At 42.4% G+C, this 72,089-nt stretch overlaps 4 protein-coding genes across 5 annotated transcripts in view; 2 read left to right on the forward strand and 2 right to left on the reverse strand.

The window, feature by feature from the left end:
* Positions 1-19,820: 19,820 nt before the first annotated feature.
* dhx58 (DEXH (Asp-Glu-X-His) box polypeptide 58) lies at positions 19,821-25,260 on the reverse strand. Its single transcript, XM_080511165.1, has 12 exons — positions 25,206-25,260; positions 23,840-24,026; positions 23,555-23,756; positions 23,302-23,492; positions 23,116-23,229; positions 22,808-22,940; positions 21,728-21,913; positions 21,392-21,642; positions 20,996-21,307; positions 20,657-20,847; positions 20,473-20,572; positions 19,821-20,389 (listed from the first exon to the last, which is right to left on the reverse strand). The coding sequence occupies exons 1-12, from the start codon at positions 25,244-25,246 to the stop codon at positions 20,204-20,206; spliced, it is 2,094 nt and encodes a 697-aa protein (XP_080367291.1). The 5' UTR covers positions 25,247-25,260; the 3' UTR covers positions 19,821-20,203.
* Positions 25,261-33,840: 8,580 nt separating this feature from the next.
* LOC308140886 (NLR family CARD domain-containing protein 3-like) lies at positions 33,841-40,517 on the reverse strand. Its single transcript, XM_080510848.1, has 9 exons — positions 40,437-40,517; positions 40,133-40,252; positions 39,776-39,978; positions 37,213-39,067; positions 35,602-35,775; positions 35,152-35,334; positions 34,606-34,779; positions 34,154-34,327; positions 33,841-33,947 (listed from the first exon to the last, which is right to left on the reverse strand). The coding sequence occupies exons 1-9, from the start codon at positions 40,481-40,483 to the stop codon at positions 33,938-33,940; spliced, it is 2,940 nt and encodes a 979-aa protein (XP_080366974.1). The 5' UTR covers positions 40,484-40,517; the 3' UTR covers positions 33,841-33,937.
* A 2,212-nt stretch (positions 40,518-42,729) lies between these two features.
* On the forward strand, positions 42,730-47,180 carry LOC308141033 (polyadenylate-binding protein-interacting protein 1-like; the record flags this gene model as incomplete). The annotated part of the gene is given in 11 exon segments (XM_080511036.1): positions 42,730-42,742; positions 44,161-44,327; positions 44,443-44,517; positions 44,519-44,556; positions 44,696-44,813; positions 45,123-45,248; positions 45,338-45,444; positions 45,703-45,868; positions 45,977-46,031; positions 46,500-46,584; positions 47,081-47,180. Coding segments are annotated over 11 exon segments (1,050 nt in total).
* An 18,925-nt stretch (positions 47,181-66,105) lies between these two features.
* Positions 66,106-72,089, forward strand: part of LOC308141367 (cytosolic phospholipase A2 gamma-like) — a 12,543-nt gene continuing 6,559 nt past the window's right edge. Inside the window, exons 1-3 of one of the 2 annotated variants that reach the window (XM_080511491.1) lie at positions 67,115-67,386; positions 67,471-67,509; positions 71,142-71,255. In XM_080511491.1, coding sequence (XP_080367617.1) covers positions 67,183-67,386; positions 67,471-67,509; positions 71,142-71,255 — 357 coding nt within the window. In that variant the 5' untranslated portion in view covers positions 67,115-67,182. Of the gene's footprint in view, positions 66,253-67,114; positions 67,387-67,470; positions 67,510-71,141; positions 71,256-72,089 lie in introns of those variants that run through there. The other variant, XM_080511492.1, reaches the window with a different exon arrangement.

Below are 72,089 nucleotides of genomic sequence, written 5' to 3' on the forward strand. Positions count from 1 at the left end.
ACAAAAGGTCCTAACAGATTAAAATATCACTTTTGTTGCTGTGTGTAAAGGAGCCCTCTGACATTTCTGTGGCTTTCTCACACGTGTCTTCATTTAATGTTTAACAAATCAGAATGTGCACTGATTGGATTTGTATTAAAAGTACTGCACATCAAAAAAAAGTGTCTGATGGAAATGACTGAGTATTTCTGGAATATTTGCATTGTCATGTTCCATAAAGCCGACACAACATTAACGTTGTATCAAATGACAAAGTCAACGTTAATGCAGCAGTTTGGGACTTTCTTTTGCCATAACCCATAACTGCAGCCATATGTTAGCAGCACCCTGCTCCGGACTGTCTGGGATGATTTATAACTCGGCAATTAACCTCCCAGAGCTGCTGCTGACTTTCACAGCTTTTCTCTAAGCGAGGGAGACACAGTGCCAACATGGGGGAACAAAGCCTCCCAGCTCTCACACTACCACTCCACACCGTCACATTCTTACTCCAGTGGGAGAATGCAGGAGCAAAAGCTATACATATTAATAAGCAGAAACACACACACACACACACCTTTAACACAGTGGAGTCTGCCACCGAGCCCAGCCACTGTCAGTGTACCATGGAGCCCCCTCTGGCATGAACACCTTGTATGATTATAATTCTTTGTGCAACCTCTAAAAATAGTCTATTGTACAACGTCTGCTGAGGGAACCCGTCTAAATGCAACTCAAACTTTTTTGTGGTTTAGCAGGCAATACTGAGACCCGACACAGAAACCCAGGACACTTCTTCACCTCAATAAAACGTATTCTTATGACGGATGACCGCCGAACATGTCTCCATCTTTTCCTGTGGTTCTCAAACATGGCGGACTTTATTTTATTTAGTTCGACAATAGAAAGATAAAGTTCGATAATGTCTCATAGGCAGACGTGGAGTAGTGAGGAAGACGTAGTGAGGAAGCCGTAGTGAGGAAGACGTAGTGAGGAAGACGTAGTGAGGAAGCCGTAGTGAGGAAGACGTAGTGAGGAAGCCGTAGTGAGGAAGACTTAGTGAGGAAGACGTAGTGAGGAAGACGTAGTGAGGAAGACTTAGTGAGGAAGACGTAGTGAGGAAGACGTAGTGAGGAAGACTTAGTGAGGAAGACGTAGTGAGGAAGACGTAGTGAGGAAGCCGTAGTGAGGAAGACTTAGTGAGGAAGACGTAGTGAGGAAGACGTAGTGAGGAAGACTTAGTGAGGAAGATGTAGTGAGGAAGACGTAGTGAGGAAGCCGTAGTGAGGAAGACGTAGTGAGGAAGACGTAGTGAGGAAGCCGTAGTGAGGAAGACTTAGTGAGGAAGACGTAGTGAGGAAGACGCTCATTGATCTATGGTCTGAAGACTGCATATCGCGGTTGCTTGCTGCTTCCCGTTAGCCACTAGCCGGCTCAAGGGACGGCATTTCTGCTTTCAGTCCAGACCAGTCAGTGAGACGGGCTTCTACTTCTTCATGCTTTGCTTCCTCTCTGGTCAGTGTGCGTTTCAGGCAATAGCGCCCCCCAAACAAGGAGTTGTTGTAATTGCGTGACATTGTCCAGGCGGCCTGATCCGCCTGTTCTGCACACACTTTATAGGGTGCACGGAGCCTGGACCACTTCCCAACAGACTATGGACAAATACTAGAGACACTAAAATACAAGCATGATCACATGTGTCTGACATTTGATTGTGTCTTTAAACAATATATGCAGCAACACAGCAACAGCATGCATACACATGAGAGACTTCACATATTCATCCCCGCAGCCCAGAATCTGAGTTTTACTCAAGAATGCTAACCACCGCGCATCCTCTCACGTCGGTCTCCATAAGAGCAGGAGTCAAAGTCATTTAAAGGACTGATTTTTTAAAAATTCTTTTCAGCTTTGATGGGCTCAGAGGAGCCATTCACCACCAAACGTCTACTCAACTGTCATATGCATTTCTCGTGGTTTCAACAAAATGGCACATGTATGATAACGATAAACGTGTTCGGTAACAAAGAAGACACTGGGTATTGTAGAGCCACCTTAAATTAACTGAGCCTGGCCTAAAAAAGAAAAAAAAAAAAAAAGCCAATGAATCATTATCAGCCTGTGAAAATGTTTTTAATCCCCATTCAGCCTTGGGAGCAGTAAATGAGAAGTATGCCATGAATGGTGGATGAAAGCTCATAAAGGCTCAATGGACTTATTAATATCTCATTCTCAGCCATATCTGCAAATAAGTAATGAAGCAACCATAGCTCATGAACTCACACCCTCGCTTAATTACACAGAGGCAGATTTATAGAAGAGGAAAAGCAGCGAGAAGGAGAGTGCATTTAAGTTCTTACCACGTTTCTCATGATAGCAGATCTCGCTGAAACTGTGTGTAACTTTGTTTCTGTGCTGGTTTTGGAGAATTTATCTTCATTGCAATTTGCTCAGTGAGGCTAACTTTGTTCATTTTTGTCTTCATGAGAAATGGGCAGGCTGAAACTAGGATTTGGCTTCATGACCAGCCTGTTAATTTAGTTTATTCAGATGTGAACGTGTGGAAATATGCAACGTTCTCGACTACTAATGGTGTTTCAGGCCCTTTTTTTTTTGTTTTAAACAACCATGTTTGAACAACTTTCTGTGAAGATACGAGACTTTTGGCCAAGTTATTTTCAATATATTTGTATATGTAATCCAACATTAGTTTGACATACTTGACAGTTGTTCAAAAACAAATAGTACCTACATGTGTTTTTAGTGCGATTTCCTGTGTGTTTGCATTGCCACTGATATCGCCAATACAGTCTATTTTTTTGAAAGACCACACACACACACACACACACACACACTCACTCACACACACACACACACACACACACTCACTCACACACACACACACACACACACAGGTTCATCTTTACTGTAAAATATTCAAAAACACTAGTAGAGGTCGTCGAGCTCCCAATTTCTATCGAAACAAACATGTCTCGGCTTAAAACACATGTAAATATAATATTGGTGGTTTGTTTGTGTCGTTCAGACTTATCAGGTAAGATTATTGATACCGAACTCTTTAAATCAGTAAAACAGAGTAACTCCCTTGAGTAATTTGGCAAAATTTAACTTGGTTGCACTCAGCATAAAGACAATAACATAGGGGCCTTTGTAGTACGCAACAGAGGCTTGTACTACGAAGCTGTATGTTTATCTCTTATCGAGGTAACTTCGGGGTTAACGCTGGGTTTTTCGTACTGCGATGCTGATTCACGTCTTACCGGGATAAATCGCCCTGATAACTTCCGCTGAACCTCGAACCTGCTCCGGAGCAAGACCTGTTCACGATGTCACAGTGAGGAATTAATAGTCCAACACAAAACGCGCTCACACAAGGGGGGCGGGGCCTCAAAAACAACTCAATGGAAAATATAAACTAAAGGACGAACACCGAAAAATCCCTGGCTTTCACTGCATCAACAGTATTGTTTTTGGTAATGATGTATTCGAATTCTTCATATTTTGGGAGCATTATTGTGTCGTCCTTCTCTATAAGCTGCTCTGCAGGGCTTGCAATTGTGATCACATGCTGCAAACTCCACCCCTTTTATGTGAAGGCACACTGATCGCCATGAGAAAAGCCTGTGTTGAATTACCGAGTTGATAACCTGCTTCGTGGTGATGCTTATTAAGCAAATGATCCCGTGTGTCGTCCCGATCTGCAGTGACGAGTTATTACGATGTACGTCTGTTATGTTGTTGCCTTCTTGCAACAGTGAAAAAAATCATTTTATGGCAGAAACACATGAAAAGGCGCACAAAGATGTGAAGCTCTTACTGTAAATTTCTTGCTTATTGGACTCTGTTCTTGTGCCCTAGTGGTGTTTTGTTAACCTTGTCCCGCATTAGTCTGCACTGTTCACATCATTTGACAGATTTCTTTACAGTCAATCTTCCTTTCACATTTTTTTTCTTTAACCCCCTTCCCCCATCTCCTCTCCCCCTCCCGCTCCTTTAATCGTTCTGCTTCCCGCTGAAGGTTACTCCTGCCTGCCGGGGGCCATGAAAATGTCAGAAAGACCCACTCCATTTTCAGCTACGTAAATAGCCATTTCCCACCAGAGCAAGCCCACTTTCCCAGGTCTGACCTGCCACGCTGCACATCACACTTCATACCTCCCGCTCTTCATAACGGGGGACAATGACAGGCCGCCGCCGCCGTTGTCTGGCGACAATGCAGACAGTTTCCTCCATTTTTATGTTCAGGTAAAGCAGATACACAAGGAGACACTCTCTGGATAATTAGATTAGTTTAGTTTCTGTGTTGATTGTCCAGAGTTTAATAAATGTCCTTGTAATAAATACATTTAAAAAACAAAATGTCGACAAGGCAGTGCTTAAAAGAACCCAAACTACATCTTACTTGGAAACTGAGTGAATAGATATAATAGAGAGTTTTAATTTTGGGACCAACAATCTTTTAATGGACAAACAAACTTAATTAAGTCCAGTTAGAGCTGGAATATTGTCACACATTCAAACTCAATCAAAATGCTCATTCAAAAAGAGAAGAAATACCATTCTGTCTTTCTTTCTTTTTTAACCTTGCCTAAAACATGTAATGCATGCGCATAATGCAATCTTAATTTTTCAGCACAGAGAGAGAGAGAGAGAGAGAGAGAGAGAGAGAGAGAGCGAGCACAGTCATTGAGAAACACGGAGAAAGCACTTACAGTGTTGAAGAGAGCGACTCTCACAAAAAATCAAGTTTCTATCTTACGTCTTCAAGTCGTGTGTGTGTGTGTGTGTGTGTGTGTGTGTGTGTGTGTGTGTGTGTGTGTGTGTGTGTGTGTGTGTGTGTGTGTGTGTGTGTGTGTTCCTCTGAAGTGTTTTTATAATAGAGCAGTGTGGAGAGAACACATGGGCTTGAGAGAAAGCTGCAGGAATATTCAACCTGAATGTGTGCCTTGTGTCTTTTCAGCAGTGGAATAAAATCATTTATTTGATCTTAATGTGTTTTTTGTTCTATAAAATAAATGCCCTTGCTCCCCGGCCCTGTGCATCCTCGCTCTCCCACAGGTCATGAGAGGTTCTCATTTCTGCACTCCGTCTTCCAGAGAGCCCTCTCGGGCTGCACGTCGCTCGCCTCTTCCACCTTCTCTCCACTTCAAACACTCTCCTGAGCTTCTCTTTCAATTTCCTGCAGCTCCGCAAGACAAAGGAAAACTACATCAAAGACCCGCACGGAGGACTTGATTGCTCACATCGGAGGGAAAGAAAGTCACGGACAAATCTCATTCAGCTGCAGTTAGACAACTCATCACTTGCAACTGAGGTTCAATCTTCTCCAAGGTTTGTTCTCGAGGAAATAAAAACAATATTTTGATCATTTACCAGCAGGTAAATGTAATTTTTAAATCGTCCCATTTGAAATTGAATCTACTGGTTTGAATATGTATCATGATAAAATTGAAACGCAACATTTCTGCTTCCTAATTCACTGTCACTCAGTTTATTTATTCAATTATTTTGTGCCGCAAGTAAATATTGTAAATACCACCGTGTCCAGTGGTGAACTGGCCAGCCAGCATATACCGGGACCTGATCAGTCTCGCCACCGGGCTTCGGTCCATTAAAGTTACTCTATTAGAAAAAGATTTGAAAAATGCATTAAAAGGTCTCATGTCTGCACAGAGAATCAACTAACACATGAAAACAACAACATCCCCATTAATTTATAACCCACAGTTGCCTAAATCAATCACAACAGTCAATATGTTTACAAACAAAGCGGAATTTGTAGTCATCAGACGTCATCTTCGGAACCCTGCTGCAAGGGATTCTGGGATATCAAACATGACATCGCAGCTGCTCAAGCGAAAATATCAACATTTGACCAATTCAGCAAGAAAAAAAAGAAAAGCCAGACTTTCTCTGAGAAAGTCTGAAATGTTGTGAAACTGATGGTAGATGGTTTTTCCAGTGAGAATCGAGAATCGAAGTGAGAATCGAAACAATCTGCGTTTCTGTGACCCAAAGACCAGATGTGTTCCTGTGACGTTTAAAGGCTGGAAATACATGTTTGTAAGAGTGTAATGACGATTTTCTCTCAGAAAGATATTCACAACATATTGTACATCAAAAACTAAATAATTAAATTTTTCCCACATGGATTCTGGCGGAGTAACTTTATCATGGAATGGAAGATCACCAAAAATCAATCAATAATCGTCAATTACAGGAGCTACTCTGGTTCTCTTCTAACATTTTGTTATTTTTATATGTTTGACTGGGACAAAATTCCATCAAGTAACTTTTTCAGTTTTCAAGTATTTGTCTGAATGACCATTTTACAAGAAGAAAACTTGGCCGGTTTGAACATCTTGGCACTGGACCAAAGACTGGTGTTATGGATCAGTTGGCCTCCCTGTTAACAGGTGACGGAGTTCCTCCAGCATCAGTTGTTGTGGCCAGTTATTAGATGTTAAAGCCCGACAGAAATCCACAGACGTCCCAGTGATCGCAGGTTACAATAAAGTCTTGAGATGTGGTACCTTTAGTGAGTCACCTGCTGTTACTTGACAGCAACGAGGACGTCAGTTAACAGGGAAACCAGTTAATCCAAAACACCGGGGGCTCGGTGTGACGGCCTCAGCCCACCAGGATTGGTCCCGGGATTCCAGCTGGCCAGTTCACCACCGAGCATGTCGTATTTCCAATATTTATTTCTATTGGAGGAATTTACCTTTAAAGAACGTAAACACATTAAATCGACGTCTTCCAATCTGCATTCGACTAGTTTTGCCTGACGTCAGGTCCTGGATGTGTGGCACACACACACTCACACACACACACAAAATGAATCCACCAGCCACAAAATGTAGAAATATGGGTGTTTAATGACACGTGAAACAAAACTTGTTTTTGAGAGGGGGAAGTTTAACAACACCAGTGTCAGGAGGACACCAAACATTAAAGCCAACAGACTTATTGATTCGTGCGACAACCTAAACACACGTTTTGCACGGACCGCGAGCGCAAACGTGTGAACGACGTGACAGAAATAACAATGAAATGATGCACAGACAAACGCAATCGAAAGCTGCAGATATAAAATGAGTTCTGGATCCATTCGGGCGAATTCACCTGAGTTTACTCGCTGCTCTTCCACCCAACAATGGATGCATTGAGTCAGTGCTGTCAGTCTGCCGCCGCCGTCCTGCTGCGACTGAAAATGACTTTCAACAGCTTGATCACATTAATTGACTCCTCCGTTGGGTGGAGGAGGAGAGATAGAACATTAGTTATTGAAAGGGAAAAGATTGACAAGCGCGTCGTTTCTTGGGAATAATCGGGGGGGAGGACAGCGGCTGGAGGGAGAGTGAATCCTACACAAAGAAAGCGGGCCTGAGACGAAGACTGAAGAATAGATTTTTGTCATAAAAAAAAAAGAAAAAAGAAAAAGGGAAAAAAAAGAAAAAAGAACCTGCTTTGTTTCCCCTTCCTTGGCAGGAGTCAGATGTTTTGCTGTGCTCCGTCTCGTGAAGCATGACTCCCTTTTGTTCTCGGACACAAAACCTATCATTTGGAATATTTGTGGACAGACGAGAGAAAAGCAGCTCGACTGAAGACAGGAATAAACATTTTGAGGGAAAGAGGGGGTGTGGTAACAGCATGAAACGCGTTCGGCATTGGAAACATGTGCTCTCTATACGAAGGGCATGTGGTTCGTTTGACGGAAACAGTCAGAGAGCGAAGGCAAAGTCGAGAAACCAGAAACGCTGGGATGACCATTTGTGTGGTTTCGACTCATACAGACGGTGGAGATTCCCCACAGAAGCGCCAGAGAAGGAGCGTGTGCCGCGGCGGTGATATAGCAGTCTGTGTCAGGGTTGCTTGGAGGGCAGGGCGGAGGTATGGCGCTCATTCTAATTGGATCTGTCAAAACCCGCCCTGTGTTAATGTAGTACCTCCATTAGGTAAAGCTGCAGCCTGTGACCTGCAGCTCTCAACGCGTGATCAATGGCTCTGTTTGGTATTTTGCCGCCATCGCAGCTGATGTTCATGGCGATAATGACGATGCTGATCTAATGACGGCAGGAAATTTCCTTTTTTTAAACAATTATGTACATGCAACGTTTTTGTTTTACTCTATAAGTTGGCTTGTTTACTGATTGTGAAATGGAGCGTTTTATCAAAATAATGTTTCTACATTTTAGGCACACAAAATAGAACCATTTCATTTCATTTATGCACACAAGGTCATTTTCAGAAAGACATAACTAAAAGAGCTCAAATGGGGGCAAAAATGACTAAAACCACAAGAAATGATGGAGAAAGAAGCTGAAAAAGGAGCTTTAAATAAAACCAGCAACCCTAAAAGGACAAGGATTGCTAAGAGAAGAAGAAACGTGCACACAAATGTGACAAAATAGAGCAGTGTGAAAATTGCTAAAAAAAAAAAAAAACTATTCTGAAAAGGGTTGAAAGCACTAAAATCAGATACAAAAACAATTGTAAATGCAATGAACTGTTTACTATCCTAAATTGTAATTGAAACTTCATAAATGCAACATCAGACACAGTTTATGTTCATATATCAGAACTATATAACTTTAATAGCTGCGTGAGCCTCATTTTAAAGGCTAAATAAAGCTGTTTTACGGCTCCAGTTAACTTTGATTTTGTGGAATTGTTTTAAGTTTGTCAAACAAAAAGAAAAACACGTTTCTCCATAAGTAGAAATGCGTTGATTGTAAGGAGACATTATAAATTGCAGCTTTGTAAGAATCCAGTACAAGTTAACATTGAAATGTGTACAAGCTGCAACTTAGCAATATCTGCTATCAGTCTGCATTTATATATTCCTTATTTAGCAAACATTGGATGATGTTGCATAAGCAAACAGCTGTATCTTCCATTGGGTAGAAAAACCATTAATTACTCGAAGTTTTAAAACTTTCCAAAACTTGTTTATCTGCTGCAAGTGAGTCACATGTTTGCTCCAGTTTAATTTCCTCAGATTATTCTCATCTGTTCACTAATGAAGCATAATTCTTTGTGTACAACAAGCTTCTTGTTGCCATTCAGACGCAGCGTAAACAAATAAACTGTCGCTGATTGAGTTTGACTTAAAAAGTCAACCAGCTGCAAATCAATCTTTGTGTTCCTGTTATCTGTGGATTTTCTCTCTTTAATGTCACTATTGACTCGATGCTGGCCGTATTCCCAGTAACAACCAAACATCCAGTCACGGGAAGCGACTCTTGATGTGAGAACAACACCTTCCAAAATAAAAGTAAGGCGGTTTGCGGTAGCGTCCAGTTTCCTTTAAGTCTCTCCGATGGGGGGAACCAAAGCCTCATACATCTGCAGAAATCTTCTCATGCTACATGAGCCTCCTATTAATTGTTCGCCACATCGATACACAGGATAAAGAGGTTTCCCACTCTGGGCTTGACTGAGGTATTTGGGGATTGGAGTGTTGTTTATCAGCCAGCCTGCTGAGAGTTGTTGTATTGTCGACTCGTTCGGTTCACGTCAGACTTCTCAGAGTCGGTCCTGAGTCCTGCCAAGGTCGCACATGATGAACGACTTCACTTTCCCGCTGCAGTTTTTCTCCTCCAGGCCGCTGTAATTCATCCGTGTGCTGCACGGAGGGAATCACGGCTCTCTTTCACTGCCTTTCTCAGCCTCATTCTCCCTCCAATTAAATGTTTTCCTTTCTCACACTTTCTCCTCACATTTCCCCTCATCCTGTCATGTGTATAATTTCCTGCAATGTCATGTGTCTATAATTTTTTTTTCCTTCTCTCATTTTTGAAAGGTGTTATTTTGAGTAATGGCCAGTTCCATATGAGCCTCTGCTTTATTTTCTCATGAAATCATCAACAGCGACCTTGAAAGTGGGAGCAATTGAATAAGAAGAGCGCTGCCCTGTATAGGCCAGCTATCTAATGTTGCCGATTGGGTTTTTAGTTTGAGTTTTTTTGACCTTCTCGGGTTACCGTAGTTCAGTCAGTGGGAATTGTAGTGAGCTAACTTTTATACATTTGTAATTCAAAGTGAGATGTAAATGTATTCCTGTAAGTATTGATGCATATGCTATTGGGTGTTCAATATTTCAGTTGTGATCTTACCATTTAATAAGATAATATTTTCGGTTGTGATGGGATTAGCCCGTTAATGGGACTTTCTTTAAACATTGTTTATATGTACTATACTTAACTTTAAAAAGTAAGACTAAGTCCAGACACAGATATTTAGGGAGGGCAGAATAAGACGCTTAATAGTGACTCTTATGCGTGACAGTCTTTCAGTATTCCTGGTGTTACTTACAAAAAATGGTTTCTTTCAATTGCCTCTTGAGCAAAATCACACTTTTCCACAAAATCATATCATAGAACCTCTGGCAAGGGAACCCCTCAGACCCAACACCTGATCGAATATATCGGTGTACAAGGACAGGCTTTTAACTGTTAACACCCCTAAACAACATCCCAAACGAGGACAACAGACAAGCGAACACTGTATTGACCAAAGTAGTTTTAATGTCTCTCTTCCCGATGTCCGCCATCTTGGATTTGTCTTCCTGGCAGATTCCCACACACAAACATTAACATTACCGAACACATATCCAAAGCGCTGAATCTGATTACAGTACAATGTTGGTCACAATTTTCAATTCAGCGGCACAATCCAGTACAAAGAACACAACTGTAGATTCTCCTGCTGCAATTCTCACAAGGTGACTAACTTGTTCAATAACTAATTAACTTTTAAATTAAAATAATATTAGTAATAAAATATTTAGTAATATTTTTGTAAACTAACTTATTTAATAACTAAGTAACTTTCATAACCAACTAACTTAATAATAATATTAAATTCTGCATACTGGGGCTAATATTGTTTGATGACATGATGATTTTGTTGGATAATATGAAAATGGAGTGACCAAGCCATTAACTTACAATGGGGAAACGATATGTTGTCAACGTTGCGTGTACAATCAATGCTGTGCAGGTTTGGTAATTTGCCAAATGTGTGGCAGTTATGTTCATTTGGGGGTTTAGATTTGTTTTATTTCTCACTGATGTGTTCATGATCTCAAAAGATCAGTAGCTTTCAAATAGAAATGATCTATAATGAACTATTCCAGGTGCGTTTTAGTGACTCTGCAGTTGCCTTTGGATTTTAGAATGTCCATACATCAGAGGTTTTAATGTGCACGATTCAAACTTATGGAGATCCACCTTCAAATAATTCTAATTCATGGCTCTTAACTAATTTCTTGATTCAACCTCTTCATCTGTCATTACCAACCATGGCACATCTGAATCTCCCAGGTTCTCGCCTCCCTCCGGACCACATTTTCTCAAAATAGACATCGTTGTACAACTTTAAATCATCCTAAAATGATCTGCACAGAGAGGAGTAAATATAAAGAGGGAGGCTTTCATAACAGTCCACAATAATCCTCAAGCCTGAAAGTCACTGTGACTCAGTATGGATTAATAACAGGGATTAGTGTGACACAAACTAATGGTAGTGACAGAGGGAGCAAGAAAAAAATTACTTTCCCCCCCCCCCCAAATGAAGCATTACCCACTCTGTTATTTATATTATATAGCTTCACTTTGTTTCTGCTTTGTGTTTAAATTACTATTCCAAAAATAGGTTTTCACTTTTCTTCTTTCAGGAAATATTGTGAATTTAGGGTCGTGTGAATTATATCAGAGCCGCAATAATATGAGGAACGGGAACGATTCCGTACTGGAGTCTACTGTCCATTCACTGCACCATTCACTAAATTGTATTACACAGAGAAGAAGTCGTGAGAACACGGCGAGAGATTTGTCAAATGTAACATCAAACACATAAAGACAAAACTTTGCAGTCGGAAGAATCAAAAGTGCTGAAAACTGAAGAGAAAAAGAAACTATTAGACTTATCAGGAGGCAGCATACCTGACAGGATGACGCTGCATTAGTGTCTATGGACAGCTGGAAATGTGCCATCAAGACTAGAAAACATAGAAGTTCTGCCACATCAAGAAATAGTCGGCGAAAGCCTTCTTATCTCACAAACCCACATTCTGCATCCATCATTCTTACAAGGTTTGACAGAAAAATATAATAATAATTTTTTAATAAACTGTTTTATTGAGTGCAGGCCTTTCTTGTACTTAATAATTTCACCAACAGGAAACATTCAGATTCTCATACAAGGAAAACTCCAGCAAAGAAGGTGAACTAATGGCAAAACTAGGAACTGCATCCCTCTGGAATTCCCAATGTATAATGATGTTAATTTCTTTAAAAAAAGAAAAAAAAAGAAAAGAACAAGTTGTGCAGTTTTATAAACAAGTCCAAACACAACATATCTAGTAAAGCTGTGCTGCAGCAAAAGTGTATGTACGACTCATTGACATGATTTGATTGTATAAAATTCAAAAGAGCAAATATCTTTTTCATTTACCTTGGGAACTGCTGTACTTTTGTATGTACGTATGTACGTATGTACATGCATCCATACATACATACATACATACATACATACATACATACATACATACATACATACATACATGCATCCTATAACCAATTAATGTGCCTGAAAAGGGGAAAGAAGAGGTAAAACGTGTTTAATTCTACCCCTTCTCCAACATTCCATAGTCATACATGATAATTATCTTTATGTATGATAATGCAATATTGAAGATGTATGGATGGATAAAAAAAAAAACGAACTGATTTACATTTTACCCATTTTCTCAACCTCCATCAATGTTGGGATCTGCAGGACCACAGAAAGTTTGTTCATTTCTAGGGAGAGACAATATTCATTTGTCATGAGACGCAGTCATGACATGAATTCTGACCCAGGAATGTGATGGTCTTTCACACCTAGAGTGGGGAAGGGGGGACATTCTCCAGGACCTTCCTCCCCCCTTTCTGCTCACAAGACTCTCCCCCCATGCAATCAGCCAGTCACTGATTGGTTGAAGCTCTCAGGCTTCGACACCTCTGAAGTCACACGTGGACAAAAGGCTTTCACCCAGCCTCCGCTCAGAGACTCTTGCAAAGCAAACTCCAAGGAGGTGGGTTGCTGCAGAGCAGCTCATCCAGTGTTAGCACACAGCTAACACGAGAGGCCGGCAACCAGAGGCCTCCACTCCTCAACTCATCTGCTGACCCACCACGAGGGTCAGACCTTCCCCTGATCCAGAGACCAGCACCCAGAGTCTGCTCTCCAGGGAAACCAACCGGTTCCTCCAGGACGGGACCAGGGACCCTCACAGAGCTTCTTTGTGTTTTTCCTGAACAAGCAGGAAAACCATCACAGACCTGAGCGACCAGCTCCTCAGTCTGAACAAAGGGACAACCAGGCGCTGTAAGAAGGACTCCTGAAACATCAACTCCATCTTCTTCTCCTCAGCCTGCAGAACCAGCAAACCACAGTTAGCAGGAGGTGCTAACTACAGGAGAAGACACCAGCTTCCCTCCAGCAGGACAACAACCGAACTCTTCCAAGGAAGTGGTAACAACAACTGGGCATTACCTGAGATTAGTTAAACTTGATGCTATGCATAGAACTGTTTAACTTTATGAAGATGTGTTGATTCTGTTACAGTGATCGCGTTCTGATGATAATGATATTAGGCACTGTTATCAACCTGTAAACCAACGTTAGCTCTGCCACAGACACAGGGTCTGCATGCTAATCTGCTTTACTAACTTGTTAACTCACAATCCTACACATATCACATCAAAGACAACATCACACAGTAACTGAACACCATCTGATGACTCCTGACGTTTTACAAGATAAATCGCAGTCACATAAACTCATTCTAGAAATGGTCCTTTAGCAGAGACACACAGAAGCAGATGCTGTGGCTAGCTTCTATTGTTCTTTTGCTATCAGCACATGGCCGAGCTGTAAAGGACAGACCTCCTGTTCTCTGACAACCTCCATTTGGAATGTAGTTTCTTGTGATCCGCCATCTTGTTTTGTAGTTCCATCACACGTCACACACACACACACGCACACTCCCTCCAACTCTCTCTCTCTCTTTCTCTCTCCATACACACACATGCACCTACACACACCCAGCTGTATATAGGTAGTTAGAATCTGTGTTTTATTTGTTTTCATTGTTAATAAATATAATGTTTGGAATCATACTTGCTGTTTTATTAATGAGCACAAAGGTGAATGAAATGTCGACCTCTTCTGTGTTAAGAACTCCAAAATCCTTCAAGCTTTACTGTTAATTCTGGTAATTGTAATTAATTTAACTATTAATTCAAATTCCTGATTAACTGTTTAGTATATCTTATGAGACTGATATAACTGAATTGGCTATCATTTCCTGTTAAGACAGGTGGTGCTCCGAGGTATCTGATGCAGATCAGATTAAATTTCAACATTATTAATAACTATCTTTGATAATTATTAATCATTATCGATAGCCAACCAAAACATAAATAGTGATCCATATGAGGACATAATGGTCCCAACAATCAACATCATATGAGGAGTATCTGCAAAGCAGCCATGTCGCAATGTTTTGCAGACCAACAGAAAGACAAATGTTTTATGTGTTTTAGAAAATGGGTCTATAAGCGAGAGAGTGGTGGATCCTAATGAGGTTCATCCTTTGGTTTCTGTCAAAGTGGAGGAACCCGGGAACTCGAAAGCGAGGGGCGGACAAAGGCCCCGGCACAACGTCGCAGACTGCGAAAACAAGCGCCTCTTTTATCCTCTTCATAATAAAGCATGAAATAGGCTGTTAACTCTTGACTCTGGCGTTGACGCTGGCAATTCAGTCCACTTCAGAGAGCTGCACCCGCAATCAAAGGAGATGTGCAACAAGGAAGACGCTCCTTTAATTGCTTTCATGTTGACCGGAGAGAGCAGGCGAACATGTTTTCAAGGCTCCGCCTGTTAGGAGGAACAAATTGTCCACAGTGAAGTTTTTAATAATCCAAAGACGACAAACACACTTTCCAAAACCATGACACGGCAAAAGTAACCGGCTTACGGTTTGTAGTCGATGTAAAGAAATCGTTCAAAACCCATGAGTCACTTTACTGGTCGTTGACTCACGAGTACGTGGACTCGTTCACTGAGTCCTTCCCGTTGCTACTCTAAAAGCTCATGTGAGGCGTTCAGCTCACGTGCCGTTTTAAATCTAAGTGTGTGTTTTGGGTGATAATAAACCTGAATCGGTGCCTTGAGTCACCAGACATCAGACAAATAATTGTTCGTTTGATATTTTCGGTTCCCTCAAACAAATGTTCTTGCTATTCTGGCCTGTGCGTCCTCACGCTCCCACAAGTCATGCGAGGCTTTTTCATTTCTGCCTGCCGTCCCTTTCAATTTCCTGCATCTCTGCAAGACAAAGGAGAGCTGCATCAAAGAAATGCATGTTTGATTGCTCACGTCGGGGAAACAGAAATTCACACACAATCTTTGTGTCAATCTTCTCAGAGGTTCCCTCTGCAGGAAATAAGAAAAAAATAAATGTTTGGACTGCAGGTCAGTGGTTGTTTTGGTGACTGGATTTTCTGTTCAGAAAAGGAGATCAAAAAAACAAAAACATGAGTTATTTGATTTTCATTATGAAATTCAAGAATGTTGATATAATTTCAACGTGTTTCTTTTATCGAAGTCAAGAAGAGATTAACTGTTAAAAGTTCTGTTTCTAAAAACAACAAAATAAATTCATTCAAAGACAGAAACAAAAAAAGTGCAATTTTTTTTTCAGACTAGAAGATCCTGTTGTCAAAGTAAGAGTGCGTAATGAGGACGTTGCCATGTTTCTAGAAAGAGCGGCAAAATACATGACTTGGTTTCAAGTCAGACACTAAAGGCTGGTCGCAGAGGTCACCAGTTAACAGGGGCACCAGTGGAACCGAAACACCAAACATTGAAGCATGAGCGTAACAATCCACATTTTCTGGTATTATTAATAGATATACAAAAATAGATACTACTTAATTTATCATTTGAGCTGATATCCAATGCAAGTTCACTCAGCATCATATCGGATTACTTGTGCACGGATTTGTATAAGCTTTATTCTATTTGGGAAAATGCTTAAGGGGAGATGTCACTGATTATTTGTTCCTACATAGACCACATTAGACCAGGTCCAGATCAACCACCTGAACTAGATTATCACACAGAAGCTAAACATTTATAAAAAAAAAAAAATCTAGATTCAGATTTGTGAAACTTTAACTGTATTTGTGAAAGTACAAAGAAGCAAACCATCCTGCATCCGCAAACCTCAGCGAAACGCTACATTTTCCCCAGTTGCCTCTGACATTTCTACTTTGAATTGCATCACTTCCACTGAAGAACCGGGTTGCACGTTCCACGACCTGCAACAACTCAAGTCAGACAACATGCAGAACACGTGTGGCTTTGCTCCTGTACGAGACCGGAATACAAACGTGTCGCATTTCATTTACAATAAGTTCATTCGCACAGGCGAGCCGTCTGCGTGAGGAGCCGACAGCAGAAAAACCTCTACGAAACTTTTTTTATGTAATGGGCACAAAATAAAATTACTTTGGACATCTGCTATTTTAATGCGACATTAAGGTTCGTGTGCTTTAGTGTCCAAAAATCACAGTCCAAAAGCATGAATATCAGTTTGATCATTGACTCTAACTTGGTTTACGACCATGAATGAACGCTGATCCTTCAGTCGCTCTGGTTTTTACTGTTTGTCGCTGCGTTGACAATACCTCACATTTTCACTGTTTCAAGCGTCATAAATCCTTTAAATGAAACAATTTAAGGATGGGAAGAACCTCCACCCAAACCAGGGATTGAACCTCTACTTGAACCAGGGTTGGAGTTTTGACTCATGGGACTGTACCACTATTTAAATCATGGGGATGTTCATTTTTCAGTTAATAGCAATGTTTATTTAATCATTATATGTGCTAATATTTTAGATTAACATAATTAATACTTAAAAAACCATGAAGGGACATTTTACTGAACTCTACCATGCAAAAGCATCATTATCAATAAAGTATTGGTATCAGTATCATATTAAAAGCATTGGTCTTGTATCTGTATAAGCATTGTGTCATAATCAGGTTGACCGCATAATTTTGGAAGATATTTTGCAAGAGTATCAAAACTATACACTTTTGTGAGTAAATAATAAAGTTTATTGTATAAGCAGTCTGAAAAAACAATGTTTCCATTTGCCTGGATGCTGATATGGGCGCCGTCTTGGACTTTCCAAAATGGAAAACATCAAAAAAGTTTTGAATCAATATCTCAGCTTGTAAACAAAACAACCTAGAAGTTTGAGTTTTACAGCTAAACCAACATTTTCAGGGTCAATGAATCCAATGGTATCAGAATAAACAAGCCACCTCAAACTTATTTGACTAAAAATTCCCATGCTATTGAATGTTTTACAATACTACAGTAGTGATTAGTATGGCCTAATGCCTAATTTGTCTTATTAAATTAATAAGAATTTGCAAAAACTGCTGGAACAAACGCCTGGACACATCTGCAACAAGGAGCATTGGATTTATTGGCCCTGGAAATGATCATTTAGCTGTGAAAAAATAAGCTCTCGGTTATTTAGAAACTGAGATAATGACGAAAACATTTTTTTAGAGCAGCCATTTTGTAAAATCAAAGATGGCTCATGACTCGGAGCATATGTAAATGCTGTATTTGTGGTTATTTACACTATAAGTTTTCCAAAAAATGTATGTGATTAGGTTATAGTTAGTTATTAGTAATGATATTATAGCAGTATCAGCTTTGGATTTACAGTCTATCTGATCAAAATTAAAGTTATTTAGGCATTATATAAGGTATCACACATCTTCTACAGCATGAAATAGATATTGTCAATGGCATCGATCATAACACCACTGAAAGGATCACTTACACTCACCAACATTCATCCTAACACATGCAGATGTGCACTTTCTTGCTTTTACAGCCAATTATTCAGACTATCTCTGTAAAAAACCTCGATAGCCTTGATAAGAGTCACGTGTCAAAACCATCTTCATCATCTGTTGCTCAACAACTCCAAGCTGCTGTGATTTCCGACGACACCTAATTGCAATTAAAACTCACGGGGTGTCGGGCTGAGAAGTGAAGGGAAGTAATCAGAGCTGATTGTGGAGCCGGAGCCTGATCAGAGTAAATCACACACTCAGTGTTCAGCTCCTCTCCGCCAGCATCTGAGTCAGGGAACACACCACAACAGAGTCTGGGATTACGCTCATGGCAGCACTACTGACTCCAGCTCTTTGCCAGATTTGAAGGGATTACGGCACATGTGACACCGTGGGGTTGACCTAATCATCTCCCGCCCGAAGAAACACACAAAGATGTTTTATGGGTCAAACGGGGATTCACTCACTGCAGCTGCCAGCCAGCAAATTAATATTTTCACTGCCAACTGCCTCCGTTTCGTTACCCTGTTTTTAAGGTAAAACTGCTTGTGAGGTTGCAGGCGACTCTTGCACGGTATCCGGTATCTCTGAAGGCAGTGCGTTAATTGATTATTCACAAGTGCAATGAATCATTTCCCAAATGCGGACTGTTTATGAAGCGTTAAATGATCCATGCTGAGAGACAACCTGGTATTGATCCAGCGCAGGAGCAGAACGGGAGCTGGAGCAGTGTGACGGCCTCGGCACGCTGCTGTCCCATTTGTAGGAGTCGTAATAATCCACCACTTCCCTTTTGTGGTGGCTGTCCTGTTCCTCCATTAGATAATGAGCCCTATTAAAACATCTGGATTTCACACTGTGATTTCTGAGTTGTGTGTGTCACTTGGCTCTGTGGTTTGTAATGAATGCCAACAATTTCCTTCTGAAAATCACACCAAGATCTGATTGTAATGTGTCATGCAAGTTAATTAATACTCGATTACAGCCACAGGTAACCTCTTCTAGTAAACAGGAATGTAGTGAAACGGTAAATGTTCAGGCAACGGCTGGTACACGTGAGCAGAGATGGCTCCGCTGCAGTTCTACAACACTGTGCAACACCTGGCACAGATAATACCTGACTTTACATCCGGTTTTGTTGGGTTAAATTGTTTAAAAACAAAATTCTCATTAAAGGTTTTCGGATTCATATTGAAAGGGGCAACTACAAAAAGCAGCCAAAACAACAATGCAGTGCACGTATCCAAGTGGTTGGTGTCTATTTATGTCTCACAGTGACAATTCCCTCAGTCTGTGCAGTTTGCATGTTCTCTCTGTGCGTTCATGTTATTTTAAGGTTCTCCGTCTGAATCCTGATCAAATGTACCAATACAACTGGAAATGTATTGCCTTTCCATCAACAGGAAGGTTTGACTTTGATTAATGGTTTGCTTAGTCATTCTTTCCCTTTTTTCTTTTTTTAATGTTCAGACTCATTTATGTTACTTCACAGGACATCAGTGACTCAGAATTGAACTGCGAACATGGAGCGTTGTTTACACTGTTGTATTGCTAACCTACACTGACACCTAGTGGCTTGTGAAAGATTTGCAATAGACTTGCCAACTCCCTCTATCTATAACCCACTTTATCCATGAGGTACCGGTCCATCATAATATATAAACACATTCGGAGTTAGGGGCGGTTTTGGTTAATCTATTAATCTATTAATAATAATAATCTATTAATAGATTAACCTCACAGGAACGTTTTGGGAATTTGGAGAAATTTTAAATATTGAACTTGTTTTGATTTATTTCACACTCCTATTTTTTTTATTGCATTCACTTCATTCATAGTTTTGATGGCTTCAGTGAGCAAATATAAATAGCCATGAAAATTGTTTAAAAAATTTTATTAAATACAAAATTAAGAACACTGAAGTTTGTCCAGAGTTTTGATTGGTCGGGTACATTTCAACTACGTCATTTCATCACGCAATAATCCAATACCACATCAATGTAAAAACTCCATATTAAGTATTCAGAAGTGTTACAGTTCATGTTAGCGAAGAGTTTTCTGCTTGATTTGTGGACAGGCTCAAACCTCATGATTAAACAAGGCACATGGTTCACACACTGGCCTGGCAGAACAATGGAGGAGTGAGTGTGTGCACCCTTTAAAAAGACAGTGTTCATATTTTAGGAGCGACAGTACCATGATTGTTTAAAAATGCTTCAAAAGTGACATGCTTAAAAACAAATGCAGAGAGATCCGACATTGGCGTCTCAGTCGAAGAGGTCAGGGAGATGCTCTCGGCAGTATTCTTCGAAGTCGAAGTCCTTCACAGTGAAAGGAACTTTCTTCCACTTCTTCACGGTCGTTCGGCCAACGGGAGTCTCCACCACGAAGTACTTTATAGCGAGGTTGGGCAGCAACGCTCTCTTCTTGTAGTTTATCTCGTATCCCCATTCCTGCGAGTTAACGGGAGAATAACAGTCAGAGTGCAGGACGTGCAGACAGAAGCTGTTTATACTGGGCAGAAGGACTGATGTACCATGTTGCAGTTGTTGTGTTTACACAGGATTCTACGGCCGGGCTCCCAGTCCCCGAACTGCTTTTGTAACGGAACCTGGTGGCCAAGTTTGTAGTGTTCCCTGAGAACAAAGACCATCAGCTTTTAGATGTAGAAAACATTCCTTTTCCTACAGAATTGGGATTCCACAGGAACGCCCACGCACTTGAATTCGCTGCTGACGTTGACGTGGTGTGTGTTGTCGATGACTCTGATGTCGTCGCCGTTGGCGACGGGCGTGAAGCACTTTTGACACAAGAGGTGGATTTCGGATGCCACGTTGCGACTCTTCTCCTCAGCTGTGAGTTTTTCTTTCTCTTCGCTGGAACTGAGCGCATCCTTTTGAAGCCTTGCTAACTGGAGACACGAGAAAAAAAAAAAAGATGTCAGACCAGGGATGTCTTTTTTTTTAAATCCATCCATCAATTCCATATTTTTTTATTACAGGGCGACCGATGGAGGATTGGATTGTTGTTCTAGAAAGGCAAAGACAGAGGGTTCGCACCTTTTGGCGAAACTTGCGGCGATCCATAGCCTGGACCACAGCGATGGCTTCACCGGTGAGCCCCTCCAAGTACTCATTGATGAGCTCTTTGTGAACTTCGCGCCCCCCTTCCTGGGCGACCACCGAGTAGTGGCTGTCTTTGGCGCGGGCGCGTCCTCTGGCCTGCTGCTGGGCGATCTCGTTTGTGAGCAGCCCGTAGCGGACCACCAGGTTGCACTCGGGAATGTCGAGGCCCTCTTCGGCCACGCTGGTGGCGATCAGGAGGTTGAGCTTTTCCTTGCGAAAGTTGTCGATTGTGGTCTGCTGCTGACTCTACAAGACAAGCGAGCGAATCAACAGGCGTGTCCAGGAGGGGAATATAGAAGTTGCTCCAGGAAAAGGTATATAACGCCACACCTGAGTCATGTTGTAGGAACCGATTCCCGCCCCAGTGAGGATGGCTGACCTGACGCCAGCTGCTTGCAGGGCGGCGTTTCCCAGGACCCAGTCCTGCAGGCAGTGGATGCTTTTTCGTGTTTTGGAGAAGAGGATCCCCTTTGACGGCACGCCTGAACCAAACTGCTTCAGCAGAGTGCTCTCCAGCTTGGCCATCTTTGGGTTCTCAAAGCGAGAAGTGTTTGCCAGTAGCTTCAGCTTCTCACGATTGTCTGTGTCACAGAGGCATCCATCAACAATCACCGTGATCTACAACATCAAATAAAGAAAACTCCCAACAAAGTTCTGGATACTGACCAATAAATAGCCCCACCAGGAAGACATCGGTTCCATCAATGGCCATGTCGTACTTTGGCTTGTAGAAATCCTCCAGCGATCGATACGCATCGATCATGCGCAGGGTGTCATTGATGAGCAGGGCGTCGTTGTACTCTCTGAGGTGCTCGGCACATTGTGCCACCAGCCTGTCCTTGGCACATAGTCCTGATAAGACAAACAAATAAGGCACTTTCTCCAAATATTTCATTCACACTCAACTGCAAGTGTGAATGAATTCACATTGCGATCAATAGTAGACACTTTTAAAACTGAGGGTGCATCCGAATTGTCCCTCCTATCTCCTTTCGACTTTTCCTGAAACCACCCAAGTGTTTAAGTGGCGGCCATGACAAGGAACGTTCAAATTCTGAATAAGCTAAGGAAAGGAGGCTCACTGCTTCCTATAGCCAAGGAAACACTGATGCATCCTTCGCCAAAGGAAACCAGCTCATGCCGTCCCACAATTCCTTGCAGCGACAACATTTAAAGGGAGCCGCTCCTCCGAGCGTTCAGGGAAACTCAACACAGCTCGTGTTAAAGCAATAATCTGCCTTGAACAACTTTAAATAATCTAAAACTCATATCCCAATGATGAATTTTATGCAGATGTTGTAAAACAAACAGTGACATTTTTGTGCAGCCTATTCTCAGTTTGATTGGTTATTTATTCACCTGGCAGCCGTTTCACTTTCGTTCCCCTTTTGCCTTGATTTGTACTGAAACTCTGTGATATTTGAGATTATATCAGCGGTTCGAAGGGGAAAGTGTTAGAAATGCGCTTTTTGTGGTGCATTTTCAGAAATGTTTTCGTTTTTTCACCACGGCTGACGTCACTAACCTTCACCGCCATCGGATTAGTATCAGGTCACCTGGTGGAAGTACGGTCCGACTGTCACAACAATGTGATGGTCTTTCCCTAACTTCCTTTAAGAAGTCTCCTGACGCCTTTCCTTCACCCTGTGATGTCATCCACGGGGTGAAGGAAAAGTGGACAGGAGAGGAGAAAGGACGGACTATTTGGACACACCCTGACATTACAGGGCAGAAAACCGTCTTTACCACGCTTCTTCAGATTGACCACGTCGGCTTCATACTCCTGTGTGCCAAACTCTCTCAGAACAAAGTCCACAGGAGGGGTCATGAACTCATGGATCTGCATCATCATCTTTTTCAAGCGGTCCCCAAATGGATCCTGGAGGATATTAGAGATGAAGACTATCTTCGTATTTGTCACATTGAAATGGTTGTGGGGGCGGCACGGTGGAGCAGTGGCTTGTGGCCTTGTGTGTTTGCCCTGTGATGGACCGACGAGCGAGAGAAACGACACAACTGCCGGTACGATCAGCAAGCCTTTGCTTCGCGCTTACCTCAGGTCTCTTCTCCACTATGTCATATATCTTCCTCGGCCTCGGGACCTTCTCCTTCAGTTCAGAGGCGAAGTTTTCAGTGGAAACGATGGCTGAATCCAGGTTGGCGCAAAACTACGGGAGCAGAGCACCGGCGTTGATAAAAGGGTCGTAGAAGTGCGTGTTGGTGACAGATTGAATCCGAACCTCCAGCACATGCTCCACAGCCTCCACCAGAGTCTTTGCGCCCCCTGCGCCTGGTGACGCCGTGAGACCCAGGATCTGTGGCAGCCGCCGTCCTCCGGTCAGCTTTTCGCTCATGTAGCATCTCATGATTTTGTTGTACGTCGTCTCCTTGCGGGTGTGGTGACACTCGTCGATCACCAGCAGGGTGATATCTGGAAGCAGAGGACCACCATGACGCCACGCATGGCAACGCCATCATGCTGCGTTCACTAACCCGAGAGCTCGGCGTGTTTCTCTTCCTCCTGGTTGACCATGGCGTTGTACAAGATCTGCGCCGTGCAGATGACCACGTGTTTGTTGCGTATCGCCAGCCCGAAGAAATCCTTCTCGTCGGTGTCTCCGCTCACTGGCAAAACGCCGTATTTAGGTCGCAGGTGATCAAACTCTCTAGTGAAATGTTGATTAACGAGGTGAACCTGCAGGAAGAAAAATGTCATAAAAACTGGATTTGTACCCGTTATTGTGAGAAAATAGTTTTCTTCTCTGTGCTTTTCTGTACCGTGTTCACGAGGACCACGACTTTAGCATTGGGCGTGGTCTCCAGGTGTTTCTGGGTCACATGCACAGCAGCACGGGTCTTTCCACCGCCAGTCGGGAGCCAAATGATGATATTTTCTCCCTGGAGCGCTCGTTCAACGACTTCCTCTTGGTATTTGTAAAGGTTTAAATCCTTCATCTTGTGCTTTCTTCCAGTGTGATGAAAAGGAAAAAAAAAAGGTTCGACAAAGTGAACAGATTAAAATGACACGTTTCTTTAACATGTTACTTTCTTTCTTCTTTAACATGTGGAAATCAAATTGACAAAACGTGAACTTTTATTTCCCAACTTCTGCACCTGATGTTACTTTCAGCTTGGCTGAGTATCCCAGGTGTCGCATGCTAACGCGTCGCTGTCGCAACACATAACTAACAATAGTTCCTATTGTTACATGATACGCTTCCATGTTGGTGAAGACTAATCCTGTTCGACGCCTCAGTGGTGAGACATGGCCATCATGTTGTGAAACTCTTCAGACCAAAGCAAGGATTGAATAGATTAGTGTTAGCTCCACCCACTGACTGTGATGGAAGTTTGACAGATGAAATAATTTTATAATGCAGTGCAACACCGGACCGTCACATCATTAAAGAGTGGAAGGGAAAAAAAGTAAAGGAAAAAAAAAAAGGAAGGAAAAAAAAAAAAATATATATATATATATATATATATATATATATATATATATATATATATATATATATATATATATATACTTTATGATGACATAATTATATAATTATGTATTTAATAAAATGTGTAATGAAAATATAAAAAAATATTAATTAATGATGAATAATAATAGCAGAAGTATTACTATTACTATTAATAATAATAATAATAATTACTATTTAATGGTGTATTTATTTAATTTTGACATGTTGACAGCCATGTCTGTTTCATCCATTTGTCATCATAACCTTTCGGGAAGTGTTTCTTAAACTGACTTTGTGTTATATTTTCAGATCCTGCTGCTTGTCTGACCCGTAGACTGTAAATATTAGTAGTAAATATTACATGTTGGACTGCTTACCTTTTCTGACAAACATTTTGAATTTTTTTCCACGATTTCTTTCAATATTTGTTTTTTTTTAAACACACCGCAACTCTGCATTTATTTCGAGAACTCAACTACACGGACACACACTGTCACATCATGCTGTATAATTGTGCAGCATTTATAACAACATATATCCTCTGCGATTGGAGTAAGATGAAGTGGTTAGATGAGGAAACACTGCTGACAGAAGACATGACATGTTCCTAAGTTGCCGTGTAGATATTTCTATGTTCTCAACAATCAGAAAATATTTTAGGCTTTTTAACTCACCTGTCAGGTGTAGAAGGGTTTCCACAGCTTCCCTCTGCCATGTCACTGCACTCCTGACAAGAGGTTTTGTTTTCACTGGAGACAGTAACAGAGGGAGGGACTGAAAAAGGAAAGGGGAAAACGAAAGTACTTAACAGTCGGTGGCCTTTAGGAGGAGACTCACGAGCAACGACCACAAGCGTTGTAACGCAACGACACTGAAGGAGCGGAAACAAACTTGAGTAAAAACAAATCGCTTTACTTACAAATGCATACGCTGTATGTCATTGACCCGCGTCCTGCAAGTATTCATGGGTTGGTTCGTGAGTGACAGCTAAACTAAACTATTTAACGCGGCCTGGTCTGCGCACGTCCCCCTAACTGGGCCCTTTCCTTGTGTCAGGAAAGCAAAACTTAAAATACGTTGTGTTGTGGTTTCTCAGAAGAAGCTTCTTCATGTCAGCTGTCGTAGATTGTCTCGTCATCACGAATACACATCGAAACTTTGGACAAGATAGGTTTTTTTTTTTCTTTCTTTTCTTTTTGGGCACAATCGTCATCATCACAATGTTTCTGTTAATATGTTCTGTCAACATTTTCTGAGCAGTTCTGCCAATAAAGTGAAACAATTTAATAAGTCAGACTGCACATTTCAATTAGTAATATGTGAATAATGCTTTTTAAAACAATGCACACATAAGAGGAATATTTTATATTAGATTACACTTAAATTAATACAATCCCTGTGACAACAACCCAGGTACTTTTTGATAGTTGGACTTTTTTATTTATTTATTTATGTATTTATTTGTCTGAAACATTTCACAAAATCAGAAACAAAAGTATAGATTTTTTCAGATTATTTTCAGGCCAACTCAATCGAATGGTGCGTTCAGGTGACACAAAAGAATCGGAAACAACAGACGTCATCGTTAAACCTTAACATTGCAACAATAACACTGTTTTGGTAATTTTCCTGAGGAAAAAGATACATTGGCAGAAGCCCCGCCCCTCTTTTGGCAAAACCAGTTGTCATTTTTACGTACAGACGGTGGAGAGTGTTGTCAGCAGCTGCTGAAAGTAATTAAAAAGTCATTGTAATCTGTAAACTGAAAGTCTGCACTTCAATAACATCTGAATTGTTCAATTTAAAAATATTTTTAGTACTGTACAGAATCAAAATTTGAAAAAAAATGTCTCAGTCCAAATATTTATGGACCGAACTGTATCTCTCTGTCCTTTTCTCTCTATCCTCGCACCCCAACATCAGGAGAATGCCGCTGAGTCTGGTTTATGCAAAGGTTTCTTCATGTTAGATGGAGTTTTTCTTTTCCACAGTCGCAAATAAATCTGTTTGCTCATGCAGATATGATGGGTATTTTTCTGTTAAAAGCACCTACAAATGACTGTGTTGTATTTGGTGCTATATAAATAAAGTTGCATTGAATTGACTATGTGACTTCCAACTGGATTCATGATCTAAAATGTTTTCATAAATTCAAAAGAATATTGCTTATTATCAAAATCTTCCAAGAAAGTTAAACTGAGCAAAGAGCCTCTTTGAAGAACAGACCAACCCAACTTATTGACATTTTCTTGTTCAGGGTTATGAATTTCACATAAAATTGTGAAAAAAAGTCCACTTCTGCCTCTCTGAAGTGATGGCACCGCCTTCTGCTGTACATGTGGGAGTTACAGTATGTTTGACCTTAAAACTAAATGCTTTTGAACTTGAACATATGAAAATAGCAGGACTGCCAGCTGAACGAGACAAAATCGTTCAAAGGGAAAGATAATATTATCAGACGACTCCTTCTATATACCGTATATATTAATTTGTTGCTCTCCTACAGACTCACGATGCATTGAAATAGGAATTTGTCTCTCATGAGACGCTGTGGTCACATTGGGCCGGTGATCAAAATGTCGATCAGTGAAGAGACCTCATCCAGATTGTTCTCCACAAACAGGTGGAGTCAATTCACTGCACCAACACAAGGTTCGACTTAATTCTTGCTGTAAATGAGACGAAACATTCATACTGGATTTTTTGTTTTGTCAAGCTATTCTGACCTGAGCATTCTCCCATGTGCTGCTCTGACATTTCGCTTCATGTTTTCACACAAAAGTTTTTGTAACGTGAACATGGACCCAGTGAGTGATGTCCACCTAAAGGATGAGAACCGAGAGGAAGAGCCTCTTGAGCCCCCTCTTGAAGGGAAGACGATTGCGGTCAGGAATCCTCCACTGGGATTGGCCCAGAGACGACAGGAAGTGGGTCACAGGAAGTGCTCGGAAGGAGGGACCGTCTCTTAAGAATGAAATTCACTGCACGCGTTTCCATCACCATCAGTGTTGGAGGAGCGCCAGCCAGAGCCCGTACCAATCATCTGGTGACTCTGTTCTTGTCAATAAATACTTCCGTAAACTATAACCAGCTCAGATCGGTCCTCTCAGTCTGCCACAGACTAAGACAGACAGAACACCTGATCATTTTTTAATGAATTCATTTCAGACAGAGTCAAAAATGTTCAAAATACATATAAATAAAAACTTCTGGAAAAATACAATTATAGTATGAACACATTTATTTACATAAAACAAAGAATCTATACAGACTTATGTACAAGTCATTTATTAATCTAATCTAAATTGAACTGAAGAGCTGTTCAAAGCTGTCAAAGTGTTCAAAGTGGCTGGTTGGTTGTGACCGGTCTGGAGAGTCCAGCGTCTCTGCTGGAGCGTCTGAACGGTCTGACGTCTCTGCTGACTGGCCGACTGACGGGACGGTGAAGTATGGGGCGATGAGTTTCCCTGCTGCCAAGTCTGTGAGGTTAGGAATTCATAAATATATGAAGTAGCATAATAAATCATTTGGCTAAAAGGCATTTAAGAATTATAAAGGAGTTCTTCACTCACCACTTTCAAAAGTCGACACCAGCATGTCGACGTCGTCAGAGCTGTAGTTCTGCAGCTCCAGCTCAGTGGAGGGAGACCATGGCTGGAGGCTGGGAGGCAGAACTTCAGGCTCCACAATGCTGGTCGTCACGATGATGGCGTCTGGGAGGCAGGGAGTCTCCAGAGCAAAGTCTGGGATCCTGGGCTTCTCGCCCGCTGCCGCTATAACTTTAGGAATGAATCAATATAGTAATTAATACAGTTAATTATCATTTGGTTTCAAGCCATTTAAGAACCATAAAGGAGTTCTTCACTCACCACTTTCAAAAGTCGACAACAGCAGGTCGATGTTATCATAGCTGTCGTTCTGCAGCTCCACCTCACTGGATGGTGACCACGACTGGAGGCTGGGAGGCAGAACTTCAGGCTCCACAATGCCGGGTGTCACCATGATGGCGTCTGGGAGGCAGGGAGTCTCCAGAGCAGAGTCTGGAACGCTGGGCTCTTCGACCGCCACCTCTGTGAATTTAGGAATTAATCAATATAGTAATTAATACAGTTAATTATCATTTGGTTTCACATCATTTAAGAACCATAAAGGAGTTCTTCACTCACCACTTTCAAAAGTCGACAACAGTTGGTCAATGTCAAAGCTGTCGTTCTGCAGCTCCACCTCAGTGGATGGTGACCACGACTGGAGGCTGGGAGGCAGAGCTTCAGGCTCCACAATGCCGGGTGTCACCATTACAGGGACTGGGACACAGTGTTCCTTCAGAGCCGCCAGAGCAGAGTCTGAGATGATGGGCACGTCGTCCTCTATCTCTATGACTTCAGGAATTAATCAATAGTGTAATTAGTACAGTTAATTATCATTTGGTTTCAAGTCATTTAAAAATCACATGGATTCTTAACTTACCATCGTTGAAATGAGACACCTGCTGATTGACAGTGTAGGTCTGCCTATCAAAATGTTTATATTTTGGCCAATCTGAGAGGCTGGGGGGCTTTGATGGTGGAGGCATCGAATGGTTTCCTTCATCTTGGAGCCTCGCCTCTATTCTCGCCTGCTTATAATATTGAGCCTGCTCTTCATCTGTCATTTGGTTCCACTGTGGAATAACGGCAACACTGTCAGGACACACACTGCTGCACAACTACAAGTCAGCTGGACACAAACATGAAATTAATCCCAAAACAAACCAATTGTGATGAGAAAAAACACTCACCATCTCTGCCAGCGCTTTGGTCACCGTTTTGCTCCTCTCACGGATGACTTTCCTCTGCTCCCTCTGGAAGACCATGAAGGCGTTGAGGGGCCTTTTGGCACGCGGCTGGTCATCGTCCTGGTGGTTCTGATGCTTTCTCTTCCTACTAACACACGTCAGAAAAACACAGCGTGTGAACAGCATTTAAATACAAGAAAACATAGGAACTCAAACAGATTCTGATCATCAGACACTTGAGTAAGTAAGCTGACACCTGATCCACTTCAATTCAATTCAGACCAAGCATAAGTTAACGTGGAGGAAAGAACATTTAGGCCAAAACTTACTTTGGTATGGAGACGGCGTGAACTTGTGGGACCATCGTGTAGACGGGCTTTCCATTCCTACACACACAAGAAAACCCACACCTTTAGCTCATGGCAGTGCTTGATACAGAAGATGTGTTCACGTGGGGGTGATGTACTCACACTATTCGGACAGGTGTCGGGTTTGGGACCATGTTTGGAGCGAAGTGGCTCACTGGTCCGTAGTTCCACGGGCCGGCCTGGCCGTACCACTGAGCTGGCTGTGCGCTGTTGAGACCAGCCATCATGGGCTTCTGCTGCTGCAGCGCAGGAGCCACTGCTCCGTAAGCCACACCACCGTATCCTCTACCCAACACACCCTCAACACTTCTGAAGGTCTGAGGGATGATGGCCGGTCCAGGACCAGGTGGAGGGCAGGTGCTGGGCCAGACGGAGGTCGAACCAGGAGGCATGGGCCAGGGACAGGTGGAGTTGGAGGTGGAGGGAGGAGGGGAGTCGCTCAGGAGGGCCTCAATCCAATCCATTATCACTTGGTTCAGAAAGCTGACGTCTGGGATCCTGTTGATAAAGAACCAACAGTGAGCCTGACTGACACTGAGACACTAACATCTTATATTAGTCCTTCACGTCAAGAGACCAGAGATCAGATTCTTTCAGAAGTTTGAGGTGAAACTATAAATTATGTCATATCCCATAAATGATCTTTTTTGTTTGTTTTGTGTTGCTAATTTCTGTTAATTTTGCTCTCATCTCTGTGATATTATAGGAACATTTTAGTAAACACACTTTGGTGGCTAAAATAAATTGACATGGAAATCACATTATCCTATGTTAAAACACAAATTGTCATCCAATATGATTCACAGAGACCTAAACCCTGATACCTTCTCAATACCAACTCCATCAATGGATAATGCAACTTTGTCTTTAGTTATTTTAGCAAAAAACAATAAATATATACTCACTTCTCGGGTTAAATGACTTGTTTTGAAGAAGTTAATAGACTGGCAGCTGAAAAAATAGTTGAAGTTGCTGTGAAAAATTTCTGTGGACTGGTCAGCTGTGAGAACGAGAGATACTGTATGTGAAAAGCCACTCAGTCTTGTCAGCTCTGTTTGATCATGGCACAAAGGCTCAGTGCAACATCAAAGGATCAAAGGACTTAAGCCCCGCCCAATTGGGCCTTTGATGTCTGCCATGATCTGTAATGATTAATTTGTAGTTCTACCATCTCTGTAAGTTTTAATGACTGATTTATGAAATGATGTCTAAATTGAAATCTGTAGATGATTCAATTTGCTCATTTCTGCACTAACAACAAAGGCAATAAATGGTTCATATATGTATAACCCCACACATCTGGGCAATAACTCAAGTAAAGGGATATGAGTGAACAATACAGGATTCTAAAACGTATTTACCTTTGTTCAGGCTAAAAATATTCTTTAACAGCTTTTTGTTTTAACATAAGATAATGTGATTTCCATGTCAAATTGTCATCCAATATGATTCTCAGAAACCTAAACTCTGATACCTTCTCAATACTAATTATATCAAAAGATAACGCAACTTTGTCTCAAGAACCAATATCTATCAGTATACTTACTTCTCCGGTGAAAGAATTCGTTGGAATAAATTAATAGACGAACAGGTTAATAGTTGAAGTTGTTGTAGAAAAGGTCCCGAGACTGGTCGCTCATCCGATTAAGTGTGAATATATGAAAAGTCACCCAGTATTGAAAACTGTGCTTGGTGATGTTACAAAGGCTCAGTGCAACATCAAAGGGATGAAAGGACTTAAGCCCCGCCCTCTTGGGCCTTTCATAACCGCCATCAACTGTAACAATTGATTTGCAGGCCTGTGACTGTTTAAGCATAACTTTAACACCCATTTTATCTTCAATGTGGACAAAAAACAGTAGCAATTCAATGATGAATGAATAACGCAGTATTGAACCCAGTCAGTGCAAAAAACCTCTAACAGTTAAATTGCTTAATTTACTCTTGATACATAAAAAAGTATCATTGATATCTCCATGATATTATAGGAACTTCATTTTAGTAGACATTCTTTGATGGTAGGTATAAAGACACCAGTACAAGTCCTGCTGGAAAACTAATTTCAATTGACCACATTTTATAGTTTGACCACTGTGATTCAATACATTTTGGTACTTACAATCAAAAGTCAAGTTACATTGAGTATTTAACCCATACTTTATTTCCCCACGTTTCTGAGTTTAACCCTGCAGTCCTAAATGGACAAGTAAATACAGTGGTCATTTGATGAAATGTTTGGTTGAAAAAGTTGAATTTGCGCTGCAGTAATGAAGTTCACCAGAACGCACTGTGGATGTTATTAAAGTTATCTGCAAACATGGCCTTAGCTGTAACCTGGATCCTCTTTATCCCCCCTGTAGCTGAGAAAACATTGCTGTTAATCATGATCACGTCTGAGAGATACTTTGACTTTTGAGCAAATATGACATTTGCCGAACGGCAGCATGTAAACACTTGCATAGAAAACAGTAAGAAGCAGCATGAAGCTGGTGCAAAAGGAAGAGGAGCTTTTGTCACACTGCTGTCAATTAAAGACACGTCAACAACGTTGTGGATGTCATCGGCCAACTGATAAAGGCGATTGTCGCTGGAGAAGTAAGACAAGCTGGCATGTTTTCAATTCAAATTGACACCACAAAAGATATCAGCAGCAAAGACCAGTGCTCCATCATCCTAAAATATTTAACCGATATCATTCACGAAAGACTGATTGCGATGATGGACTGTGAGTTGTCTACAGGTCAGCATTTTGCAGAGCTCATGAAAAAACTTCTACTGGAGCTTGATATTGGCCCATGTGTGGGCCAAGGATCAGGCACCGTAAAGTAAAGTGATTGGATGCTTTGGCAATCCTAAGGGAGCCTTGTTTATTGAAGTGCTTCTGACTTTACAGGGGACAGAGGAGGGTCTCAGGGACTATGCTCAGGACTTTGAAGGAGTCGAGTGTGCAGCTAATGAGTTTGTGAAGTAGGCTAATGAAAAGTTGCAAAAAAGAAAAGAATGCCAGGAGAGCTAACAGAAGATGAGCAGCTGACATCAGTTGATACTGACTGCAAGGTCAAAGTTCATAATGTCATTGTGGATACAGTGACCGACAGTGTCCAGAGGAGGTCCAATGCAAAACGTAGCTCAGATTTTGCCTGTCTAAACCCTCAAAACTTTGGTCACACCTAAGCAGACATTTGCTTATTTGTTCCAGCACTGAGCTGGTTGAGTCCGTTTTCCCTCACAAGACCAGAGAGCTACAGTGAAAGAGGCAGTAGTGTCTGTGAGTGCGTGTTTTTAGTTTTAGTTTTGTTTTAATTTAATGCATTATGGCCACAATGGACTCTTTGGACACTTTTTTCTTTTTGTCACATTTCTGATTCCCAGCAAGAAAAGACCATTAAGATGCAGTTCATTAAAGAAAAAGTAAAATGATATTCAGCCTTTGTACGATCTGTGGCATGAATGGGGTGATTGACTCTTTTACAGAATGTTTTCAATCCAGCTGTGAATAGCAGAGGTTCTTCAGGAACGTCCTGCAGTAACTGCATCATGACAACTCTGCTACCATTCCATTATTTCATCCATTTCTGGGATTAATAACCAATCCCTTGATAAAAGGTCCAGTTCAGTCTCAAAGAACACAATGAAACTTAATGCACAATTTGAGTTTATTGCATCCAATCAGAAACAGACAACAAGAGACAAGAGAGTTATTTACAAGAATGGAAATGAAAGCAGGGGAGAACTCTTTGCACAATCGTGACAAAATGTTTGAACAAGCTTCACACACAAAGAGGTTCTCCATCTTGGCTCACTGCACATTGAGGGTTTCTCCATTTCTATTGCTTCAACAGTCCGACCCTGGAAATGTGAGCTGAGTGACGTGGCATCTGTCTTCTTCTTCAACAGCAGGAAAACAAGCCACAGGAAGCAACGGCCAACAACATGTACAACAATAATATTATTGTGAAAGAGGAAGACAAGGAAACCAGGAAGAAGAGTAATAGGTTTAGTCCACAGTGATGGTTCTGTGTCACATCCAGAAGAGCCCTGGTTCGATGTTGGACTCTCACAGCTCTTCACACTGCACCACTGACACTCAGCAGGTCTTCTGCTGGTTCCTCTGTCGCTCACTGCTGGATGAAGCTCTGCTGTCCTCAGTGGACCTTCAGGACACACAGTGTCCTCTCTGCTGTCCTCAGTGGACCTTCAGGACACACAGTGTCCTCTCTGCTGTCCTCAGTGGACCTTCAGGACACACAGTGTCCTCTCTGCTCTACCTCCACCTGCAGAGAGATGAGAGAGATGAGAGGTGATGAGGAGAGTCTCTGTGGAGCAGCCAGGACGTCAGTCCAGTTCACAGCAGCAGCAGCTCAGCTTCTCCTCTCACAGCCTCACTGAGCAGTCAAACACTGGATCTTTGTTCTCACACCAACTGTGTTTAGTAGAAACCTGCTGGAAGCATCATGGACTCACTCCAACATCTACTGACCAGAGAGTCTGCAGGCTGCAGTCTGGACTCTCCTGAAGATCAACCAGCTGCTTCACATCTGTATCATGCAGGTTGTTGTAACGCAGGTCGAGCTCCTTCAGGTGGGAGGGGTTGGCCTTCAGAGCCGAGACCAGAGAAGAACAGCTGGTCTTTGACAAACTGGAGCTCCACAACCTGAATAGAAAGAAAGCAGCAGCATGAATGAGGACAACCAATCTGATGTGTGGATGGAGAAAAGAGCAGCTCCACATTACTGTGTCCTGATCAATGAGCTGTTCTGTTGTTGTAGATCTTCATCACACTCATCCTCGTCATGTCAGCACAACCTTCACACTCCTCATGTCCACACACATCAGTAACAAGCTGCTGAGCTCAGTCCATCTCTCACTGCAGGATCAGTCTCACATCACAAACATTTCTCCTTCGACAACAGTAACAGACGGTCAACTGACCACAGAGTCTCCAGACTGCAGAGTGGATTCTCCAGAAAACCACACAGCTGCTCAACTCCTGAATCCAGCTGCTGGTTGTAACTCAGGTCCAGATGTTTCAGGAGGGAGGGGTTGGACTTCAGAGCTGAGGCCAGAGATGAACAGCTGATCTCTGACAACATGCAGAACGCCAACCTGAGGAAAGAGAGAAAGAAGTGGGATGAGAGGACACACACACACACACACACACACACACACACAGGCAGTGTGTGAGAGTTTGTAGCTCCAGCTGGGAGATCAGTGACTCTTCATCCAGGAGAGATCAAGCTGCTTTGAAAGCTGAAGGTGAACATGGCCCATGTCAGAGGTTGACAGTGAATTCTCCACTGCAACACCTTTTTCTTCTGCCAAGCTTTGAACTGTGGAGCTCCACAGCTCTGCCACAGTCACAGAACTAAAGCACATAGAAGTCTCAGTTTCTCATGGAGATCCTCTGGATCATCTCATGTCTGTACTTTGAGTTTAGTGTCAACACAACTTTCACTGCACACAAACATGGAGTCTGACCTCAGCGTCTCCAGACTACAGAGTGGATTCTGCAGAAAACCACACAGCTGCTCAACCCCTGAATCCTGCAGCTGGTTCCTACTCAGGTCCAGATGTTTCAGATGTTTCAGGAGGGAGGGGTTGAACTTCAGAGCCATAACCACAGATGAAACGCTGATCTCTGACAAACTACAGTCCTCGAACCTGAATAAAGAGAGAAAGAAGTGAGATTAGAAGACAAAGTCTGCATTTCTAGACTCTTCCAGTCTGAACCTTCTTCAGTCTCAATGATTTCAACATCAAAGTCCAAACAGCTGAAGCCAACTGGAGGAGACGAGTCTCAGAATCATCATGCTGATCACCAACATGCTGCAGAGCTCAGTCCATCTCTTTCCTCCAACATCTGGATCCTCCTAAACTCCTCTCTGTGGTTTGACTTCAACAGATTCTACCTTCAGACAGTGAACTGACCTCAGAGTCTCCAGGTTACAGTTTGGACTCTCCAGTCCAGCACACAGGAGGTTCACTGATGACTCCTTCAGCTCGTTGTCACTCAGGTCCAGATGTTTGAGATGGGAGGGGTCAGACTTCAGAGCTGAGGCGATCACTTCACAGTGAGAATCAGAGAGTCTACAGCCAGAAAGTCTGTAATGAGACACAGAGAGAGGGATTATCTGAAGCTCAGAGAGGACAGGACATTGTTGGACATCAGAGTTTGACTTTGGCTTCCATTGGATATGAAGGAGAGAACATCGAGTTGCACATGTTTTGTTCATGTCTTCAGTTCAAGATGTTGAAGTGAAGCTGTGGGGTGGAGCTGGACGTCCTGCTACTTGTTCCGAGAGGAACACTATTCATTTATTTATTATTTAGCTTATGAGAACTGTGGGAACAAATATATTGGCCTGTCATTCATGAATTGTTTGTTTCTAGTTTTTTCCATCCCTTCCATCCTGCTTCCTCTACCCCTGCCTAAACGTCTTCCTGCACAAGATGTTGCCTCACTTCGCCTTTGGCCTCACCTACTCTGGTCGCTGGGAAGTAGCCAATGCCTACCTGACCTGTGGCTATGAACCACACCAATGCCTTCTGTCTTGACAAAGCCACCTCCAGAGCTTTGTCCGCCCTCCATTTCTTGCCTGTTCACACCTGGATGCCAGTATTAGATCTATTGACTCCCTGCACTGCAACAGCTCCCTGGTTGTGGACACAATAACTCCTCGGCAATGATTTGGAAGGGAAGCTGCAGTATGTTGCTTGGTGCCATACAAGGCAGCTCTGTTCAGACTGCATGGTCGCCCGAGCCATCTACAAGTAGCTGCCGATTTCCCTCTCTATGACGTCAACTGTTGTAATATGAACTGTGTACACCAACAGGGGCCAAAGGATTCGTGACAAAATGGAGCATTGGTACATCCATGCCTTCAACCTCCCTGGGAAACTTGATCTGTCAACCCGACACAAGCAATCCCTCATCCCTCACTTCTTTGCTGGTCTCTTTAAGGGAAGCAGAATCTTTGAGGCTGCAATCAAAGTGTTTCCTGAGGCTCTTGAGTGGAGGCAACATCCCAACCACCACAGAGCAGCCAGACAGTGAGAAGTAGAACTTGTCCATTACTACCACTGGAGACAGTCAAAAGATAAGCTTTACTCTGCAGATTAATGTGAATATATCTCTATTTAAAAAGCATTAGGTCACGGGGTTTGGCAAATTATTTTGTTTCTTACTATATTTTGACTTGATATATTTTAGAGAAGACTTCACTGAATTGATCTTTGTTCACCTTGTTCTGCATTTCTTTATCTGGTTTTAAAAACTCAAAAATAAAATACCTTTAATTAAAATGATCATATTTTGTCTTTTCTGGATTTTCCTCATCATCCGATTTCGTGAAGAAAAATAAACCATCACTGATCTGATGTTAATCATAAATATGATCCGTACATACAAAGTCTGACACACAGTGCTGAGCCACATGTTTCCTCATAACAGATCATTGAGGAACATCTGCACAGAAGACCTACAGGAAGTACTTCCTACAAACATCGCAGATATGTGATCATGACGACATTTGGACTCACCGAGCCGTCCTGCAGTTCCTCACAGCTGGGATCAGTCTCCATCGTCCGTCCACTGATGTGTTGTATTTGTTCACGTCCAAATCCTCCAGGACCTGGTCTGACATCTGCAGCATGTAGGCCAGAGCTGAGCAGTGGACCTCAGAGAGTTTCTTTTCTGATCTGTTCTCTGATTTCAGGAACTCTTGGATCTCCTGATGTACTGAGAGGTCCTTCATCTCCATCAGGCAGTGAAAGATGTTGATGCTTCTGTCAGGAGACATTTCATCACTGTTGATCTTCTTCAGGTTCTTGATGAGTCTCTGGATGGTTTCTGGACTGATCTCTGTCCGACCCAGCAGACCTTCTAACAGTCTCTGGTTGGACTGCAGACAGAGGCCATGAAGGAAGCGGACAAACAGGTCCAGGTGGCCATTCTGACTTCTGAGTGATTTCTGCATGACTATCTTCATGAATGTGGCCAAAGATGGGAAATCATCAGATTTTCTGAAAAACTTTGACACTTTGTCAGCAACAGTCTTTGGTTTCAATACCAACTGTTCCCAGCCCTCTCCAATGAAGGTCTTCAGTTCTTCTGTCTTCCTGTTCATGAAACAGTGGAACATGTCAATTGCAGCCAGAAACTCCTGAACACTCAGATGGACGAAGCTGTAGATGGGTTTCTGGAAGATGACACACTCTCTTTTGAAGATCTGAGTACAAATTCCTGTGTGCAGCGAGGCCTCAGTCACATTCAGACCACAATTCTCCAGGTCTTCTTGGTAGAACATGATGTTTCCTTTATCCAGATGTACTAAGGCCAGCCTCCCCAGCTTCAGAAGAACCTCCTTGTCAGCCGCTGTCAGTTCATGTGGACCCGTCTCATGTCCTTCATGGAACTTGAGCTTCTTCCTGTGTGTCTGAACCAACACGAAGTGGGAGTACATGTCAGTCAGGGTCTGGGGCAGCTCTCCGCTCTGCTCTGTGGTCAACATGTGCTCCAGAACGGTGGCAGTGATCCAGCAGAAGACTGGGATTCCACACATGACGTGGAGGCTCCTGGAGGTCTGGATGTGGGAGATGATTCTGCTGCTCAGCCCCTCATCACTCAGCCTCCTCCTGAAGTACTCCTCCTTCTGGAGGTCAGTGAAGCCTCGCACTTCTGTCAGTCTGTCCACACATGACGGAGGGATCCGAATGGCTGCTGCGGGTCGGGACGTGATCCAGACCTGAGCCGACGGCAGCAGATTCCCCCGAATGAGGTTTGTAAGTAGTAGGCTGACTGAAGACACTTGTGAGACATCGACCACCGGCTGGGAGCTGCTGAAGTCCAGAGGAAGTCTGCTTTCATCCAGACCGTCAAAGATGAAGAGCAGCCTGCAGACCGCCAGCTCCTCTGCTGTCACCTTCTGCAAGGCTGGATGGAAAACATGGAGCAGCATGAGAAGACTGTACTGCTGGTCTCTGACCAGGTTCAGCTCCCTGAAGGAGAGCACCACCAGCACACTGACGTCCTGGTTCTCCAGGCCCTCGGCCCAGTCCAAAGTGAACTTGTGCACCGAGAAGGTTTTGCCACTGCCGGCCACGCCGCTGGTCAGAACCACCCGGATGTGTCTGCGCTGCTCAGCCGAGGCTCTGAAGAGGTCCTGACACCTGATGGCAGTGTCACGGAGGCTCTTCTTCCTGGAAGCCGTCTCCAGCTGGTTCAGCTCTGGTTCCATCTGAAGCTCCTCACTGTGTCCCTCTGTGATGTGGAGCTCAGTGAAGATCCTGTTGAGGAGGGTTCCTCCTCCTGGTTCATCACTTCCTTCAGTCACACGTTCACATCTGCTCCTCAGACTCTTCTTATGTTCTTCGAGGACCTTCTGCAGACCAGCACCTGAGACAACAACACACATCAGACTGACCACAAACAACAAGCTTCCATGTCTCTACAACAGTGTTTTTCAACCACTGTGCCGCAGGCACACTGGTGTTTCGCGAGATATAGTCAGGTGGGCCGTGGGAAATTTTCCAATTTCACATTTTTTTCCAAAAAAACATTTGTTCTCACAGCCGACTGTGTTGCAAGGTAATCATGTATAAATACTCTTTGCCAATAGATGGCAGCACAGTACTTGAGAAAAGACGTTAGAGCGGGCGGGTGAAATCGAAAATTAACAGACATCAGTCTGGTTAATCACCACCACCTGCGGCTGATCCCATCTTGTATCAAAGTACTGTGTCAGTGACAGAGCTGAGATCCTGGTTAGCGTTCTTCCTTTTCAAAAACTTCTCCATCACTGTGTTCATCCAAACAGGCCCAGGTTTCACACTGAGTGAGTAAAAATTAAAAAAAGAAATTGGGAAATACTTTTTTTCTATATTTACTTCATTGCTGTTGATAAAACTTTGTAGACGATATTAACAATATAAAGTCATTCTCATCAGTGTTTCAAATTTTAACATTTTCGGGTGGTGGTGTGCCTCGAGATTTTTCCAAAGAAAAAAGTGTGCCTTGGCTCAAAAGAGGTTGAAAAACACTGAACTACAACACAAGTCCAGTGAAGACAGACGAGTCCCTCAGCAGACACGTGTCCACTCTTACTTGGTGCAGCTCTGCTTCTGGATCTTTCTACACACTGAGGACAGCAGGAGGCTCCGGATGAACAACCCTGGTCCCAGTGTGAGCTGCTGCACTGTCTGCAGACCTGGTGTCCACAGCTACACCAGACCGGATCCTTCAGGACGTCCTGACACCAAGGACAGGAGGACGGCTGCTGCTCCTCATCGTCACTCCTCTTCTCCTCTCTGTGACACCAAGCAACATTCACACGCAGCGAAGCCACAAAGATCCAGCGTCAACGCTCACACTGCTTCAAAACACTGGAACTGAATCTTGAAGTGATCACAGCATTCCTCATTCTGGGTTTGAGGAAATGAAAGGAAACAAAGCGTTTCTCACTTTGTGACTGAAGGTCCGGGTTCACCACTGAAGTACGGTGTAAATTCTTTGGACTGGTCACTCTTCATAGACAACCTGCCGGATACTGAAGACTCTGCTGAGTGTCTGAGCTTCTGACCTCTGCGTGCACACACACACACACACACAGTTTTTTATTGGACTTCTGTGCTTTCCATCTCAAACGCCACGTTCAAACACAGTTATGCTCATAAGTGTGTAATGTGGTTTAAAAACTCCTTAGGTGAAAGTTCAATGATGAAGTGATGTAATGATAGTCATTATTCCACCTGAACTGGACTCTTACTTGTCCACCGATTCTGATCCGTCCTCCTCTTCATACACATCACACATGTTGAGTCAGGCAGAGAGAATCAGGACAAACCTGTTGCGCCCACGCACGCGCGCACACACACACACACACACACACACACACACACACACACACGCGCACACACACGCACACGCACACACACACACACTTTTGTTTGACTACCACGGAGAAAAAAAGTCCAACTTTTATTAGAATGTCAAACACTCACCTGGTTCTTCTTCTACGATACAGTCGACTGTCAGTTGGAGTCTGAACTCCCCAAGTGACTGGACTCATCACGGTTTCCTGGTTGGATTCCAGCGTAGATCACATGAAAAGCTGCTCCTCCTCCTTAATTATTTTTTAAACCAGAAATCTCACAGTCAAAGTGGTTTTTGCTGCAGTGTGAAGAAACTGACTAAACGGAAGAGATGATCGTCACGTCATGTTTCTGTCACTGACACATCCTCAGGGTGATGAGAATGAGTACAGAGCGAGTGGGGAGAACATTGTCACTTGGTGTGAACAGAACCGACAAAGAGCAAGGAGCTGGTGGTGGACCTGAAGAGGACTGGACGCGGAGCCTTTTATAATCTCTTTAAGCACAAACATTTTAGAAACTGCAGTCCATATTAGTGACAATATTTATATGCAACTTTATTATGGGCTTGTAAAAGATTTTGTAACTGATTTGCCAAAAATTAAGAAAAGAACATTGAAGAAAACACCACTGTTTGAGACTAAGTCTAAGTCTGTGTAGGGGTAGTTGCACATTCAAACAGTAGATGGAGCCAAACACTGCGTTTTCGGAGCTTCTAATCCCTGAGACATTGTTGGTGGTTTCAGTGGCTTCAGATTTATTGAATTATAATGGTTTATTTTAAAGTTAAGCTCTGAAAAGCAAGTATTTAAGTTGGGAGTATATGTCATCTTACAGCCAAACAGGGAATCAGCCTCTGTACTTTGAGACATACATTTGGGTCAAAATGACATATAGCGTTTGACCTGACCAATATGTTTGCATAGAGATGTCTTAGTCAAAATACATTAAGTTACTGTGTGATCCAATTGATATAGACATATTGTGATTTCATAGTGTGATTTATGTTAACATTTTAGTAATTTTATTCTTCATTGTTTTAAGAGTGATGCATATTGGTTAACAGTTAGACTTTAATTAAATCGGTTAGAATATCGACATCAATGTATTTTACCCATAAACTTATTTATCCATTTTAGTCTATGTAAACTTATCTAACTTTTTAACAAAGTACATGATTTTATTTTACAAATGGAAAAAGTTAAAACATTTTAGGTTGGAAACATTAAATGTTAAATAGCAGAAAATGTATTTATTTAATAGATAAAATAATTTGAAATAGTGAAAAGCTCATGTTGTTCATTCATTGAAAAACATTTGAATGGAACTTATTTCTTCATTTGTCTTTTTCACCTGTGTCTTTAAGGTTTTCCACCTGTTGAAATATAAACTTTTTTGTATCTGAATAAACGTTTTATAAACTGAGTTGGACTCAAGTCATTGTACCTGAGCTCCATCCATGTCCTGTCAAGCATTGAAGAGAAAATATGTTTGACAGAAGAGTGGTTTAAATCAAGTGTATCTCCAGAGTTCCTGTGTGTGGAAGATCTGCCAACTGTTGTCTAAAATGGATTTAAAAACTACTTTTTTTTTTTCCAGAAGTGTGGCAGCCTGCCAGATAGACTTTAATTGATGGTTATATTTGATTAGATCATTCACTGAAGAGACTGAAGGTGAGCTGAATATAGAAGTAAATAATTTAACAAACACATTCCTGTTTGCTAAAATGTAGTGAAACGGGGCAAAACCACACAAGAAGGCACCAGTAAAGTCCTTTTTCATCTTCTTCACATCACATCATCACCACCTGATTAACCACATTGGAACTAGACAAGGATGTTCGATATCACCATTACTTTCCGTCTGGTTTTTAGACCTTTTAGCACAGTGGACAAGGCAGACTGGAAGTATTGAAGGTGTTCACATAAATGAGATGACCACAAGGTGACACTGAATGCAGATGATGTTTTAATCCATTTAACAAAACCTGTGATTGACAAATATTTCTAAGAGATTCATTTGTCTTTTGACTCAGTGAGGTGAGGCTGCTCCTGCAGAATCAGAGCTTCATTTAAAGTCACTGCTGCAGAGTTGTGCTCTCCCTCTGAAGTTAAACGCCGTGTAATTTTCTCCCTGATCCCATCAGCCCCAATTGATTTGTCCCCTTTTAGCAGTGCATCTGTTAAGATGGAAATGGGAGGTACGTCTTCAGGTGGGAAATAGGGAGATTTAAAATAGTATTGTGAGTTTTGGAGGCGTTCACACAGATTGATGGCAGGATATAGAGTGCAGAGAATGCACTTTTGTCCTCACAGTTTGCTCTGGGCTGTCAAAAGGTCTCTGTGGGTGTTCTGGAGAGACGAGACAGAAGGAAGACAAAGAGACAGCATCTGTTACCACATTAATTATTGCTTCACTCACTGCTCGGAGCCACGCTGCAGCAAAATGAAACCCTAAACAATAAAATGTCACAAGTTTTCTGCTGACAAATAGAGGAAGAGCAGATCGCAGCTCGTGGCACCTCGTGATCCACTCTGGCTCTGTTTCAAAACAGAGAAGGGAAACGCACATGCATTCACATTTATGATATATGTATATATGCAGCCAGACCTAATCTCAACAGGTAAAACGATAGCATTTGCAACTTAGAATGAACAACACCGACCTTTTGGTATAAAAAAAATAAATGCCTTAACGCAGTTTTTACAAAATGAGAAACTGATTGTGTGACTAACACTGTGAAGTGCGATGGGCACCCATTCATAGACACATTCGCACGCCAAATGGACGCTGCTGCCGTGAAAGGTGCTCACGTCACCTCAAGTGGGGTTCAGCGTCTTGCTCAATGACACTTTGACATGTCAACTGGTGAAGAATTGAACCTGCAGCCTCCCAACTGGGAGATAATAGCTCTACCAACCAAACCAGTCCCTACAGAAAGTGCATGAATGAATGAATGAAGAAATAAATGCATAAATAAATAGATAAATGCATAAATAAATAGATAAATAAATAAAACAGTGTTCCCCTGCATATTAATGTGGTTTAACAACCTGTTGCTTTTCACAAACCGAGAAATGAACAGCAGATGGCAACAGTGTTGGTGTCCAGAGATCAGTGGAAGTTAGAGTTAAAGCTATTTTCTGTGTTGTGCCGTGTCCTCTTTTCTTTCTGAAGCATTTTAGGAACAGTTAAGCTTCTCTCCTTTGTCATTGTGGCACTTTCATCACTTTCACCATCCCATGGCCTGATGAGACCCACTGGCAGGCCACACGTTGGACCCTGTGTTGTCTTATTCTGGGCTTGTTTGACGTCTCAGAGCAGGCAAAGCCTCAGACAATGAAAGAAGAAAAAGGGGAGAAAAGAAGAAAATAGACAAAAAAAAGCACAAAGCAAAAAAAGAGAATTTAGTTTAGAATAGGTACCGTAAAACTGGGTTTTTTTTATGCACAGTAATGGGAAGTCACTGCTCCATAGTCTGAATGATGTAAGAATATATATATGCACTGTTTTTATATACATTGTTGCTTTTACACTTATACAGGAGTCATTTCTGTTGTTAATGCTGTATTTTCATTTTTTTTTTTTAAATGTGTCCTTGTCCTTCTTGTGTGTTAGGGGTCGACGAACCATCAGTCATCGACATCGTCACCTGCTTCTTTGGACTCCCCGGGTCCTCATCAGTCTCCTTCAACGCCGATGTTGAGGAATTGACTAGCGCCCTCAACACCTTGGTCACCACGGAGGAGTCGTTGAAGGAGCTGGTGGAGACGATCTACGCACAGGTTGGGAGACACTTGCTCCTCATTTCAAACCTTTTTGGACCACCGTCACCTCCGACAGAAACATCCAACAAGGTGTCATGGTTTTTTATGAAAGTTTTTTTTGTTGTAATTGCAGTCGACTGGCATTCCAAGCCCTTGCACCACTGGAGCCAGACTCTGCAACCACCTGTCCGGTCACCTGACCTTCAGCCCCCCCCAGCGGGAACTTTCGCCAGCTGCTCCTGAAAAGGTACGTTCAATTTAATGATTTGACCTGTGCATATCTTGAATTCAGTGAAAAGCTTTTGACTGATGGCACCCCTCACTAGCATGAAATGTTTAAATTTAGATTGCTTTCTTTTTATTTTCTTGACCTTTTTATTTTCTAGACCCGTCTTCAGACGGGACTACGAGCGACGAGATGCAGCGATCCGAGGAGACGCAGAAACTCAGAGGGAGTTTCACTCCTATGTGTCGTTCCTCGGACAGCTTTACCTGCATCTGGAGGTAAGAATGCACCTGTGTTTCCCCGTGTATGTGAGGCTCTCTTTTGAAATGCTCTCAGAGACTTTGTCATCATCTTTCACCTCCACAAGAGGTGTTGCTGCATGAGAGCATTGCTTGAAAGACAAAAAAAGATCTTTCTGCGAATGTTTCATAATCATATTTGAGATTGTGTAAAACTTTAAGTGTGTCTGAAAACATTTTTCCACCACTGTAAATACATAGCCGTTCCCAGTACATTTATTGATATTGAAGGGAAAAAGTCACAAAAAGATATCCCATAATAAATACATGTATTGATGTTATTTTCAGGTGAAGAGCTCCAGTGGACCTCCCACTCGGGTCGACATCCTCCTGACTGGACTGAAGGACCTGGTCCTCAGCCTTCTGTCCAGTCCGGGGGTTGCAAACATCACTTGTGCTGTGGAGCTGCTCAAGGTGCAACAATACATTCAAATATGTTTTTAAAATGTTTGTATGACAGTTGAAGGTTGGGCAGTAAAGCACAATGTGTTTGAACCTTGTAGGCCACAGGATGCACGATGGAGGAGGTGTGGAGGAATGCTGGAAAGCCACACATGGACCAGATCATCCACACACTAGAGAAAGTCCTGCTGGAGGGCGACTGCAGCAGGTGTGTACGTCACGATGGTCGCCTGTGTGATATGCTGCTGAAGCTCATCATTCATCTTTTATATTGTCTTCACAATAAGTTATTTTGAGACATGAACATAAACATCTTTTGATGATCGTTTATCATCAAAAAGCATCCTAAGGTATCTCAAAGCGTTTAATTAGATATGAGGATGTTATTTAATATCTACAATGAAAGCGGTCATATAAATCAGCAGGTCGGTCCCAGATTGAATGTGCGTCTTTATTTTCTCCTCAGAGACGTGAGGCAGACCATCGTGAATCTGCTGAAGTGGCGCTTCAGCGACTGGGGCAGAATCTGTACTGCTGCAGATGCGAGCGACGCCACGGCAAACAACGGCCCTGATGACCAGATCGACAGCGGCCCAGATGACACACCTGACGACGAGCCCGACAGCCGTATGGTCAGTATGGACTTTGGTTCACTGCGTTTTCTCAACTGAAGTCAATTCAGCCACATATTTCCTGTCCTGGTTTGTGAACCTCGGTCACACTGAGTGTTTCCCTTCCAGGATGAGATCATCTTCTACACTGAAGATGGCACTGCGTTCAGAGCCTCAGACCCTGGTGAGTCCATCTACATTTACTGATTCTGAGCATAGAGCTGTAGAACACTGTGTAAACTATAACGGTCACTCGGAACAATCATTATATCCCAAATTCACATGTGCGAAAAATTGTTATGAGGCTTTGTGTCACTCTGTAATTATTGTTTATAACAGTTTCTTTAAGGATAATAACATGTCTTATAAAACTTGTTCAATGAGGAACAATGTTGATATAACATAGGCCCACTACCTTCTACTGCTTTACTCACATAGAAGCTGGTAGTTGTACTGCACAGCTCCAGTTTTCTCATTCGCACAAATCACAGTGAAAATTAAACATGTTTGCACAAATGTACTCGAGACAAAAGTCCTGGCTTTAGACACTCGGGGGGGGGGGGGGGGGGGGGGGGGGACCACGTGGTATTTAAATATCTTTATGCTGCTGTGTGTGAAGTTGTATCATGTCTGTCTCATTGTGTTTTCACAGACGCTGATGAAAAGATTGAAGACATCCTGGACAGCCAAGACTACTTCACTGATCTGTACCCCGAAAATGAAAATGAAAATGAAGAGTGAGTACACGAGTGAATATTCAGAGAAAGATGTTGACGCAGTGATTCTCTTTTCTTTAGCACAGTTAAAAAGACAAACAGGATAAATATAGCTTTTAGTAAATACATGTTTGAGGATATTGTGACACTTGCTACTCTATTTAGATTTTCTATATATACTGAAGCCTCTGCAACCAGTGTCCATCCTGAGAATACTCCTGATGTGGGATTGTTTAACACGTAGAAAACAGGAGTATTTACAAACCTCATGACGAGTTATATAGTCATTTTAAAGGTTTTTATGTCGCCTATGTCGGACTAACCCACAATGCAACAGGGTGGACACACGCCTCACATTCAGTTTAGTCAGCAGTCATGCGTGAAAGGGTTTTAGCCCACACCTCTCATGGTCCCTCCACCTTCTGTATGACACCAGGCACTAAAAAACTGTGAATGCTCTGAAAACAATAAATGGTTTCTGTGCCTGTAAGTAACACTTTTTCTTTTGTGTTCGCAGGTACGAATATGAAGTGGAAATAGAGCTGGAGATAATAGAACTGGAGGAAGGGGCCGAAGATCAGATTGTCTTCAACATAACCATTGAATGGCTTGACTAAATCAACCTGCTCGTGCCACCAAAATAAAGTGGCTCAACTAAGTCTTTCTGTCAGAAGTATTTTATTGACGTCTCAAGACACATCAAACAACGTAGTGACAGATGAGTCGTCCTGTGCAGAGTTTGGTCTGAGCATGTGGCGGAAAACAGAAGGACAAACTCTCAGGCTAACCATTACTCCTTCCCCTCCATGTGGTACAGCCGGGCCAAGTGAAACCAAGCCAACGATAAACGTGTCTGCTGAGGACAAGGACAACACAGATACAAGAAACTTTTGATCCTGAGGAAAAGCGGAATCCTTCAGTGGGACAGAATCATTTCCCCTCGTAATCGTTAAGAGCAGCACAATACCAAGATTCCTCTGAACACACAAAGTACATGTCATATAGTAGATACCGTAACATTTATGGAGGGCTGAGAAGGAAGGAGAACAATTTGTCTCATAATTGCAAGGTTCACTCCCATCTCCCCCTCTTTGTATGCCAAAGTGCCCTTGAGCAAGGCGTTTTACCACAAACTTCTTCAGATATTTGGATTGTGTGTCCACGTTGAAAACAGCATGAAACAAAACCCAGGTCCTATTTCTTTGTCCAACATGGAGCCGGTGGACCTGGGTGTTGCAGAAGAAAAGGTTGTGATGAAAATAAGACGAGCGAAGGATCGATCACAGCCTCCATTGAACCTTTGGACCCTAAAATGAAAAGCAAAACACAATGTCAGCTGCTGTCAGATATTCAGCCGTCATTTCCTCATGTTGGTGATAAAAGAAGTGCATCAGTGTGTGTAAATACACCTCGTCTTTCTAAAAACACAAGTGAACATGTGTTTGGAGGTGTTTCCAGGAAAGGCCCTATGTCTGTCCGTGACACTCCATTAATGCACATTTATTTCAACTGCTTCATATAGTTGATGCAACTGTGGACAATCCAGCTGCAGCTACACCTTGATGCTAAAAAGGCCTTCGATAGGCCGGAGTCTTTTCTGTATGCGGTCTTATGAAAAGGTTGTTTTTTGGGGGGCTAAAACATCATTTATATAAAGGTGGTGTATTGAAATCCCTCAGCCCTGGTACTCACTGGCCAACTCTCCACTATGTTGTTCTCAGTCCCAGTTGCCTCTTGAACCAAATGCTTTCTATACCTTCTCTTGAGCCTCTTACTCAGTTGATTAGTCATGTCCCTCTATGTGCATCCTATTTCAGTCCGTCACACTCAACCTCACCCGTCATCATACGGTGATGATGTGTTTTTATGAAGAAGCCAAAATGATCTATACCAAACTTACTGTCTGTCTGAAGAATTAAGCTGTTTCCCAGGCTTTAAGGTCAACTGGACAAAATCCACATTACTCCTGCTTAATGATTCGGCTAAAAAAATTTGCATATTCCAGCAATGAGTCCCAGGAATAGTAGCAGCAATCTTTGTACGCAGCCGTGATGAGGACAACAGCGTTTGTGAAGATTAACTTGTCATCAGCGTTACATAAAAAAAAAAAATACGACGACATGATCCAACTCTAGAGAAAGCCAAACACGGAAATGGAATTAAGACTACTTAAAAGAGAACCTTTAAAAAAAAAATAAAAAAAAAACATTTTCCATTTCTCAGTGTGGAACGAGCTTTGCTTTAATTGTTTCCTCCACACACGAAGAGCAAAGTTTCACACTTTTCTCCAGGAGTGTCGTTCATCTCCACAGAACGTGAAATAGACGAGGCCACTGGAAACGTGTACGTGAAGCTTGTACTTGCCTTGGATGACACGGGCTGGATGGGCACGGCGTTTGGAGAGCGCTGGAGCTGCGAGTCGCTCTCCATCTCACCGTTTTCAGTCATCATTGGTCTCTCTGGTGGAGAGAGCAGGTCGAGACACCGGCCGTACAGTGAAACACAAACTTTCAACTCCTCGGACTGTGTCCAGTCAGCAGGAAAGCTCCGGGAGTTGCCATTAAAAAAGGGATGACGGCTCCACCGGAGGGTCGTTACGCGCGGCGCAGCGCGCTGGAGGAGGAACCGCTTCGGTCTTCACACGCCAACTGGTCCGAACTGTTTTTAAAAATCAGAATACGAACACACACCAGTTGTTGTAGGTCTCAGTCATGCCACGACAGGACGATGAACCCAGAGACACAAACACCAAAACGTGTGGGGAAGCGTGTATCGTCCTCTGACGCGCGCCGCGAAGCTCCAATGTGGCAAGATCCTTTTGTCCAGGCGCAATAAAAATGTCAAATATCGATATGAAATACCACATTTATCACGTCAAAATCCGAAGGATCTAATGTATCGGTGTAAATCCAACGCGAACTGTGTCCTTCACCGCGGCTCAGACTTCATTTGAAGCGCAGCGTGAGGCGGAGGCACGCCTTTCCGTGCGTCTGTAGCAGACTTAAAACTAGTCGAAGCGCCCAGGGAGATGAGTCCACACAGGGATCAGGATCTGCACGTTTAATTTTGCCCGGTCAGCCAATAAAGAGGGCACAATTAGCGCAAGCTCTCTCTCCCAATTCAGGAGCTGCTCGGTTCTCCAGACAAAATAAAAATCTCATTCGACAAACAATACATAAACATTTTGAATAAAAACAGATATAAAAGTCAACTATGAATACAAAATGCAAGTGCAAAAATTAAAGTAAATCTCTAATATCTTTTTAGAAGGGATTCAAGGGCAATGATACAGAGAGTCGTCCAGGAGTAGAAAGGTATGGGTGTTTCTAAACCATCACCCTCATGACATTCAGAAAAGTCGCTTTAGGAAACAAAGGCAAACATAATAGTGTTTTCCACGGACACAGTTCATGTTTATTGCTCAGTGGATCCTCCATTGTTTATTATCAGAGCGTTGCTACTTTCCCAGCCTCACAGACATTTCTCTTTTGGTCTTTTTCAGCACAACATTTGATCTTAAACTGGTAATTTAGAGGAATGTATATTCAATTTGTACTCATACACGTAGGTCAGTTTGCCTCAGTTGCTGGAAATACTACTACAGCAGCAAAAATATATTTCAATAGATCAGTTATTGGTTTAATATGTATGTCATAAACGTATAAACAGCAGTGAGCTTCCATAAAGAAGGGAAGTGAATGTGAAGATCATAAGAATAGGAATACATATACCCCAAAACATCAAACTATGTATCTCACAATCCGTTTACAGTTAAGCTTGTGCTGTTCTCACCTTTTTTTAAAAAAAATTTTTAATGTATTAATTTTATTATTTCGATCTTGTATGTTTTATTTTGTAGTTTCTTTTTTTTAAATTTGTTAATTTTCCTCAAATTTTTCCTGTTCACCCTACATGCATGTATGTTTATCCATGTACGTAGTATGCATAAATAAAGAAAAATAAATAAAAAGAATTGAAAGGAAAAAAGTGAGAAGAAAGCTTTCAACTTTTTTTTTATAGGAATGGTGTTCCATGATTCCTTGTAGTGACTGCATATTTCCGCCAGGAGGCAGCAGAGCTCAAATAAAACTTTAATCAACTGCAGGACTTCAAATCATCGAGTCATCGTTATTATTCATTATTCAAATCATCATTAAACGGTTCTGTCAGTTCCCGTTTTTAAAAGACAAAATAATCCGAATATTTCCATTAGAGACTTGGAGCTACGATCAACATCCACAAAATATCGGCGGCATTATGCAGCACGTCAGGACGCACAAGAACGTTACGGACAACCAGACCAACCGTAAGTCAGTAAATCCCAAATGACAGTGATAGTTTTGGTGATACAGCCCTTGGGGCAAGTCTGAAAGCCCTGAAACTTGGCCAGTATATAAAACTGTCTTTCCTGAGGAGTTAATATCTTCCGAATAAGTGAACATGTATGCAGCTTTAGGTATCATTACTGATTATCTGGGATCATCCTATGATCATATGACATATTTACCTTGTGTTTATTTTTGCATCCCTCTCCTTTCGGTCTGCCTCGGCTTTGCCTTCTGGCCGCCATCGACCCCAGTGCTCCCATCCATCCTGACCCCTCCTCCACCCAGACTGCTGGCCTGCCGGCTGAAGGGGTCAACTGGGGCATTCACTGTCAGGTGGTGTTTGAAAAACACTACTTCCTTTTGTGATTGGCCGCTGGGGGCTGGGCTCAGACTTTCCACCTGAATTCACCTCGCCCACAGAGTGATGCCTTCTGGTCAACTTGGGTTCTTGTGTAACTTGAGGAAACGTGCAGACTGTTAAAGTGTCGCTCCCCTGACACCCACCAACCCTTTAATGGGAGACCAAGAGATGACTTATAGGGAACGAGCACAAGCCGAGGGGGTGGGGGTGTCTGACCCCATCGATCAGTGGCAGAACTGTGTGCTCGTATGCACATAAGAAGAGAAGCACACAAACACAGAGGATGATGAAGGTAGTGGGAGTTCAGTTGTGGACGAGACGGGTGGAGGATGCCTGTGAAGATATTAAGTGGATTTCTTCATCAAGCATTCTTTGTTCTTGTTAACACAAATATGGGCACGCGGGGGGTTTGGATTGTAAATAAGTCAAAATATAGCAAATTGCTCGTTACTGGCCGAAATACAACACAAAACGGGAAGTCAGATGTGTGTTGTGTACATGAACCAATAATGTGATTGGTTCTAGGTTCAGATGCTAAAGCAGAGATCACCTTTAAAATAGGTATAGACCACATGGTATCAATTGACCAATCATATTTTGTTTTTTCTTCTCATTGGAAGAAGGAAAATCCTCCTCTCTATTACTCTTAAGAAGCAAAGAATCTTTGAATGGACACCCAAAACACCAATTTCTCCCTAAAACCATGCTTTCCACTGATAAAGGTTGGGTACAGTACTTATAGCCCAAATCACAACCTTTCCCATATTTCATAACCCCTCTGTTGAGGCTCCCAGCACGTCGGTATTGGCTGCAAAAGGAGAAGCGACAACGCAGCCGTCTTCATATTTGAATACCGTCACTACCAATCAGCATATTGGCTCATCGGCCGTATAAACCCCCTCGTTGTTCTTTGCTCAGCCGCATCAAGTGTTTACGTGATGACGTCATGCAGCCGCTCACTACATTTTAAACTAGGTTGTTTAAAGGAACTTGAAACGTGAATACAGTGTCACACTGATGTCAACATATTATGGTTTGTCATCATCAATACGTATGGAAACAATCATTATCCTTTATTAATCTCTTTTGGAAATGTCGTTATTGAATTGACCCAATGGTGGGCAGCCACAGCGTGGTGCGTTTAGCATTAGTGCAGTTTTCAATGAAGGAACAACACTGGCTCAAATAATGATTTAAAATTTTTGATTCGCCAAGCAAGGGCAGTTTAACCACAAAAGGTTATGGTACATTTCCTGCCCACAACATGGACATTTATGATATAGAAGCATGTATGTTGTTTTTAAGATCAAACACCTTCAAGTGATGTAATGCAATGACAATTTCAGTATTTTGTGAGTGTGTCGTCTTCTCATAACACACCTTGTTGGCAGTGATGTCATTTCAAGCCGAGAGGTCGTCAAGGTCCGAATCCCACCAGGAAACTAGATGTGGTTTTGGTATCAAAAGCACCCAAGAGACATTAAACAGCTTTGTGAGTATATATGGTATCAAAATGAGAGGGGGGGAAAAAAGGAAAGATTGAACATCTTATCTTTTACTTTCTCCCCCATCTTTGATGGACGAGTGTTCCCCCAGCTTGAGTGCTGGCACAGACGCATTTTTCTGATTTATGAACGTATAAATACAAATGTTTTTAACTTTAATAATCAGACACGCTATTGGTGATGAAGATTGGCTCCCAAAACATTTAACATTAGGAAATGCATTGGAATTTTATAGATTGCAAGTGGAATTATTGTAATTGTGTTATTAATTGTCACATTACAGTATATTGCAGTTGTAGTCACACTGTTTATGAATGATGAGTCGTCTCATGACCTCTCTGGACATATTTGTTGGTTCTCGTGTTGCTGACCAGTCACTGTTTCTCTCCTTCACAGCACGACGGCTGTGATACTCAGCCGTCCTCTCCCAACATTACTCGACGCTCTGCATTTGTCTTAAACTATCAGCTCTGTGTTTCACGTGACGGCAGAAATCTCCAGGCAGGAAGTGGTGTGACCTCGCACAAACCGCCGTTCTTACCCTAATGGCGTCTTTTCTCAGACGGTTCAGCTTCCTGTGGCGGGGCCACAGGGAAGAGCAGAGTTGCTTTGTGAATGTCTTCATCCCCCCCCCCCCCCCCCCATCTCTTTCTGATCCACGCTCCACCGACTGGATATTAATGAAACGCATCTATGTTTATTGTGTTGCTCTTGACTTGGTGGACTGTCTTCTGTCGCTGATCATATAAAACCACGCGCTTCACTAGAGTAGTACGATATACTACAAAGTCATTGACAAAATATCCAACATATGAAATCCATATATTGCAAATTACTGACTTGACTGCAATAAATGTACATTCCCATGCACTGTCCACGCAGTGTATTGGACCAATCAGATCGTGTGTGACAGCAGATCGTATTTGACTTCAGTATTTCTGCACTGCATCAGACCAGGTGACAGACGTGAAAAACACAAAAACACAAAACAAGGAAACGACGAGCACAAAAGAGTACTCCAGTTCTGAAACACTGCAGGTGGAATCTGCAAACAAGCAGGTTATTCAAGCCTTGGCTCCCGGGGACAAGGAGGGTCTGGGTGGGGCCGTGGCTCACTCTGGCTTCTGGGGTCCAAAAGTTCTGGGTCTTGATGGTCTGTATTGGGGGTTTGGGGATACACCTATGGTTTTTGTATTTATGTCTGACAGGCAAGCCAGTTTTCATGAAAGACAGTAACAAGAGGAGAATCCCGATCTTCTCCTGCTGGGATATGAAATACTTCATATAATATTGTTTAAACAGTACTGCTGATAGGATGAACCAGTGTGTGTGTGTGCGTGCCGATTGGATGAACCAGTGTGTGTGTGTGTGTGTGTGTGTGTGTGTGTGTGTGTGTGTGTGTGTGTGTGTGTGTGTGTGCAGGGGTGGGGGTCAATAAGTGCAGCTCCATAATGTCATTGAGTCTTGGAGTGTGAACATGCTGGTGGGCCGCGGCGAGAGAGGGGGAAGATAGAGAAGGAGGGCAGAATCAGAGGCGTGGAGGAGGGGTGTCTGGGCGACGGAGAGATGGAAGAAGGGAGAGATGAAGAGAGGGGGAGGAGAGACAAGCCAAGAGAGCACAATATTCATTCAAACTGACAGAGGCTGTGTGTGTCCTGGTTTGCACTTCCCCATCGCTCCATGGCCTCTCCCTCCCTCCCTCCCTCCCTCGCTCTCTCTCTCTCTCTCTCCCCCTCTCTCTTGCCAGACAGTCTGCCGTTTGGAGCAGCAGCAACTACACGCCGGAGAGGGCCACTGAAGAGGAAGAAAGGAAGATTGACAAACGGCAGACGGGAAATGGAGCGAAGGAAACGGGAAGAAAGCCGGGAGGTTGATTTGGTAAGAAGAGAAAGGATGAGGGGGGGGAAACAAAAAACAAAAAACAGAGCATGGTTTCAGCAAAAAAAAAAAAAAAGGGCGAGGGATGTCTAGACGAGGAGGAATGCAGAGAACGAGGGACGGAGACAGTGCTGTCCCTACAGGAGAAGAAGGTACGTCAGTCTTCACCCTCCTTTCTTCCACTGGTGTCGTTGTGCGTCGTCCTGGTTTCTATTGTCACTGTGTGGGAGAGGCTGCTGCTGCTGCCGCCGGCCGGCCGCCACTCGTTACTGTGATGTGACAGCGTCTCAGCCAATGTTGGCCGGTACTGATGTGCGTGCATGATGCAATGCCTCGGAGAAGGAACGCCCAGAGAGGCAGGGCGGAAAAAGAAAAAAGAGTGCAGAGTTGAGCGTGGAAGTGGCTGTAGTAGAAAAAGCACAACAAGGCTGCATGCTAAAGCAGGAAGCCACTGCCAGGATGTTCATTCATAATTTTAGTATGAAGAGGGTGTGTGTGTGTGTGTGTGTGTGTGTGTGTGTGTGTGTGTGTGTGTGTGTGTGTGTGTTGCAGAGAGGTTATCCAGGGAGAGGAGGGAATGACAATTAGATTCACACATTGATCCAGTCTGGGTCAGGTATCGAGATGCAGACTCAGGCACACTCTGCGGGGGGGGGGGGGGGGGGGGGGGGGGGCGCTAACCCCATCACTTACTTCCAGCATCACACTCAAACACACACACACACAATCAATGGCTCAGAATCACATTGACTACATGGCCAACCCACACTCGTACACACACACACACAGATCAGCGGTTTCCCCAGTAATGGTGGTGCCTCCCTTGAACTCATTCACCGGGGGTCACGGGTTCAAGTCCCAAATGGGGGAGGGGCAAAGAATGAGAGTGATCAAGGAGGAAGGGGAAGAAGGGGAGGAGGATCACCACTTACTCACTCGCACGCCGCCGCCTCCTCCTCCTCCTCCCCACCCCTCTCTCTCCCTCCCTTTACCCTCCCCCTCCTTTTTTTCCATATCTCAACAGTCTTTTCTTTCAGACAACACAAACGCTCACATGCAGTCACGCATGAACTCAGTGTCAGGGTGATCCACCTGAAATAAACCCAACATGCTTGTGAATGATGACACGTGTGGCAATTATGCACGTGTGTGTGTGTGTGTGTGTGTATTAAATGTATATTTTAGCTGCTTGGCATTTTAAGGATGTTTTGGTCTGTTTACACGACATTTTCAAGTGAAAACAATGCATAAGCCCTTGTTGGCTTTTGACAAATCCTTCCCAAATGCAAAGATGTTGAAACTTCTCCAGCTCAACCTGTAAGAGAACCTTTCTGAAACAAGCAGTTTTCGTGTTTGTGCGTGAATGGATGAACTCCAACAATGGAGGACTCAGAAAAGGCACAAACAGAGAAAACGAGCCGACGTGTTTACATCCTGTTGTTACTTGACTAAAAACACATCAACTAATATCCCGGCATGGAAACTACAATATGTCATCACCCTCATGTGTACACCAATTGTTTTCTGCCCAAGGTGACCATTTCCACCTGTCTTGATTCACGTGTTTGTAAACTAAAGTGCAGTGACACATTAAAACTTCTTAAAGCTGCTTCTCTTAGAAGAGAAAAGGCCTCGTTTCTTTCCCATGTGACAATAACTGAGTTTTGCATCACGTAGATTTACTACTGAGCTCGTGTGCTGGTGGTTTATCTGGTTGCTTTTTATCACTGGAAAATGATAAAATATATATATTTGGATGTTGTGAATCAGTGTTTTGAACTTGCAGGTTTTTCTGTCAATTTAATTATTTTGCATAAGTGCAGATGTTTAAAAAGACAATACTTCACTTTCAACGTGATCACACACACACACACACACACACACACACACACACACACACTTTCATAGAAAACAAGACTGTGGACCTTTGACCTTTACCCTTCAGTCTGTCTGAAAAACACAGAGCCTGGAATCGATCAAGACTCCTCAGTCCAGACAGCCGCCCCCCACCTCCACTCCCACTTCCCGCCACCTCCACCCCCACACTGCCCCCACCCCCTCTCCTCCACTTACCCTTAGACTGCACCCACTATTGACTGTCTCAGCAAGTGCGCCCAAAACAGACACGCATATTAATACACCTACGTATGCAGACAGACAAACACACCCGTACATGCGTAACCTGCCAAAATAGGATAAATAAAACTGCTAATAAACAAAATAATGAACAGAATTATATAAAAGCACTTTGCACTTTTTTGCATAAAACCAGAAGTAGTGCCCTCAGCTATTTGACATAGCTTTTTGTCATTTAAAAAGGATGTCTTTCATATATTTGATTTAAAATCTAAAGACATCTGTTAGAAAAATTCAAGGTACACCTATACTTCAATGTATATTCTCTTTTAATCTAAGGATAATGTGAATTCATTGGTAAATGTGAAAACAAAATTGCGATTAGTTGTAATTACACTGTTAAAATTGTATATGTTGACAATTTCAAATGACTTTTGGAAATTCCTATGGTGATCTACATGTGAAATATATTAGTTTGGTTTGTCGATAGAAAAAAGTAATTATAAATACAGGCCTGGGCTTTTTGACTTGTGAAAAACCTGGAGCTCCAGCCTTGTGTCTGATGAGGCTGACCGGCGATCCAGTTGGTGACGAGCCTCCCAGTTAACATTTGACCTTCCACCTCACCATTCAACGGATTCTGTGGTAGGATTGTGTCAGTCTCACTGACAGACACCACCGAGAGGCTACACTGGACATTTCCCTTAGTCTTCACTTTTACCCTTGACTTACTTACATTTCTTTTTTTCCTTAGTTATTGTGCTCATAGGCATTGTATTTTGTTTTTTACATTATCCAAAACTAAAACATTCAGTGTCCAGCGGTTATTGCTTTTACTGAAGCTGCTGCGGACCTACGTAGCAACGTGCACATATTCAGTGTGTAACCGTGACCCACTTCAGAGTAACACTGATGTATAAAAATATACAAAGGAAGAAAGATCATTCTAAAATGTGATTATTGAATAAAAGGGGGGATAGGATGAAATGTTTTACTTCCACCCACTCATTCCATTACATGTGGAATTATGTACACACACCGACAACTACTTGCATACGTACACAACCCGCATCTGTCATACGCAATTTATAAAAAGATGCACACATGCAGAGGGAGAGGGGTAACCATAGAACTCATGAGCAACTTGCTTTACTTTCGGAAATGTATTCTTGACTTGCGCAACAGTTGTGGTGGGTAATGGTTAGTACTTTTGTCTGTGGGGTTCACATGTACTCCCTGGGTTGAAGGTGAGTTGGCAACTGCAAATGATGCTCTTAAAGTATGACTATGTGGGTGTGACTGGTCAGACCCGGCGTCAAAGTGTTTGTGGTGGTCCGACTGTTAAAGCTTGGCAGCATCTTACGTTTCAGGCTAATCTCTCGAGTTCAGATTGTGTTGTGTTTCAGTACCGACTGTCTGACTTGTGCTCAATGGCCCAGTGTTCAGTTATGAGGCATGCAGCTGGTGCTGCCGCCATCAGGCACTAGGTCTCTGGAGTCCTCGACACTCCAGGCCTCCATCTTCTTATCCATCGCTTCTTTGGAAAGGTGGAAAGTGCACATGTCCTGTGATGGACTGCTTTCACCTGTAGAACCTGGGAGTCTGAACAGGAAGTGGTGTAAAAACTGGATGAATTAATGTGTTCATTTATTGTCTGATGCAGAATTTTTTTTTCAATGCAAACGCAGAAAGTACATGTATATATATCCATGTAAACATTTGAAGTCCTAATGATCTGCACAACTTCTATGAAACGTCAATTTACATTATTTGAATTAATGTGACCTTGCAATATCACAACAATAATGAAATCGTAACGTGCGCTTGTACAAATCATTTATTAATGAACACTGCTCCGGAGAGGATTGAAGGTTTCCTGCTTGAATCATTCTTGGGGTGTAAATATTGCATCTGCAATATTGCGCTTGTGCCTTTGACATTTCTATGGTTTTGTGTTGCAGCTGCATCAAAGGGACGACGAAGGCAGAGCGTGTCAGTTGTTGTGATTCATGACTTGTAATAAAGGGCTGAACTTCATCTGACAGTTTGATTTTTTTTTCCTGTCCACAGCCTCGATTTCTTTCTGAAACGTTGGACGTTTGGGTTTTTTTTTTTTTTTCAAGTATTGGGGAACATTCAACGCTGTCGGTGAGTTTGTGACAGATGAAACAAAAACCATCGAGTGTTGAATGTACCTGAACGCTGGAGCTCACGTCAAACAGGAAACTCACTGCGGTGTACAAAACAGTCGGGCGTACGAAGACGTCCACACCAGAACATCATTAAGTATTTAATTCTCTTGACAAGGTTTTGTCAGCGAATAAAGGTATTTTAAATGTTTTCCAAATTTTAAAGTATGATTTGTATGGATGATGAAAAAGACAAGGAAATTCTTCCCATTAAATTATTTTGAGTTGATGAATCAGTGTGACAACTGGAGCCGCCTTTCTTGCACCAATAGATACAAACGACTTCCAATGTACACCCATATAATAATCATTATAACCATTTTATATTATTTGGATATGAAATACTATGGAAGCCTTAAAAGGACACTTAAATATATTTTATTTTCTCCTGTTTTGGCCTGATAGTCAATTTGAGCTTCATTCATGAGATAACAAGATCTATAGTGTTGAGAAAACCACTCAAATTCACTCTGTAATTTTCCCACACTGAATTCGTATTTCCAAACTAAAATAACTGCAGTTAAGAAATACTCAGTGGAAAGTTTTGTTTTTTTAATTTAATATGTGCGTTTTTTCTATGAGCAAGAAAGAATATGCTTAAATCTGACAAATGCGATTAAACTAATTTTGTTTTCTCAATTTTTTTTCAAGATAATTTCAGTGATTTTCAAGTTATTTTTCTCATTAATTCATTACCACAGCAAAATGGAGAAAATAGGTCATCTCTCCACTCACTGTTTGGCATCCAATACGTTTCTCTGAAAGGACTTCTTTAAACTTCATGGTTTGATTTAAATATTAATTATCTTGTATTCTGATGCAGAGTCTCACTCTTCTGTCTAAACAATCTCATTAAAAAAAAAACTATTTCAAGCAAAGTTTTACCTGCATTTCAGCTTTCAGTAGATTAGTCAGTGTGGGTAGAAATCAGAACGGTAGGTTTACAGCAGTACAAGCATGCGTTTGCTACTTTATATATACATTTTTTTGTTAATCTAAAATGATCTGTTTCCTCCTGCGCTGACATTTTGGATCCATGTATAAAGAAGTCTTCCTCCTGCAGGAGTCCGGTTCACATTCATCGCTGTCGGTGGGTTCATGATGTGGAAACTCGCCGCTCGATGAATGAAAACTGTGCCTCTCCACAGGCAGCGCCGTGGACGGAATCATTCACACGTGCAGTTATGTTTTTTGGAGAAATTGATGGAATTGTTGAATGATTACACAAAAAAAATAAAAGAAGTTGAGACAACCTAATATAATTTGGTCATCGTTTCTTTTATCTCAATGCCAGATATAAAATATGGACAGTAAAAGGTCTTTTTATATCTGTACACTGAATTTAACCGTACAGAGCCGACGAAGAAGAAACCGGCCCACATAAATATCCACCAAGTTGCATTCGGTGTTTGGTTGCTTAATCTCGTATCGGATTGCTTTTTGATGACCCCAAATCACATCAGTTCAGCCCCCACGGCCCTCCGTGCGGCCCTGTTCACGCAGACGTCGCCACTCTGTTTCTGACTCAACGGAGACGTGTGGAAATGACGGCAGAGCTGAAGAGGACTGAAGATTTGTGCTTCCAGTGGGGATGTGCAGCTTTATGCTTTTTTTTTTTGGTCTTTAAATCTAAGATAGACGTCAATTTGCTTCAGTGTCAGGCTTCGACAGAGAGAAAATTAAATTTGAACCCATCATTGCATGCTCCACTTGCTGCAGGACACCTGCTGGTGTCTTCTTCCTTTACAGCAGTTTGCATCTATACGTGTTGTCTTACCGCCATCTGCTGGCTCAATTACTTTATGTCCCACTGCTCTATATTTGCCCCCAATAAACCCCGTTGTCTTTAAGAACCTTTAGACAGTTTCTGCTCCTTCCTCTGTCTCCCCACATCAGTATCTCTTTCACTTCCCCTTTCCATTCTTTATCTCTTCAATCACCCCCATACTTCCTGCAGTACACCAGCTCATGCTCCACTGTAAGACAACAATGGCCGCCTGCTGGTGTCACAGAAGAAGAAAACTTCTGCTCTAATTTAATACTGAGATGGAAGTGTGTTTGATGCAAAGCAGTTTACAGTTGATTCTGAATGAACCCTCTTAATAAAATTAACAACATTTCATGTCATGAAAGACTTCTGTGCTGTTTACAGTTGTTCCAACCAACGAAATCAAATGACCAAGCAGCGAGGAATAAGTGACAAACTGTTGATTGATGCTATTAAACTTTGCACCAACAGATCATGAGGTGAATTGTTGTTATATAGTGTAATATGAATGAAATCAAATCCATTTTCATGCTGAAAGACATGAAAACGCTTCTAGTTCATGCGGGTAGGGTGATGTAATGTTTGTTTGGGGTGTGTGGTGCCAGACTTGTTATTAAAAAAAAAATGCATGTTGCTGTGATTTTGCACAACTGTACTAAATTATGACTGGTGTCTTATTAATGCACTTTTTTTTCAGATACATGATCATTCAGCTCAAAATTCTAATTCCAATAACTTATTATGAAGGCTTTCGTTTAATGCGCGTGTGCCTGTCCTTGTTTTATTAAGAGGCAAAAGACCAGAGGACTCACCCTTTGAATAACATCCACCAGATGGCAGCAATACGCCAGTGATGCATCTAGACTGCCTGATTCAAAGAAGACGAAGAGGCTAAGCGGAGTGAATACAGCAAATTTATGTTGAAAAACAACAATCACAGCTCTGACAAGCACCGAAAGAAAAGCTCCAGTCTTCTCAAGACATCACATTGTTCAACCACCTGTCGCCACCAGAAGACATTTTCTGTCTCTGAATACAGATTCCTGAATTGCATATAATTTGTGTGAGGATTTTACTTCCTGGTTATTTGTCTCCTGCCACTCCAGGACGTGTTTTCTCCTGATCCATGCCAATGAAGCTCGCCCCTCTCACCGTGTAGCAGGCCTGTGGGAAGTGGGGGGTACTGCAGCACCCCTAGTGGTGAGGGGGAGATTTATTTTTTTTTATTTTTTTTAAGTAGTCTATTAAAAATATTTTGCACAAATTATAAACTCCTTATTTTACTTGAGTTATTTTTAGGCCTAATCAACACAGGTTCAGGTTCACAGAAGATACTTGTCAACGTCATCAGGCAATGAGGTTTCTCGCTCGGATGCTCAGCAGCAGAACAGCAAATTTACAGTGACTGTAAATATACAAGGAAGGATTTTTTGGAAGACCACCACCACCAGTAAACAACACTGCAACCATGACAACAGAGAGCAGCAGCAGCAGCCAGAGTGACTGTCCAGCCGCCTCCGCCCGCAGGCCCATCTGAAGCGCCCGGTGGCGTGATTGGATCAGACACGGGGTGAGATCCAGGTCAAAAGGTTTGTTCAGTGTCAATCACTTTTTTTTTTTTTTCAAATGAATGTTCAAGGTTTGATCTTCAATTTTGAAAAATTAAAAACAAAAATAAGTATGAAAAGCTTTTTCACCTTTCATAAACCTGCAACTGAAAAAAAAAAATGTTCACCAGGTCTTTACATCGCATCTGAGCTTTCTGTTCAAACGCGATGCAGCTGCACTGACCACAGTTGAACAGAACACTGACCACCGACGGCGCCCTGACACTATGCTGCAAACAGAAAGCTCCAACGCGATGCAAAGTCCGGAGCCCCGGTCTCACATCCACTCTTTCACGACCAACACGGAAGTTGAACAGCAAAGAAAAGAAAAGGAAAAAAAAAAAAAACAGTGCAAAGCTGACCACACTAGCAGCAGAGGATTCATACAGTAGACACTAAAATATTGAGGGCGTGTAGTGAATCACTGACCAATCAGCAGACGGTTCCTCAAACTCAGACCTGTTCCATGGTCCCAGATACCCCGACGGAAGGGGGGGGGGGGGGGGGGCAGAAAAGCTGCCTTTGGAGCGGTTGTTTCCGGAAAAATCACGAACCGTAACGGACTATACCTGTCCATTCCAGCACTTTTTGTGCGGTGGAAACGGGACTATACATATCAGCAACAGACCATCTGCCATGCAAGTTTTCTTTTGACATCAAAACAGATCTCTGGAGGCGTCACAGGATTGCAAATTGAAAGTGAAACCAGATGGGCCAGTGAAACGAGAGGTTCGGGGAAGTTCTTCCTTCCTGTTGCCAACGGACCATTCCATTTCAGATGAACTTGGGGCGAGAATGTTTCTGAAAAATGAAGTTGGAGGCCAGCGAGCAGATATAAGGCTGTGACAGGATTTGATGACCTAATGAACAGATTTGCATTTTCCTCAGCTGCACTAAAACCCCGCGATTCCAGTTCAATTAATTGAACTGGAATGGACAACCCACGTGTCATCAAAGGCCTTAAAAACGCTGTACCCAAGGAAATGGAACGGAATGGAAGTCTCAGCCTCTAAAAACACTCGCCAGCCCCGTAGCAGATGACTTTCGGCATCAATTCAAAACTTACTCCAATGTCTCCATCCAGTGATTGGAATGGGTAGTGCACACCTGTAACATTTCCATCCAGCATGCTCTGAACAGTGGTGAGAAGCAGATTGGGCCATATTTTGTTGATGGCTATGCAGAGATCGACAGTGTCGAGTACGCGTGGGAGTTTCACAGTTGTTTTTTCCACGGCTGCACTACGCTTGAAGAAGCCAACCCTCTGATCGTAGACGTCGCCTCCCTGTACCCGTATGTAGACTGCAGCTTCCCTTACCGGCTGCGTCACCCCACCATCATCCACAAGGATTTTGACAGCCCTCAATTACTTTGGGTTAATTAGAGCCACAGTGTATCCACCCCGTGCTCTCTACCATCCCGTTCTCCCTCATAAATCTCCGAGCGACAAGCTGCTCTCCACCCTCTGCCGCACCTGCACGGAGGCGAGCAATCAGACCAGTCCCTGCGGTCATGACGACCAGGCCCACGCACTGACGGGATTGTGGGTCAGAGCAGAGTTCAACAACGCGTTAGAGCTCGGGTACAGAGTTGCTAAAATCACTGAAGTGTGGCATTTTGAGGGGTGCAGTGACTTTGTTGGGGTACATTCACACTTTCCTGAAAGATAAGCAGGAAGCTTCAGGTTATCCTGCAGAAGCGACAGACGAGGAGAGTAGGGACAGATGCATTCGCAAGTACAGACTGAAACGGGGCATTTAGCTGGAGGCTGACAAGATTGAGGTGAATCCGGCCAAACGTCAGGTTGCAAAGCTCGTCTCAACAGTTTTTGGGGCAACCTTGCTCAGAGGAGCAATTTATCTCAGACGAACTTGGTCAGTGATTCCGAAGAATTTTTCAGTGACCCTTTTTCAGGAAAGTGTCGCGTCAGTTATGTTACTTTTGTGAATGATGACATGCCATGATTCAGTGGAATTACAACAGTCGATGCGTTACACCCCCCCAACGGTACAGATAATCTTTTCATAGCAGTCTTCACCACAGCATGCACCTGCCTGAAGCTGTAGAGTTATCTGGAGAGACTGCAGGACAGAGTTCTTTACACGGACACAGACCGCCTGGTGTATGTGGTGAGAGACGCCTCTGGAGTTGGGGAATTATCTGCGAGATTTGACAGATGAGCTGGACGGTGACACGATTCAAGAATTTTCTGCTGCGGGGCCCAAAATCTATGTGTACCAGACCAGAAATCGGGGGAATGTGGTAATGCATGTAAAAGGAATTACACGGTCCAGAGAGAGTTGTGAACGTGTTCATTTTGGCACTTCCAGGGATCTAGTAGACGACCACTTAATCACCAATGGGGGAGCACGCTCGGGATTCCTCAACACATCAGAAGAGAAAAACGGTTTCCTGCTAAGAAATTCCTCATTTGTGAAAATGTTCAGGATCGTCTATGACAACATAAGATTTTTTCCAGATGGAGAAACTGCCATTTGGATTCTGGAAAACAAAAACACGGAGACAGAGCGAGAGAAAAAAACCCGTCATACCAACGCTATGGAGGAGGTCAACTTTGATCATAGAGTTTATAATAAAAAAAAAACCATTCTTGTATGATTGTCGGGCCGAGCTGGTTAGAAAAACATTTTTCGTAAAAGATGTAATTAAAAAACCTTTCACATGTGTTGGATTCTGTGCCTGTAAACACCGTTTGGATTTATACTTGCTACCTGGTTGTACTTGATGTGATTTTCCAGGCTCAGACCATCCAGATGTCAAAATCATTACACAGAACAGTAATCATCTAGTGAGGTTTAAAAACCCTCATGACCGATTACAGATAAATACTCTGGCTCATCAAATCTCCTGTTCAAATAAGTTTCTTAGAGAGTTTTGAAGACGCCACAAAAACTCCCCACGATCTAACACCAACCTGTCCAGATCGTTACAGACTGTCCAGCACCTGGTTGCTCATTATTGAGCCAGTGTCAGCAGCTGATTGTGTATATACACACATACAGTTGGCATCACACACACACCATATGATGAGAAATGGAATAAGAAATGGCTACTATAAATGTAAGTCTCACACACAATGTGTGGGAACTGGTCAGAACAGTCCTCTGCCATTTTTTGACAATTCCTCCACCCCGTGTGGTGAGATCCTGGCACATCCTAGGCCGGCGGAGCAGACCCCCGACGTAGTCTTCCCCGACAGCGGCCTGCAACTTTCCGCACCTCCACCATCCATGCAGGATTCCAACCACTTTTTTTTATATCTTACTACAGCATAAAAAAGCCTCAAGGCTTTCTCAGAGTTGACTCTATATGGGGTTTTTGTTATAAAGGCTATGGTCACCATCACTTACACTAGTGTGACGTTACTGTTCAGTCTAATGATCCTGGCTGTATCTCAGTGAAAACTCATCTGTGCCCATTGCAACAGACTGTAGGTCAAACCTGTTATGTGAAGCATAAAGAGTCAAAAGAAGGAATTTGCGGCCATTGAATTCTTCAGAGAAAACCCAACTAAATAGACAATGCATCAGACTGTAAATAAATCTCTTGATATCTTCTGATGAAAATAAATTTGTCCGACCTTTGACGCAGTTCTGCCCGCTGAATCAATGAGCTCGCAGGTTTTGAACGACTCGCTCATGACAAGCACATAAAAACAGTTCTAATGCGTCCCTATTTTTTTCTGACATCTGGAATGTATCACGTGAACATTTTCAGCCAACATGCGGAAGGAATTAACAGGCTGAGGGAGTGTTTGTGCATTTGAGGGATTTGTTTTCAGACAAACTGGAAAGTAGCAGGGAGAAGTTTCAGTGCAGTTTGAAATCTAACTTCAGCTAAAGATTAATATCAACATGCTGACACAAATTCTAGGTTTTGCGGCCTTTGGAATTTGCCTCTCACTTATTTCAGGAGTTCTGACTCATCCAGTGGACAATATAGAAAGAACTGCTGAGGTGAGTACAGTTCTTGGTGAATTATATGTTCAAGTCATGTATAATCAGCCTTTAAAAACAGTTCAGCACTACTTTCCTTTCAAAAACGTGTTGTGCTTTGTACTATTCCATTTTTCTCAGATTAACAATGTAGAAATTTATGTCGACATGTGTGAAGCACACAAAGTGTGTTTGTCACATGTTCTGGAGGTTAAAGTTCAATGTCTGTATTTTTGTTCATTTGGGGACTTAATGCGAGTGTCCATCCTGTGTCAGTTTGGGGAGGTGACTGTAGTTATTTAAATCAGACAGTAGGAGGCAGTGTGGCAGAACAGTGACTCATCCAGGTGCCGTCACGGACTTCTGGGGAACAAACTCTCGCGTGGCTTCTTCAGTCTACCTGTGGAGCTACGTGAAAACCGGAGTTCAACACTGCGTGACTCAGTCATTTCCACTGTTTCACAGGTTTGTAGAGTGTTTAAAACACGTGAACTGTATATATATCTTAAGGTGAATGAATGTTCGGAGTGTATTAGTGGCGATCGTGTGTGATGAATGTATATGAGTTTGTTGTACAAGTCTTTCCCGCGTTCAGTTCGAGGAAAATGGCGATGGACTAGTTGAATCTCTATTGTTGGCTCCCAGACATGCCCTCGTGTGTTGTGCTTATGTAATCAGTTACAGTGATTTACCCACTTGGTCATAGTGAAATGTCAATGTGAAATATTGTTGTGAATATACTATTCAAATGCAGAGATTGTGTATGGATTTGAAAGTCGTCATTGTTGCAACAAATGCGAGAGTATTGTTTGGTTTATTGATTTTGTGTTCACTTATTAAAAGTCTACCTGTGGAGCTACGTGAAAACCGGAGTTCAACACTGCGTGACTCAGTCATTTCCACTGTTTTACAGAGTCCACAGATCGGACCTGTAACACATGCCATCGAGACATGTTCAGCTACGTTCCCAGAATGCATCTGAACATGAAATATGCACATGGAGTCGTGTCCATGTTTGGCTCAACATACCTATGCAAGCAAGTTTTCTCAAGTATGAACATCAATAAGTCTAAATCACTTCAGCCTCAAATGAGCCTCCAGTCTTGTGTGACGATCAAAGCCACATCTTACAGCGAAACGTCACAAACAAAACAGGTGAGAATAGTATTTAATAGGCCATTTTTCAGAACATGCATGTTTATTTTATATCTGGCGCTGATGCAAGTTTTATATGTTCAGGTCCTTCGATTGACAGATTCGGCAGAGACCAGAGGAAACCAGGAAAGTACAGTTTGATCCATTTAACATACGAGTTAAATACGAGTTTGAGAGCACCAAGTGCAGCGAGGCCTAACCCTCTTCTGGAGGACGGCGTAGAAACGCATTTTAGGTTTGATAGAAACACATTTCTATGTCCGAAATAAACAGAAGCAAAGGACAGAAGACACTAGTTCCTGTCCGTCTCAACACCTCTTCAAAAGACAATTTAATCTGGATTGACAGACTCCATCTCCAGGGCCTGTTACAATGGTCTTCAAAAAAACATTTGGAAAAGTAAGAAGTGTAGTCAAATGCATTTCCAAACTAATTTGCAATAAGAAATGCAAATAACTAACGTTGCATTTGAAGTTGCCAATTATATTGCTCTGTGGCATGTATGCAAACATACCGTTAAAGTGCCTTAATTATTTACCAGAACTTGTACCAGAGGAAGTGTATGAACAAGAGACTTATGTCCATTATAATGTACCAGGAGACGATTGCACAGGAAAAAAAGGCCGTCATGTGATATTGTTTGCAATATTACATGATATCGTCACTGTATATAGCAGCAGAGGGGTGAGGCAGCACACCTGATTATCAGATGTTTAACCACCTCTCTGCTCATAAAGGAGGTGCTGTGACAGGCGGAGGAGACGCACAACGCTGCAGAGTGTGCGTTTTGAGTTTATTAAATAAAAAGCATTAGTGAATTGTGAATCCGTCTCCGTGTGTCTGTGGATGAACCCGAAGGTGGCAACCACAACTGCCACAGATTTATTGAAAGAACTTTCAATGTTGCTATTAACAACCATGTCTGATGTGTCCAGCCCATCCTGCAGAGCTGCATATTTCATGAGGGAGAATCAGACCCTTTATCAACAAGTTTGAAGAATTTTGGAGCGCAATCCCAACCAAAAGCAACACTGCTGCTGCGGCCAAAGCCAGAAAGGATCGTCGACTCCATAAATAAGCAAGCTCGCGAGATTATACAATATTTTTTTCCAGTAGACACCAGGACGACACTGATCCTTCTCAATTTCACTTAGTAATGACACAGATGTGCGGTAATTTCTATTGGAGTTTATGACTTAGTGACTTGCACGTTATGAGCTGCAATATTAATTCCTCACCGATGGCAGAAATAGTTGTGCTTTCCATTCTTTTTCAGTCATTAATAAACTTGTTAATGTCTGCTGCAACACAAGTTGTGCAAAATACACGTGTAACAAGAGCGCAACAAATATAAAATCACGCAAAGTGATCAGTGACGAGGCTTCATTTCTTCACACCGTCTCTGTCTGGATGTAACGACTTCGTATACGAGATCATTTACAGCCCACCCAAACAAAAACAACCTGAGAAATACTGGAGGCAGTGTCGTCGTCTCCTCGCTCTCAATAGAGGTTTCAGTGGGTTTATAGTCAAAAGCTAGGCTGCATAATAAAATTCCACAGGGTCTACAGTTGACCCTGCATCTCTAATCAGTCATGGGCACAACTAAAGCACACATGCTTCCACAAAGTTCTCCCTCCTGGATTATGTTCCAACACATTCCAGCTTTGGAAGAAACAAATTCAAATTCTCGAGGACTTCCTCGAGGCAGTTTGTCTCAGGCAATGACAGAATCAGAAGTTTGTGGGTCGGTGAGGATTTTTTTTGCATGCAACATGATTTCAGAGAGTCAGTACTGGACACTTTCCAGACTAAGTCTTTTTGTCTTGAATCTCTCAAGACTTTTTATTCTACAATGAGCAGGTAGGAGGAGAGTTCCTATTGTCATAACCAGGCTTGGGGCAAAAATAGAAATCAAACTGGTTGTTAAATACAAAAAAAAGTTTGATGAACCCAAAACCCAACAGAAGGCGCTGCTGCCCCGGCAGAGCTGCAGCGTCAAGTGACGGGACCAGCCTCCTGTCTTTTATACTCTCCTGAAGCACCAGGTGCTTCTAATCTGTTGATTGGTTAACAGCTAGCTCACACACGCACACCACACACAGCACACACACAAACACTCCTGAGCTCGTCACACTAAATACGCTGCACCTGGTGCTGCCCTCTGACGCTTCAGTTTGGGTAAAACAAATACAAATCAATTCATTTTTAACAAAACCATCCAAACAAATCAGTCATTTCTCAAGTTCAAGACTACCAGGAATTATTTTATTTATTATTTTGTAACTTTTAGTCAAAAAAACAAACAAACAAAAATTAAATTAAATAAAACAAAAGACTTCCAGAAAATTAGCAGTTGTTTGATAAGTTGATAAGTCTAAACAAGGCACTTTAATTTTGTATGGACATTTTATTGGAGTTTTAACCTATACATGTGTATAAGGCTTTGACGGATTGTTTGTTTGATTGGTTTTATTAGACACTTGGATTTTATTTTACAGGGACTTTTATTGCACTATATTTTAACAATTGAAATTTTATGTGGCACTGATTGTTTGTTTGTTTTTTGTTTTCTTATCGTGAATTGTCTTTTAAATGTTGACAGCGCACTTTCTGAACTCTTTGCACACTCTTTTCCAATGTGGTTCCAATACCACAAAGCAAATAAACTTGAAGCTTGAAGTTGTAGGCAACCATACCTGAATCACCTGTCCAGTGACAAAGCATACCGAGGCGATATAAAGCAGCAGCCCTGCTATTCTGCAAGTTTTTGAAGTTTTTTTTTGGGGGGGGGGCAGCATTTTGTCATGTAACATCCATATTCTGACATCTGTTTTTTCTCCTCGGCTTCATCTGTATCCGAGGAATTGTCACGTTTGTTTAAAAGTTCGAAATTAGGAGGAAAACATAAGTACTTAAAATGAGGAAATGGTGAAATGAAAACTGAATTCTGTCAATGGAAATAATGAGAGTGAGAGAGTATCGCCACACACCATCCTGAATAAAATAAAATGTACTTTCATCGTCCCTGTGGGAAAATCTTCTAAAAATCTACGTATACAGCAATATGTAAATTGGGTGCGAGTTAAGCGTGTAATTGTGGAAGAAAAAAAAAAGAATCTGCAGTGAATCAATTGGAAAATTTCCAGAGATAGCTGGGGGGACATGTAGAACAAGGATATGCAGTAAAATGACAAGATAATGCAGTTGTATGTATTTCAACAAATGAAAATAAGAACAAAACGGCAACTGAGGTGTACTTGAACGCACCATGTCGCACAGTTTGACCAATCTCCTGCTTGGATAAATAACTTTAATTGGATTAGTGGTTTAGAAATAGTACTAAGTAACGCGCTACTGGCATCACTGCTCACAAACGATGATTCCAGAAAAGTCAGGCCACAGTGGAGGAGATCTGGATAAACTCTTGTATCTAAAGGGGAGGAGGCGGATATTTACTCCACATTTCCAGTCGTGTTTTTTCCTTCTAGGATTCTAATCGACTGTTATGGCAACGTGCTTCTCGTTACACTGCCCCCTACAGGTCTGGCATGCTCATAGTAGCTCTGATCCTGGCGTACATGTGGGTCCGTGTCGATGAAGATTTTCTTTTGTCGACGTAGAGAGGGAAAAATCAGTTTTTGTAAAAACCCAAGTATGTGTAAACGTGGCCTCAATCACAACGGTTTCAGGGCAGGGTGGGGATAAACAACAAGTCGTCATGAATTTGATCTTAGCCTATTTTTCTGTCTTCGCAGAGACCCATACGTCACACACCCTCCCTCTGTGCCGGTGAGCAGCAGTATGTCGACATGAGGAAGCAGGTTGTTCTGGAGTCGCTCAGCAGGCTGGACATCAACTGTACAGAAGTACGTAGTTCAACCGTACTGTGTGTGCGATGGATAGATAGAAATAGAAATAAATGGTTTTCCACAGTTTTACCAGCCCCCAAAGTGCAATAATGTACCTCGCCATTCACTCATTCACACCCACCACGTTAGCCGTAGCTCAACCACAGACGCCCCATGTGCAGGCGTCATCTTCTTGGTTTTAATCTATTCGTAGGATCTCAACCTTCTTTATTTTAACAGAAACAGAAACTATTTCAGTTTTCTGATGTGAGGACACTCTTCTCCACATTCACGGTTCTTATTGAGGAACTGCAAATGTGTGTTAATGTGTTGGGATCGAAGAACAAACATGGATGACTTATTCTTTTCTTGTTTTCTTTGTTGCTTTGTTTCTTTTTTTTTTTTTTTTTAGCAAATCAAAGTAGTGAAAGTAGTTATCTTCTCATCAGCCAAATAAAAACTGTCTGAAGAACAACCAATTAGCACAAACGTAATCATGGCAGTTAAAAAACAATATTTTTCTGCAGTGATTATCAACTTAGTCAATATTGAACTGTGGAAATGATTCTATAGGTCTATGTATATTTTATATCCATAAAACAATCAGGGTTTTGTTCCAGTGCAGGATGAATCTGCACCAAGCGATTTGTATCTCTGGGTTTGGTTTCACCAGCACAGTGTTTGTCTGAAGCCTCCTGACATTTTGAAACATCCTTCAATCCACATCTCAAAATAAGGTTTTAGTCAGTGGCGGCTGGTCAATAGAGGGCGCCGGAGAAGGTCAGGTTCAACTTTCTCCATTACGGTTCTTTTTAAATGCACAGAAACAGCAATGTGTTCTGAATTTGTGTC

This window comes from Blennius ocellaris (assembly GCF_963422515.1).
Source record: "Blennius ocellaris genome assembly, chromosome: 16".
NCBI lineage: Eukaryota > Metazoa > Chordata > Actinopteri > Blenniiformes > Blenniidae > Blennius > Blennius ocellaris.

Bases quoted from the DNA above. Each gene is read 5' to 3' on its own strand.
- LOC308140886 (XM_080510848.1), bottom strand. From the start codon at position 40,483: ATGTGTGATGTGTATGAAGAGGAGGACGGATCAGAATCGGTGGACAA. The intron at 39,979-40,132 runs GTGAGAAACGCT...TTGGTGTCACAG, and splicing joins CCCGGACCTTCAGTCACAAA to AGAGGAGAAGAGGAGTGACG. The intron at 39,068-39,775 runs GTAAGAGTGGAC...TTGTTGTCTCAG, and splicing joins CAGAAGCAGAGCTGCACCAA to GTGCTGGTCTGCAGAAGGTC.
- dhx58 (XM_080511165.1), bottom strand. From the start codon at position 25,246: ATGGCAGAGGGAAGCTGTGGAAACCCTTCTACACCTGACAG. The intron at 21,308-21,391 runs GTGTGGCGTTAT...CTTGTCTTGTAG, and splicing joins GTTCCTACAACATGACTCAG to AGTCAGCAGCAGACCACAAT. The intron at 20,573-20,656 runs GTGCGTGGGCGT...CTTTGTTCTCAG, and splicing joins AACGTCAGCAGCGAATTCAA to GGAACACTACAAACTTGGCC.